We start from the raw sequence: 72089 nt of genomic DNA, 5'->3' as shown, positions 1-72089 counted from the left end.
ATGCTTGTCGCAAGAGGCGACTAACGGGATCGGGTGGTCAGGCTCGCTGACTTGGTTGAAACATGTCATCGATCCCAATGGCGTGGATCGATGTTCATGATATCAATCACCAGATTGTCTGATCCAGACTCGATTATTACAGACCGCCGTCATATAGCTGGAACATTGCTGAGTGCGGTGTTTTTAACAACAATCAACAAACAAGCAAACAGCAACTTCCCTACAACGTATACAAACTGATTACAACTATTGATGATAATGGTACAAATCCCTGGGCACTCATACAAGAAATATTTTATTTAAATACAGTTTTGGATTTATGTGTCTGTCTCAACACATCATTAATGGGAGACGTCAAAGAGAGATTTTACGACTGCTTCTTTCAATATTACCACTCCCTCGACGCTTTATCTGAAAGTAATTATTCTCGGTTTAAATCTCAACAATGTGTGGAAACCTATTAACGTGCGACCTTCTCCCTAACGAAAAATAATAAGCATGTTTCGGTGTAATAACTTGGACCTGAAGTTGAATGCCACCGTCATACGCTGACTTGGTTGATGTATGTCATCGATCCCAATTGCGCGGATCGATGTTTCATGATATCAATCGCTGGATTGTCCGGTCCAGACTCGATTATTTACAGACCGTCGTCATATAGCTGGAATATTGCGGAGTGCGGCGTTAAACAACAAACCAACCAACCAACATGGGATTACAGTTTTTGAGTTAATTGATATCCGAAGTGTACTGCAAGCGCCATAAAATCTAAAGAACCGCTAGCTGCCGATTCCAATTTTACAGAGTGGGTGCGTGAGTTGGTATTCACGCCGCTTTGAACAGTGTCTCCGTTATACCACGACGTGCCAGCCTAACATGGGATGCACACTCAGGGACTAATACAAAGCCGTGAACATTTTTTTTTTTAAAAACAAAAAAACGAGAAATGGTGTTGACAAACCGATGATCCAATTCAGGGCAAATCATGATTTCGAACGCACGATCAGCGGATCCTTGCTTCACTAAGGGACTGAACGCTGAATTACGCGCCCTAAAAAGCTTGACCTACTGACCCAGGGCCAAAAGGGTCGTGATAATTCTTAACGTAGTAAGGTGTTATGAGTACATTATGAATATCATCACTGGAGGTTGCCCCCGTGAAGATTTGGAGTACAATGTGTCTTCAGCAACCCATGTTTGTCGTAAGAGGCGGCTAACGGGATCGGGTGGTCAGACTCAGTGGCTTGGTTGATGGATGTCTCCGTTTCCCAGTTGCCTAGATCGATGCTCTTGATGTCAATCGCTGGATTGTCTTGTTCAGACTTGATTAATTACAGACAGCCGTCATATAGCTGGAATAATGCTGAGTGCGGCGTTAAACAACAAACACGGGAGCTTGGCAGGACAGCCCTAGTTAATGATCACCTGACAAATAATTAAATACCATCATGTCATTCATGCGTATCTGCGAACTGTTTTCAGTTTGCGCCATATCGGCTTATAATTCCCCACTCTGTAACTTGTAGAAATAATCAAACAGAATGGGACCAGTGTACCATCGGGATGACTTACAAGCATCTGTTGACTTAAGTCACGAGTCATCATGTCCACCTGGGATCTTCGTAAGTGTCCGTCACCTATTCGACCCTTTTCGTTCAATTCTGTAATGGACTCGTGAAGATCCGGGGTAGAATAGGTCTTTAGGAACCCATGCTTGTCGCAAGAGGCGACTGACGGGATCAGGTGGTCAGGCTCGCTGACTTGGTTGATCCATGTCATCGTATTGTGTGGATCGATGTTCATGATATTGATCACTGGATTGTCTGGTCAATTATTTACAGACCGCCGTCATATAGCTGGAATAGTGCGGCGTTAAACACCAAACACTGGAGATTGTAAGGATAGTCCTAGTTAATGATCCACGCTGTCTAAAATAAAGGTCAGGTACACTAACCAATATAAACTTGTAATGGTATATGTAAATGTTGCCTTGTGATGACCGCATAGCATTATGATTTTCTTGTTTATTTATATAATAATAAAAATTCAAGATTTCAGTACCAAACAAATTAATGGGTAAATTTGACCATTTATGTCAGCGCCGGGGAATCATTGCCAAGTAGGTGAGCTGTTAATCTGGTGTACGCTACAGGAATTTGCACGTTTGATGAACCCTTAATCTGGAGATGACCCTCCGTGACCAAGCCAGATGGTTGTTATCATGGTGTAAACACTTGGTGAGAGGTTTTCAAATCATCCCTGGTGGTTAGACAGGTAAGTCTTAACTATATGCTGGGCTTAGTATTCGTTTCCTGATGCAGTCTTGCACAAGAATATTTGATGTAATTTAGCAACTGCTTTGAATGTAGGGGTTGTGAGTGTAGTTTCTGTGTGTGTGTGTGTGTGTGTGTGTGTGTGTGTGTGTGTGTGTGTGTGTGTGTGTGTGTGTGTGTGTGTGTGTGTGTGTGTGTGTGATATACACACAGAGAGAGCGAGAGAGTGTGTGTGAGTAAGAGGGAGGAGGGTATGTGAGAGAGGGAGGGAGCGTGCGTGTGTGAGAGAGGGAGAGTGTGTGTGTGAGAAGAGAGATAGAGGGAAGGAGAGTGTGTGTGTGAGAGAGGGAGAGTGTGTGTGTGAGAGGAGGGAGAGAGGGAAGGAGAGTGTGTGTGTGAGAGAGTAAGAGAGTGTGCATGTGCGTGTGAAATAGAGGGAGTGTGAGAGAGAGAGGGAGGGAGGGTATGTGAGAGAGGGAGGAAGGTAGCGTGTCTGTGTGAGACAGAGAGGAGGGTGGGAGTGTGTGTGAGAGAGAGGGAGGGTGTGTGTGTGAGAGAGAGGGGGGGAGTGTGTGTGAGAGAGAGGGAGGGAGGGTGTATGTGTGAGAGTGAGAGAGGGAAGATGTGTGTGAGAGAGAGAGGGAGAGTGTGTGTGTGTGTGAGAGAGAGAGGGGGGTTGTGTGTGAGAGAGAGAGGGGAGAGAGGGAGTGAGCGTGTGAGAGAGAAGGAGAGTGTGTGTGTGTGAGAGGGAGAGGGGGGGAGAGGGAGGGAGTGTGTGTGAGGGAGAGAAAGGGAGCGAGTGTGTGTGAGAGGGAGTGAGTGTACGAGAGAGAAGGAGGGAGGGAAGGTGTGTGTGAGACAGCGGGGAGAGAGAGGAAGAGGGTGTGTGTGAGAGAGAGAGAGGGAGGGAGTGTGTGTGTGTGTGTGAGAAAGAGAGGGAGAGAGTGTGTGAGAGAGAGAGAGGGAGGGTGTGTTTGAGAGAGAGAGGGAGAGAATGTGTGTGTGAGAGAGAGAGAGTATGTGTGGGAGGGGGTGTGTGGGAGAGAGAAAGGGAGAGTGCGTGTGTGAGAGCGAAAGGAGAGGTTTTGTGTGTGAGAGAGAGGGAAAGAGAGGGAGTGAGCGTGTGAGAGAGAAGTGGGGAGGGAGTGTGTGTGTGGAAGAGAGTGAGGGAGGGTATGTGTGTGTGTGAGAGAAGGAGATAGTGTGTGTTAGAGAGAGAGGGGGAGGGGGTGTGAGAGAAGGAGATAGTTTGTGTTAGAGAGAGAGGGAGGGGGTGTGAGAGAAGGAGATAGTGTGTGTTAGAGAGAGAGGGGGAGGGAGTGTGAGAGAGAGAGGAGCTGTGTGTGTGTGTGTGTGTGTGTGTGTGTGTGTGTTGGCGGGGTGGCGCACTTAGCATACAACTTGTCTACCTGGGTTGAAAACGAATCAAATGGTTTAGTATGTTCTCTTAGTGCAGATAATCATGACCTGGTAGTCAACCCTAAGACCTGTTTATATGGGAACATTTGCATGCTTGTATTCTTAATATTACATAAAAATGGCATAAAAAAATGTTTTCGTACATCTGTATATTTGCTTATTATGCAAATTTGCATGAGGTCAGTAGGCAGTGCATGTAAATAAATATGTACACGGATGCTCAAAATGCAAATTCGCTCAAATATACGCAGCGGTCTCAAACGACCAGTGTTTGAATGTGGCTAAAAAGAAACAAAAAAGAATGGTTATTCGATGGGGAAGTATTTGATACGTGTATCAGAGGAGATATTACAAGCATCATATCAATGTGTATCTTACAACAGGTCTGGCCGGTAAAGTTTGTAAGTTTTCGATCAAATCCCGTTTTCAAGTGTTTACTGTCTACTGCCCGACAGTTTATATTTCCAGCGGATGTTAAACATATTTACCTCTATTATATAGACGTCACACTGGTTCATCGTCCGCCATGTATACAGACGAAATCATTGAGAGTGTTGGAGGTTTTGGGCGGTTCCAAATAGCCATGCTGGGAATGATATTCGGGGTGAAGATGGTCATTGCTTGGAGCATGATCATGATGTCTTTCGCTGGCGTGGCCCCTGATTGGTGGTGCACACCTCACGGCGTTGACCCCTACAACGTCAGCTACAGGGACAACACGACGTTCCAGCAGTGTCACGGCGTGGACAACAGCTCATGTACCTATGTATACTCCGATGAGATGAACACCGTCATTAATCAAGTGAGTGTGTTTTGAACTCATCTATATCGACCCCTGAGGATTCTGGGCCCCGTTCCACAAAGCGATCGTAACTACAATCAATCTTAGAGACTTACGTCGATTCTAAAATTGTCTTAACTAAAGTTTACAACCGTTCCACAAAGCGATCTTAAGGTGATTGTAACTTTACAAGTTCTTAAGTAGCCGATCTTAACAAAGATCGGAATCTTCAGCCATAAAGATACGAAATTTTCCCTTGGTCATGTTTAGCAGACGACGCATTTCCTTGCACACCATAATAAAAGTCGCCATCTTTGTTGTTATGGTACAATATTTAAGATCGATTTTAGCAATCCTAAGTTGGTCAGGGGCAACTAAGCATTTTGATCTTAACTTACAACTCTCTTAGTTAAGATTGCTTTGTGGAACGGGCGGCTGATCGTAACAAAAATTTAAGATCGCATACTTAGTGAGTTACAATCAACTTAGCCCTAAGATCGCTTTGTGGAACGGGGCCCTGGGCAATAGTTGTATCATGATTGATGTAAGGGGTGTTATCTGGTTCAGAATTGCGCGTCTTAGCACCCAGACGACCCGTAAAGTGTAGATGAGGGGTAGAATAGGTCTTCAGCAACCCTTGCTTGCCGTAAAAGGCGACTATGCTTGTCGTAAGAGGCGACTAACGGGATCGGGTGGTCAGGCTCGCTGACTTGGTTGATACAGGTCATCGTATCCCAATTGCGTGGATCGATGCTCATGATGTCAATCACTGGATCGTCTGGTCCAGACTGGATCATTTACAGATCGCCGTCATATAGCTGGAATAATGCTTCGTGCGGCGTTTAACAACAAACAATCAAACAAACTTAGCACCTAGACTGCGTCAGGCATTGCTCATAGTATCAGCCACTGGTTTGCCTGGCTCCGATTTTATCATTTAAAGGGATTGTGTTAGTGTTAACGCCGCTTTGAAAAGTATTTCACTACACTTTAGCTTTATGTTAGAGCGAGTGGGTGAGTTGTGTCTAACGCCGCCTTGAACGGTATTCCCTCCAACCTGTCACCTTAATGAGGAACGAAAACCCCAAGCAATACAGGTGTCAGGCGTTTCCCACTTTTTGTGAGTGTGGTATGGTGCTGACAAACATAGAAACATAATATTGGTAAAGTTAGAGGATTCGGCGAGTGAGTGAATAATTTTCGCCACCGTCAACAATATTCCATATCAGATTTTCAAAAGACAACAACCACCAACAACCCCCAAGAGCCCACCACCACGAATAGCAACTCTAGCCTGAGCACTTATTCGATGGTAACGTGAGGTGAAATGGGTTTAATGCCGCATTCAAGTTATTGCACTTATTTGTATGACGACCACAAGGCTATTTTGATAAGGTCAAAGTACATACATGATCATGGCTAAGATTTGAAAGTTCAACAACCTAGGTAAATATGTGTACAGGGTTAGCCATGTTAGATATCACACGCGTTGAGTAATCCCAACACCGAACGTGAAGGTTGGAATGTTTAAAGGGGTCAACATCAGGAGTTGGATACCCGTTTGACAGCATCTCATAAGCCCCTGTCCAAATAACGGACAACTTAGTCCCTGTCTGTCCGCATCCCGTCAGTCCCTGTCTGTCCGCATCCCGTCAGTCCCTGTCTGTCCGCATCCCGTCAGTCCCTGTCTGTCTGTATCCCGTCAGTCCCTTTGTCGGCATCCCGTCAGTCCCTGTCTGTCCGCATCCCGTCAGTCCCTGTCTGTCCGCATCCCGTCAGTCCCTTTGTCCACATCCCGTCAGACCCTTTCTGTCCGCATCCCGTCAGTACCTGTCTGTCCGCATTCTGTCAGTCCCTGTCTGTCCGCATCCCGTCAGTCCCTGTCTGTCTGTATCCCGTCAGTCCCTGTCTGTCCGCATCCCGTCAGTCCCTTTGTCCGCATCCCGTCAGTCCCTGTCTGTCCGCATCCCGTCAGTCCCTGTCTGTCCGCATCCCGTCAGACCCTGTCTGTCCGCATCCCGCCAGTCCCTGTCTGTCTGTATCCCGTCAGTCCCTTTGTCCGCATCCCGTCAGTCCCTGTCTGTCCACATCCCGTCAGTCCCTTTGTCCGCATCCCGTCAGTCCCTGTCTGTCCGCATCCCGTCAGTCCCTTTGTCCGCACCCCTCAGTCCCTGTCTGTCCGCATTCCGTCAGTCCCTTTGTCCACATTCCGTCAGTCCCTGTCTGTCCACATCCCGTCATTACCTGTCTGTCCACATCCCGTCAGTCCATCTGTCCGCATCCCGTAAATCCCTGTCTGTCTGTATCCCGTCAGTCCCTTTGTCGGCATCCCGTCAGTCCCTGTCTGTCCGCATCCCGTCAGTCCCTGTCTGTCCGCATCCCGTCAGTCCCTTTGTCCACATCCCGTCAGACCCTTTCTGTCCGCATCCCGTCAGTACCTGTCTGTCCGCATCCCGTCAGTCCCTGTCTGTCCGCATCCTGTCAGTCCGTTTGTCCGCATCCCGTCAGTCCCTGTCTGTCCGCATCCCGTCAGTCCCTGTCTGTCCGCATCCCGTCAGTCCCTTTATCCGCATCCCGTCGGTCCCTGTCTGTCCGCATCCCGTCAGTCCCTGTCTGTCCGCATCCCGTCAGTCCCTTTGTCCGCATCCCGTCAGTCCCTGTCTGTCCGCATCCCGTCAGTCCCTTTGTCCGCATCCCGTCAGTCCCTGTCTGTCCGCATCCCGTCAGTCCCTTTGTCCACATTCCGTCAGTCCCTGTCTGTCCACATCCCGTCAGTCCATCTGTCCGCATCCCGTCAGTCCCTGTCTGTCCACATCCCGTCAGTCCCTTTGTCCGCATCCCGTCAGTCCCTGTCTGTCCGCATCCCGTCAGTCCCTTTGTCCACATCCCGTCAGATCCCGTCTGTCCACATCCCGTCAGACCCTGTCTGTCCGCATCCCGTCAGTCCCTTTGTCCGCATCCCGTCAGTCCCATTTTTTCGTGCTTGTTCACACGTTCTAAAATGTATGCTTCGGGAAATGGTTGAATACATTTTCAAGTCACAGTACGATGAGGCGTACAAGGTTCCGATGATTGTAGGTTCGAATCCTAGTTTATACCTCAACACCCTTGCACCTGTGTGATAAACGTACACAACTTGATTCCTTTCGGCCGTTTCTCACAGTTACATGACACGCAATGATTGGTCCACCCAGTTTGTGTAAAACGTGCCCCGCGGGCGGTTGTTATTATGCTATGATTCACATTTTCGCTGTACATGTATGTCGAGGCACAGTAAGTGACCCTGTCGTGATTCCGGGTCAGAAGGGCGGTCGGATAGCCTAGTGGTTAAAGCGTTCGTTCGTCACGCCGAAGACTCGGGTTCAATTCCCGACATGGATACAATGTGTGAGACCCATTTCCATTTCTGAGGCCCATTTTCTTCCCCGCCGTAATATTGGTGGAATATTGCTAAAAGTGGCGTAAAACCCTACTCACTCACTCACTCCGTGTCACAATAGGTTCCCAGCGACTTAGTGGATTGGGTGTTCTGACTCGGCGTCTTGGTTGATAGCGTGTCTTTCTACCCCGAAGGCGAGGATCGTTGCTCACAATGTCGATCACTAGACTATCCGGGGTAGAATAGGTCTTCAGCAACCCATACCTGCCGTAAAAGGCGACTATGCATGTCATAAGAGGCGACTACCGGGATCGTCTGGTTAGGCTTTCTGACTTGGTTGATACATGTCATCGATCACAATTGCGTAGATCGATGCTCGTGATGTCAATCACTGGATTGTCTGGTCTAGACCTGATTATTTACAGACCGCCGGCATATAGCTGGAATATTGCTGAGTACGGAGTTGACAAGCAAACAAACAAACAAACAAATAAACAGTTAGCGAACGATATTGTTTTATGTTATCTAGTGGAACCTTGTCTGTGACAAGGACACCGTTGGGCCAACGCTGACGTCCATTCAGATGATAGGCGTGATGGTAGGAGCTTTTCTCGGAGGTCAGTCAGCTGATGTTATTGGAAGAAAGAAGACCTACTATCTATCGATGCTTCTGCACGGCGTGTCGAACCTAGTAGCAGCTTTCTCGGTGTCTTGGCAAATGTTCGCTACTCTCAGATTCTTTATAGGCTGTGGGATAGGCATATACCTTTCAACGTCGTATCCGTATGCGATGGAGTTCGTGGGGACCAAATGGAGATCTGTGTGTTCTTCGTTGCCTATCTGGATGACTGGGGTCGGATGTATGGCGCTGGCGACCTGGTTGCAGCCAGACTGGTACTACCAACACATCATCAATGCAGCTCTCCACATCCCATTCTTCCTTGGTTGGTTGTAAGTGCAACAAACGTACATGGCATATTTAGTTTTAATAGGCACATATCGTTTCATCTCCCTAGGGAAAGGGGCACGGGTGGGCAGGGTTAGACAAGCCACTGGTCCGATAGTCCGAGACTATTGGAAATTCTGCACAGCGAATCCAGCGCCACTTTTAGCAATATTCCAGCAATATTACTAAAAGTGGCGTAAAACCCTACTCACTCACTCACTCCGTGTCAGAATAGGTTCCCAGCGACTTAGTGGATTGGGTGGTCTGACTCGGCGTCTTGGTTGATAGCGTGTCTTTCTACACCGAAGGCGAGGATCGTTGCTCACAATGTCGATCACTGGACTATCCGGGGTAGAATAGGTCTTCAGCAACCCATACCTGCGTAAAAGGCGACTACCAACACATCATCAATGCAGCTCTGCACATCCCATTCTTCCTTTGGTTGGTTGTAAGTGCAACAAACATACAGGCAAAATTTAGTTTCAATAGGCACAAATCGTTTCATCTCCCTAGGGAAAGGGGCACTGGTGGACAGGGTTAGACACGCCACTGGTCCGATAGCCCGAGACTATTGGAAATCCAGAGGGACTAGTTTCCTACGAAATCGATATATTTTGCATAAACCACTAGTGAGAAATATCATCCGTACTAGTTGGATATTACCAATGGTGTCCATCCCTGAGTGGGATGGTTGTGTTCCCGATTGTTATCTGTTCCTTACGTGTAATCGGGAGTGACCTCCCTTGGAATAACACGATCGGCTCCATGCGGGCCTACTCGGCTTATTCTGATGTACACTAGGATGACTCAAATGGAGTGAGCCGTGCGTTTCCTTTGGTGTGAATCTAGATTGCTATTAAAATTTATAATGTCAAGATATCGATAATTATCAGATGTTTTTAAAATCGTTTACATGAATCACAGTTTTTTTGGATTTGAATATATTTCCTCTTGTTCAGCGGGGGCACGTGGGCCCAGTCGCCTAAGGCGACGCAATACGCTGTGCAGAGTTGCGTCCCTTGGGAACAACAGAAACCTGTGGTCGGCTCGATTCCCGGTTCGCCCCGATTATGTTTGTAGGTTAGTCAGCACTCATGTTTCTGGGTTATACCAAAGTGGTATAGACCTGCATCACTTCGGGCTTTCCTCCCACTTTAAGCTAACAGGCGGTGATATAACTGGAATACTGTTTAAAGCGGCGTTCAAAGCTAACTCACTCACTCTTTCATGTTCAGCTTCGTCCCGGAAAGCCTCCGCTGGCTGGCTGTGCAGGGGCGGCTGGGGGAGGCGGAGGAGGTGGTTGATCAGATGAGTCGGTACAACCGGAGACAGAAATCTCCAAACACCGCACAGCTGCTGAAACAGGTGGCAGAGGAGGAAAAGATATTGAGGGCGTCGGGCACCAAGTACACATACCTCGACCTGTACAAGGGCTGGAGCATGTTTCGGAAGTCGGTCGTCATCCAGTTCCTCTGGTGAGTGTGGGGAAGGAGAGAGGAGGATCTGTTGTAAGAACGTCATGGGAACTTTATCAGGAAGTGGCGTGGCGTGATACGGTGCGTAGGAACCGTGTGATGTAGTGGTGTGGTAGTGTAGTGATAAGTGCGGTGCGGTGCGGTGCGGTGCGGTGCGTCGCGGCGCGATAGTGGTTTTGGTGTGGTAGCATTGTGTTTTAGTGGTTTCATGGGTTTCCTGGTGGTATATATACAATTGCAAAGATACAACATGGTAGCATTTAGCTAGGGTCAGGGATTAGTCTGTGATTAATAGTACGAGGTAACATTGGTATAAATAGCGTTGATAAGAATCTTTTACCCGTACGCGTGTTCGATATGATGACTTGATAACATGATCACTATTGCAGGGCATGCATGTCTCTTGTCTACTACGGTCTGTCCTTCGGGGTAGGATCTTTGTCAGGAAACCTTTACCTCAACATCTTCCTCATGGGCATCGTGGAGCTCCCTGGCACATGTCTGCTGTTCCTCGTAGCTAACAAGTAGGTCCGTCTTACAACGGAGGTGGGTGAGTGAATGAATAAACTCCGCTATAAATAATATTTCAGTTATGTAACACCGCGTTAGCTTGAGGAAAAGTTCAAAGAAAGTGCAGGTTCCAGACAAATGCCACGCTGATGAAAGATACGTGTACCGGTCCTAACAGACCAAACATAATAACCGTGCCAAACTTTGGATTCGAAACCATGAACAGCACATGTTGGGTTTTTTCATGGAACTTGGTCCGCCTCACAGCCCCTGAACCATAGTATTACTATTTTCCCTTCCGCCCAGCCCTTTCTGTAATGCAAAGTGGCTAAATGAAGCAAGTCTAGATTTTCATGTTCCTCAGGTTCAGATTATTGGGGCTCCTTTTCAATTTAAATGGCGTTATTTGTTTCTATTAAAAGATATATTTCGAGACTAAGCGTTAGTCTACATGGGACGCAACTCTCCACCACGATTACCTGACATAACTAGACCACACTCCCGTCTCAACAGATATCAACCTGTTTTAGAAATAGTAAACAAACTTCCCGTTGCATAAATGTGTTCTCACTGTATATGATATAGCGGAAACACTTTTTTTCCAGGGCATTATCATTTGCAAAAGCCTGAGGTCTTCCATTAACTTCCTGACGAAGGAGGGCAGTTGAAAAGACCGAGGGCTTCTACACATGATAATGCCCTGAAAGATAGAGTTTCCGTTATTATAGCTCAAATGGATAATTAGAATGTGTTATCAAATAAAAATAAACAACAATATCGGTTTTGAAACATTTACTGCAATCAACACACAACGAATGTCACTGACCCACTTTTACAAATATGGAAACGTCATAGAACAAACCAGATGACGTCACTATTAAACATTATAGCTAAAATGGTTAGAATTATCATTAACCCTCTGGATGCCGAGTTGTTGTTTTCTGGCGCACATTTTCCTAAGATCTGAAAAGTGAAGGTTGTGCGGCACCCGATTTACCCCTGGCTATAAAATTACGCAGAGGTGGAGAATATTAAATTTCCTATTTGATGGTGTAAATGTAACAGCAAATATTAAACCGGTTTTTAAAGAAGACACTTCTAAGTGTTGTCAGAGAATTTATTCTGCGTTGAAAACAGTAAATTTCTCCGCCATTTATCGTACACCGATAAAAGTACTGTGCGACGATTTTTTTATTTATAAGTTTTACGGAAACTGTGAGCGAACAAAATACTGCCTAATATCTGAACGACATAGCTATATATCAAATGGAGTTATATGCGCATGTACAACGACATATATTCAATGCCAAAAATAGCATGAGGTAATGACGAAAGCTGATTTTCTTTTTGAAGTCAAAAGGCGACAGAGAGGTTACACACGTCAAAAGGAAAGGGGGCATAACTCCGCTATGCTTAGCACTAGTTTATTATTAACTTGGGTCTAACTTGGTGAGAATTAGCTGTGAGAATTAGCTGTGGGTAAGGACAATATATTGTCGTGATGTTTTGTTCACGAGGACCCAAACTATTCCAACACAAATATCGATATTGAACCGGTATACCTTTAGTTTTAAAAAAAAAACATTAAAAAAATCATAAAAATGAGGTAATAGAGAAATGGATGGCCCTATCTGACCTATAACGTAGTCCTTAGATTCCAACATTCTCCTGAATTTGTAAGTGTAATTTGACTAATGTTGCACCATTATTAATGGAACACTAGCCTTATCATCAAATGTAATGAAATACCAAAAAAAACCACTCCATTCTATTTGACGTCATTGTTGGTTTTATGTCTTTGATACCGTCGGAGAAAGACGACACTGGTATTTTGATGAAATATATCTTCCCTAATTTTCGTTCATGGTATGGAAAATTTCGATGTGTAAAACGGAATTTGACGCTTTTTCGACACAACATAAAATAACTGCTTTCACCAAGTAAATAATGTCTTGAATATGCAAACAATTTGATAGTTTATCGCGTATCTTAATCGGACAAGACACGCACCTGTTTGGCATCAATGTACGTAATGAAATACCCAAAAGAATATTTCAAAACATCCAAAATTATATTCAGTATTGGACATATATTTATTCATTATTATGTCATTATTATCTCTTCATCTCGTCTCAGAATTATACAATAAAAGATGCGAAGAAAGCTCTGTTGTATAGAATTAACGGGATAACGGGGTATACATGGCATTGGTTTTATTTTTATACTTTTTACAATTCCTGGAGAAATAAAGTAAACAGTTTAATATTCTGGGATCACAATATTGAAAAAAAAATGACCCCATTAATTATATGATGCAAAACGAGAGGAATAATTCGTAAAGTGTTTGTGACTAACGCGCACCTGGCGAATCGCTAGATATCACTGGTCTGTTTTCTCAAACGACATAAAAAAATAAAAAATTCTAAGACCAACACAATTCTTTCAGAAATGTGTGCATATATTTCAACGAAAAATATTATCCATTTGTTAAAATGATATACATATGTATATATTCAGTTTTAGTTATAAAACATAATGCTATTCATGGTTATATGAACTTATTATATTGACTATTACACATCCCAAGAAATACGTACATGCTGCAGGTACATTTACACTTCATCTTGTAACACTTTTCCAAAGAAAAGAAATATCGCATTCGACACTAAAAACCTATCAATTCTTAAGTAAACAGTGTTCAAACAAACAGGAGATTATCAAAGGTTCGTTTATACATGTTGTGGCCTATATTTACGTATGATATCATTTTGAACGTTGGCAAATATCCAAAATGAAATTAATTGTGTAAAAAATTATGTATATAAGATATGCAAAATCTACATCATAACTGAAACTGTAAACAGCATGATACAATGATCGTGTGCACTCTCATTCAAGGATCTTCACCTCAGAGAAATGACCAAATATGTACAACAATGTTGACGTATGACATCACTCCCGACAAAGATCACGAGGGAGGACACCGATTAACGACGTTCAGCTTAAATAAACAACAAACATTTTGAAAGATTTCCTTCTTTGGTAATTTGAAATGTTTTGACATGAGAAACTTTATATCCAGGGGTAACTTCAGTTCAAAGATGTACTCTTTCTGTTTACAGAATTGGAAGAAGGTGGACGAGCTTTGTTTATTTTGGGGCCGCGTCGATTTCTGCTTTCGCTATACCCGTGGTGTCCATATATGGTGAGATATTATGTATGCTACAACTCTGTCAAGCTCGATACGCTTATATAAAGTCAAAACACATGTAGATCTCACTCACGCACGCACGCAGGCAGGCACGCACGCACGCACACGCGCGCTCACACACACACACGCGCGCGCGCGCGCACACATCTTCACACACATACGCGCGTGCTCACAAACACAGACACACACGCACAGACAGACACACGCTCAAACACACACGCGCTCCAGCACACACACACAGGATCACACACACACGTGTACACGTGCAATAATCTTGAACTCGACATTATCCAGTCACAGTCACATTATCCAGTGTCATCACCACAATCGATCGTGTCTGCAATTATTTTTACATGTTTGTATTCCTAGCATGCCCAGATCAAACTTCAGACAATACAACCGGATCACTTCTTGGCACGCATGCTCATCTGGCATATTTCTGTCAGTTTACAAAATGTATAGCTTCGTAGCTTTATCAACTGTCGCAGTCTTTAGGGCTCGAGCTCAGTCAAACATTCAGGATTTTAACTGACGTCCTTGATAGGACCATTCCCGATTAAAATTTGTCAAAATCTGATCAAGATCCCGTGATTCGTGGCGAAGAATTCACAAACATTGATATTGTTCAGGAAGCGTCCCGATTCTCCCGTTCTCAATCCGAATCGGACCCAATTTGTATCTTCCGCATGGTAAAAAAGGACCGAATCTGGCCCGACAGCGATCCGACAGAGATAAGACAATGACCGGACAGGGAACTGACAAAGACGGTTCGCATTCGGCAAAATCTGGACGCAATCTGGACTCAATCGACAAGAAACGGCAATGAACAATTCATGCCCGTTCATCACGATTTTGATCCGATACAGCAGAATCTGTTACGACATAGTCCCGATTGTAATCCGACTAGACAAAATCGGCTGAGTTTCCCGAATGTTACGGGACGCACCATACTGTCGGGAGTGCTTGGCCTATCTCTCTGGACCTTTCCCGATCCGTAGGACTTTGTACGAACGTATACGACTGCGTTCAGACAATGATAGGACATTCCAGATTATTGAGGATAGTAATCCGACATTTTCACTTTTCGTGTCGTAGCGCTGTCTGATTTCAAACGGGGGCCATAATCGGCACTATGTGAACTTGGCCTTACGCTGTGTTTATGAGAAACTGCAGTTGTTTGTTTGAAAAATGTTGTGACCTAACGAGATTGTATACTTTTATCAACAGGACTGAAAAAATGTACTTGAAATTGTAATTACGCTTGTTTGTTTGTTGTTTAACGCCGTACTCAGCAATAGTCCAGCTATATGACGGCGGTCTGTATATAATCGAGTCTGGACCAGACAATCCAGTGACTGACACGCAATTGGGATACGATGACGTGTCATGTGATCAAACTTACCGTCGGTATTAATATTCATGATTGTGTCCAAAGATTATGCCGTGCATCACACCTGCGGAAATATACACTGTCAGCTAGTTTCAAACAGAAAACCAGGTAACTTGAACATTGCCATCTACTGGCTATATGATCAGCCAAGCGAAGTCAGCTTTAGCAGATTGTTGAAAGAAAGAAGAGAATAACACGAATATATAATTGAAATTGAAGCTTAGTGTTGTAAAAATTATTAGTCATCCACATATATGTATATACCGCTTTTCACAAGACACGTGACTTTACAGGAGGCATACACCGCAGGGTAAAGTAGACACCCATGGTTGACAGAGGCTAAAAGGAAACAAGAGTGAGTGAGTGTGGTTTTAGAAATATTCCAGCAATATCACGGCGGGGGACACCAGAAATGGACTTCACACATTGTACCCATGTCGGGAATCGAACCCGGGTCTTCGGCGTGACGAGCGAACGCTTTAACCACTGGGCTACCCGACCGCCCCGAAACAAGAAAGAAATGATTATTCGACGATGATGTCATATCATAGTTCAACCTGTCTTTTGGACCTTAAGTTTGCAGTGTTTCTGCGACTGTTTTTAGTTAGATTCAATTTCAAGTTTAAACTTTCTTATGCCGTCAGTATAGATTTTCCCCACCCATTGACTGACATTGACTGGCCTATTATTGCGTTTGTCATAAATAATTGAAAATAATACCCCCAAAAAGGCATTAATACATCGAGCGATACCAGTGCTACTGGATCATAAATGAAGTTGCTGAAATCAATTCTTCCGGGTATATATGGGGGCACAGAGGTTTGGAATTTTAAGACATATTTGGTATTGTACTTTCTCTACCCCGGGTGGCTCGGGTGGCCCAGACATCTAAGGCGCCGCGATTCGCTGTGCAGAGTTGCGTCCCTTAGGCACGCCAGAAAACTATGATTGTGGGGTCGAATCCCGGTTCGCCCGATTATGTTTGTAGGTTTGTCAGCACCATACGCGTGCTCGTGGGTTTCGCCAAAGTGGTAAACGTCTGAGACCTGCATCACTTCGGGCTTTCCTCCCACATTAAGCTGACACGCCGTTATATAACTGGAATACTGATAAAAGCGGCGCTAAACCCAACTCACTCGCTCACTCCGGTTTTATATATATATGGTAATGTGTTTGGAAGATGTCCTTGACTCACGTTGCCGAATATCAATGAACGTTAAGACCAACCATTAAAAGCATACGTAGAATTGAATAACTTCTGTGACAAAAGCTCGACTGCTTTGAAGTCGGAAAAACGGCGGATGTTGACAGTATATCTCATCAACTCTCTGATTGGTCAATCGTGAGGTGTGAGTGACAGGTGTCGATACGTTAATTTCAAGTTTATTTCATGCAAAACCACTTTGACTGTTCGAATCGATTTCAGTCATTCAAAGATGAATAATTACCCCCATTGCACTCGTGGCATTTCTACACCGTCGATACCTAGACAAGACAACGGCTCATTAGGGAGGCGCCTGGTTCTCTGTCAGATCCATATAATCTTGGAATCCCATTTGTCCAGAAACTCTCCATGCTGTGGCCATTCTCGGTCAAAGGTATTTCCAAAATTCAACATGCTGTTTTCATGGGTACATACTAAGGAAGGAAAAATGAAGAAAAATGCGAGAATATTTTCCTTTGCTCAAAACTCATGTTTTTCTTTTGGAAATATATAAATAGTATACATGTATCCGACTTTATCATATAATGGGTAGGCTTCTCGGCTGGATAAAGCCAACGGATAAAAACGATATCCGTTTGGGTCATATGCGGATAGAGATGCAAATATCAAAGGTCAAGTCGGGACTACTTTCACTGTTTATAAACTTGTCATTCGGCGATCGAGTCAGAACTAACCATCGGGAATCTGGATAAACTACAGAGATAATTGCTATCATTATCAAAAGAACGGTCTAATATGCTGAACATCAGTGTCTAACTGTGACGTCGCGAAGGCATTTTATAAGTTTTGGCAACTTTGGAGAAACAATTTTGCGAGGGCACGAGGCCTAGCCAAGCGGGATCAGTAGCCATATCTGTGCTTGTAGACCTCTGCGGCTTGAAACCTTCTCCACAAATTAAAATAGTTGTATTTGGCCGAAATATGTTTGAATTGTTACCTTGTTTCGTTTTGTCGCAGTGGGTACATCTGACCACACTTCTTAACGTTATGACAGGACAGACCGACTGTCAACAACATCTGACCGTGGCCGTGACGTCTCGTAGACTAGGTTTAGAGTAGCTTCCCTTTGACAAAGGGCAGTTGCTCTAGCGGACAGACCGATGGATTGCCGCGAAAGGCAATTAAAAACAATTGTTGTTTTGCGTATATGTTGCTTCGCCACTGTATAAGAAACAGATTTCAGTTAACTATATTGGCTACTGTCACTGTCCGACTGACACATCACTTACCCTGTAACGTAATAAATATTAATGCGCGCATTCCAGGAAAACAGTTTCGGTAATGTTTATGAGAGAGGGAAAGCGATTTTGAAGCACAGAATTAAAGAATGACATTATATGATAAAGAGGTTATCACGCTTGTGTATTTGGGGATGGTAAATATCCTGTATCAGGAATAAACACTATGTATTTAGCTCGCCAAGGCTCGCTAAATACAATTTTATTCCTTATGCAGGATATTTACCATCCCCAAACATACTCGCATGATTACCTCTATTGACGATGTTATTGAATAAATAATGTTTGCTCTACCCCCATGTGCAGCTTTAGAGCGCAAACGTTATAGTACGTTATACTACGTCGTTCTGCATAATACTCATTCGGGGCAAAATTAAACTTTATTACACCACACATGGGGGTAGAGCAAAACCTTATTACTTTTTAAGGTGACGAATTTAAGACAAGCCTTGTGTTTTATTGGAACTGGCTCAAAAGTCAAATCCCATTTCATGATCCGTTCAGTGGATGGTTATCCATAGCCCCATGCAACAATAAGGAGGATTTAAGATGTTTATATGCGTGAAGATGCAGGGTAGAATAGGTCTTCAGCAACCCATGCTTGCCGTAAGAGGCGACTAACGGGATCAGGTGGTCAGGCTCGCTGACTTGGTTGATGCATGTCATCGATCCCAATTGCATGGATCGATGATCATGAAATTAATCAATGGATTGGCTGGTCCAGACTCGATTATTTACAGACCGCCGTCATATAGCTAGAATATTGGTGAGTTGTGTTAAATAACAAACAAACAAACATCACGTGATGTTTATCATGCCGTAAATGTTACAACTTTGTTTTTCCCACTGATGAGCAAACTTTATTTTTTAGATAAAGGATAAAGTACAATCGACGCCTTTGATCTTTTAACAAAGCATCTTAGAATGCGCGTAACACAGTCACTGAAAGGATATACGGCTATTGCAGGTGTACCTCAAAATCAGGGGCCTGTTCCACAAAGCGATCTTAGCGTTAGGATTGCCGTAAGCCTGTGTTAAAGTATGGGAGTTACGATCATCTTAGCGCTAAGATCGTTTTTTGGAACGGGCCCCAGGACATAAGGAATAAGATCGGAAGCATATCCATATTAAGACTTAGTTTGGTGTCGATGTCCGACACGAGGGGGGGGGGGGGGGGGGGGAGGTGCAGAATGCGACCCCCTCCTCCCCCGCCCCTTCTTACTGCCCCTTTTTAAAACATACTGAAAATGGAAAGTGTGATTTGTATGTCCTTGTTTCAGTCGATGCAGACAAACAGGGGTCGATCATAACCGGCCTCGCTCTGGTCTGCAAACTGGGAATTGGAGTGGGGTGGGGAGCCGTACAGATCCTCTCCAGTGAAACCTACCCAACTGTCATCAGGTTGGTATGCGGACATTTATACTGCATGAACATGGCGGACATATATATTGCATGAGCATGCCGAATATATATATATTGCATGAACATGGTGGGCATATATACTGCATGAACATGGCGGACATATATACTGCATGAGCATGCCGAATATATATATTGCATGAACATGGCGGGCATGTATACTGCATGAACATGGCGGACATATATATTGCATGAGCATGCCGAATATATATATATTGCATGAACATGGTGGGCATATATACTGCATGAACATGGCGGACATATATACTGCATGAGCATGCCGAATATATATATTGCATGAACATGGCGGGCATGTATACTGCATGAACATGGCGGACATATATACTGCATGAGCATGGCGAACATATATACTGCATAAATATCGTGGACAAATATATACTGCATGAACATGCGGGACATATACATATATACTGCATGAGCATAGTGGACATATACATATATACTGCATAAATATCGTGGACAAATATATACTGCATGAACATGTGGGACATATACATATATACTGCATGAGCATAGTGGACATATACATATATACTGCATAAATATCGTGGACAAATATATACTGCATGAACATGCGGGACATATACATATATACTGCATGAACATGGCGGACATATACATACATACTGCATGAACATGGCGGACATATATAAATATTTACTGCATGAACATGGCGGACACATATGGCCTCAGACCACAGTTATCCCCCCTAAGTTTTACCTTGAACCGGAAGGAAAATAGGAGAATATAGTGCCCTGTTCAAATGGGCTGTTCAGCCTTTGCCAATTTCTTTGGAGTGACTTGTGATAGCTTAAATGAAAGATTAGACATTGTAGTATTTTAGCCACATGCTGTGAAGGTATTGATTCCAGCCTCCCATGACTTGACCCCCAAGAAGGCCGCTCTGTGTGTTTCGGCTCGAAACTTCCGGTGAGCACTGTTGACAGTGGTTACTGCGAAAGGGGGCTGGTCAATGCAGGCCGAAGCTTTGTGTATTAAGGGACAAGTGGCAGGTTGGTCAGCATGCAACAGGAGAACGGCCTACGACTGATAATAATTATGTCATGTCACTGTAGATAGCAAAGAAGGAAATTAATTGTGGTCTGAGGCCATATACTGCATGAACATGGCGGACATGGCGGATATATACGCTGAATGAACATATCAAAGCTTTAGTGGTTTTCCTCTTGAAAATATCACACATCATGAAGAATTCATAGACTGCAGTTTGAAAAGTACAGGGTCATTGTGCCCTTGGTCCCAGAACAAATATCAGCACACTCCAACGCAGTGATTATTTAGCATTACGCCACAGCCACAGGCTAATTGGCAGTTCGAGTCACCGGAATTTTCTCTTGTTTGTAAACAAACGCGCTATTACTGAAGTCAGAGATCAGGTGCTAATTGGAGTCATTCAGTACGATTTGCAGTTTGATTTGAACGAGTATAACGACAGCGACAGTGCAGAGCATGACAATATATATTTACACATCATTGTGATCGTGATTGTCAACAAACATTGATGCGAAATGGAAAATTCGCGTTTTAAATAATCATGTTGATAAAGGTTAAGAATTTCATGTCATAATTTTAGCTTTTCTAGTTTCTTTTGAGCTTTCTTATTATTGTAGAAAGGGCTTTGTCGGTTTTGTTATGTTATAATGTGATTTTGTAATTTGTTGAATAGCCTGTTGGTTGATTGGTTGGTTGGTTTGTTGTTTAACGCCGCACTCAGCAATATTCCAGCCATATGACGGCGGTCTGAGAAATAATCGAGTCTGGACCAGACAATCAAGTGATTAATATTATGAACATCGATCCACGCACTTGGGATCGATGACATGCATCAACCATCAACCGAGTCAGTTAGTCGCCTTTAACGACAAGCATAGTCGCCTTTTACGGCAAGCATGGGTTGCTGAAGACCTATTCTTCCCCGGATCTTCACGGGTCTTGAATAGTATGTGGAAGATGTGACCGCCAGGAAAGTAGGGGGTGCAGAGTGCACTGGAGGTTGGATTTCTATGATTGATTCAACCCCTCTGTTCATGCAGGTCTATACCGCCTCTGTAGTCTTGTGCTAGAGCGGAAGGTCGGGGGTCATACCAAAAGGCGTTAAAAGATGGCACTTGTTGTTACCCTGCCTGGCGCTCGGCATTACGGGGTAAAAACAAGGACTCAGAGTCAGTATACTGTGTCAGAGTGGGGTATTCATGTTAAACTGCGGCATTGTAGCTCAGTGAGGTAGCACTATAAATCGGCATCATTCCGGACTAGTACAAGCAGCCACACATGCAAACACAAACATGCGCGCACACACACATACAAACACACTCGTGCATGGGGACGGTCGCTAGCCTAGTGGTTAAAGCGTTCGCTCGTCATGCCGAAGACCCGGGTTCGATTCCCGACATGGGTACAATGTGTGAAGCCCATTTTCTGGTGTTGCCCGACGTGATATTGCTGGAATATTGCTAAAAGCGGCGTAAAACCATACGTACTCACTCACACTCGTGCATGCACGTCGCTATATAAGTGCAATAAACTTAAACGCGACGTTAAACCCCATTTCACCTCATGCCGGTCTAACTTATTCTTTCTATTTCAGAAATCTAGGTTTCGGTGCTGCCAATACAACATCTCGAATAGGAGGGATAATTTCACCATATATATTTTCGGGGGTAACGTTGCTGTTTTATTATGTTCTCTTCATTTTCACACAACACTTAGACAGGAAAGAAGATATATATATAGTTCAATATAATGCTCAACCTTTGACTGGGATTCCGGAAAGATATCACACTAAACTGACGTAACTTACAGCGAGTATGCGTAAACTCTATTCTTTCCTGTGAGACCCGTGAAGATCCGGGGTGGAATAGGTCTTACCTGCCTAAGGCGATTATGCTTGTCGTAAGAGGCGACTAACGGGATCGGGTGGTCATGCTCGCTGACTTGGTTGATGCATGTCATCGTATCCCAATTGCGTAGATCGATGTTCATGATGTCAATCTGGATTGTCTTGGTCGGGCCAGACTCGATTATTTACAGAGCGCCGTCATATAGCTGTAATATTACTGAGTGTGGCGTTAAACAACAAACAAACAAACCTGGTTGTGTTTGCTGCATGTCCATTTTGTTCGCGGCGCCACATTGTCAACTGCACCTTGTTAATATGAAATAATATATAAAATGATTTGATGACCAACCTTCCTACCTAGGATACTTTTTTTAAAGAATAGTACATGATAATAAATTACAGCTATTAAGGTGAAACAAATCTTCATTACAGAAAAAGGGCGATGTCTTTGTTCCGTTCATGGTTGTCGGGTCGACGATGGCGGTGTGCGCAGGGCTGGCCATGCTCCTGGAAGAAACAACAGGGCGTCCTCTAGGGGACACAATGGTTGTAAAGGGAGACAACTCTAAAGCGAGGACCGCTGAGAACAAAACGCCCGACACGGACTCCAATGTACACAATCCTGAGAAACAAATTGATTATTTGTCATGCTCATCCACGAAACTGTGACCTGAGGTTGGAAGAAACTGACATTGACTAAAGTGGTTGTTCTTTGATTTATAATAAACCGAAGTGGGAAACGACTTCCAAACTTCCTTGCAAACCAGAGTTTTTGTGACTTTAAAGTTCACGATTGAGTTGGGTTAAACGCCGCTTTTAACAGTAATCCAGTTTTATCGCGGCGTGTCAACTTAGTGTGGGAGGAAAGCCCGAAGTGATGCAGATCTCAGACGTTTACCACTTCGGTGAAACCCACGAGCACGGGTATGGTGCTGAGAAACCTAGAAACATAATCGGGGCTGACCGGGATTCGAACCCACAATCATAGGTTTCTGGCCTGCCCAAGGGACGCAACTCTGCACAGCGAATTGCGGCGCCTTAGACGAACCGTACCCCCAGTTGTGAATGAAATTGACAAACTACTTCCGAAGTAAGTGCCCCCTAAAGTTCATGTCTATAATTTTATATGCATTAACTATCCGAACCGATTATACCATTCTAAGTGAAATTGGAGGCGCCAATAACCATGTTGTCTAGGGCACAACATAGTTGCATACAATAGTTGCGCCAGGATCCGCTAAGCGTGGATTTGAATCTCACGTCTGTATATATTTGTTTATCTGTGTGTGTGTGAGCGTGCGTGCGTACGTGCGTGTACGTGTGCGTGTGCGTGTACGTGTGCGTGTGCGTGTGCGTGTGCGTGTGTTTGTTGCTTAACGCCGCACTCAGCAATATTCCAGCTATATGACGGCGGTCTGTAAATTATCGACTCTGGACCAAACAATCCTGATTGACATCATGAACATCGATCTACGCAACTGGGATACGATGACATGCATCAACCAAGTCAGCAAGCCTGATCACCAGAACCACCGATATACAATGCCGCGGAGGCGGTCTCCCCCTCATGTAAAACTTCGACATTGTCTTTATTGTATGTATAATAATGTGCATAGTATTTATGCGCCACAATTACATCCTAAAGCCCCCCCCCGGCTGGCTACGGCACGGGTCATCCGCACCTCTTATCCTACCGGGTACCCATTCATCGCGGGGTGAGCATAGGCATAGTTCGAACATTCACTTGCTTATCAATAACTTCTCTATTGATGTACGTCATAAAAGTGTGACTATGATGCTGAGTATGACAACCGTGGTGGTGTTTCATCGCTTGACTCCATGGACTGCGGCAGGGGAACCATGACATATTTTAATAATGTCAAATACGCCCATAACATCTGCGCCTCAACGGCGTTAGTTTACTCCGACAATCTATAACATTACATAACGCAAGGGACAATGCCTTGTATCCCGCCAAATCAATATATCTTCATCATAATGAGATATGTTGTCACGCATTCCCAATGGCGAGCGAGATGGTCGCCACATCACCGTGGATGGAGTTGGGTTGTAAATGCAGATGCTTCGTGTGAGTGTTGAACTCGATCTACAAATGGACCATGGTGTGTGGAATATAATCAGTGAACAACGATCACAAATCCATATGAAGCTGGAGATGTGTTTCAACATCGATTTTCTCCCCACTATGGTCGTCTACAACAAATCACAGGATCTATACACTGGAAAAAACATATTTCTATGTTTTATGATTGATAGAGCTGAGGGGCGTGAATATAATGTCAGCAACATGTCCACACATCACGTTATTGACGATCACGTACACCGAGTCGACATTTCACAAGATGAAGGTGATGATGTGATGTATTACGATGATGATGTGATAATGTTGATGATGAGATGATGATGACCTGCTTAGACAGAATACCTACGGAGATCCTATACCTTCTAAGACAGAATACCCACGGAGATCCTACACCTTCTAAGACAGAATACCCACGGAGATCCTACATCTTCTTAGACAGAATACCCACGGAGATCCTACATCGTCTCAGAAAGATTACCCACGGAGATCCTACATCGTCTCAGAAAGATTACCCACGGAGATCCTACACCTTCTAAGACAGAATACCCACGGAGATCCTACATCGTCTCAGAAAGATTACCCACGGAGATCCTACACCTTCTAAGACAGAATACCTACGGAGATACTACACCTATTAAGACAGAATACCCACGGAGATCCTACATCTTCTTAGACAGAATGCCAAGGGAGATCCTACACCTTCCAACACAGAATACCCACAGAGATCCTATATCTTCTTAGACAGAATACCAATGGAGATCCTACATCTTCTGAGACAGACTGACCACGGAGATCCTACATCTTCTGAGACAAACTGACCACGGGGATCCTATATCTTCTTAGACAGAATACCAAGGGAGATCCTACATCTTCTGAGACAGACTGACCACGCCTACATCTTCTGAGACAGACTGACCACGGGGATCCTATACCTTCTATGACACATTACCCTCGGAGACAGACTGTCCACATGGATCCTATACCTTCTATGACACATACCTCTCGGAGACAGATTACCCACGGGGATCCTACACCTTCTATGACACATAACCTTCAGAGATCCTACATCCTTTGAGACAGCCTGCCACGGGGATCCTACACTTTCTATTATACATTACCCACTGAGACCCTACATCTTCTAAGACAGACTGTCCACGGGGATCCTATACCTTCTAAGACACATTACCCTCGGAGATCCTCCGTCTTCTAGGACAGACTGCCCACGGGGATAATACACCTTCTATGACACATTACCCTCGGAGATCCTACATCTTCTGAGACATTCTGCCCAATGGGACCCTACACCTGCTATCATACATTACCCTCGGAGATCCTCCGTCTTCTAAGACAGACTGCCCACGGGGATAATACACCTTCTATGACACATAACCTTCGGAGACCCTACATCTTCAGAGACAGACTTCCACGGGGATCCTACACCTTCTATGACACATTACCCTCCACAGATCCTACATCTTCTGCGACAAAATAACCACATCGCAAAAAACATCGCTAACACAACATTGTCAGAGCAGTAAATACGCACCTATTTAACCACAACCCGGTGTTCTCACCACCCATGCAGTACATTCAGTATTTGAATGTGAACCTCCATGTCCGATTGGCTGTGCACCTTGTTGCTACGTGACAGTGCTTTGCTTGACATGTTTAGGCGAAACACCGTTAGACCGGGTCCCGTTAGTCAGTGAAGACGCCAGGTGTTTCCGGGAAGGGTTTGTATGGCCTGCTCTACTGGCATCTTCCCGAGGCAAGAGAGTTAACTGACTATAAAAGTCAAGTTTCCACCCTTACCGAAGTAGGCTGGTATTATGGAGTTACATTTTGGCTGGACTAACGAGTCTATGCATAGTCCAATGAAAATCGCGCACCGAAATTGAAATCCGGTTCGTAAACTGTAATGCAGATTTCGGTCGATTGCAGGATTTGCAAAGCATGTGCACCACCAACTCGTTGTCAGCAGATATTTTCAAAATCTGCTCATGTTTTTAATCAAGGTAAGATGTAAGACCCGTTTTATCACAATATAGACATTGATTATCGATCAGATCGTCCTGACTGGGCGCAACCATTTTGTGTGAAGCAAACGCATGTGATACGAGAGGTGGAATCTGATTGGTCCTTAGGAGAGGCTTAAAAGGGACATAATTGGTAATAGCCACTGGTGACGCTACGATCGAGCCCAGTATTCCAGCCAAGTTCGGCAAGGGTGGAAACTGGACTTTTAAAGTCAGTTAACTCTCTTGCCTCGGGAAGATGCTCTACTGGAAGCATCCGCCCCGCACACAATGTGTATAACAAGCAAGCGTTTGTTTGATGCATGACCCTGCATAGCAGTACTCCTCCCATTCGAGGGCGGTCTGTGAAATAACCATAAAATCCAGTGACCGATGAATCAGAAAATCCAGAGACAAAAAGGTGCATTTACTGATTTTGTTGACACTAAAACCGATATGTTTATTTTGTCAGCTGTATACAAATGCAGAAATTCTGCTGCTTATAAGTGAAGAAAAAAAGTTCAAGAAATACATTCTTTTTACACCACTGTGTTAGGCTTTCAAATGAACATCAACAACAACCACAACAACAACAACAACAACAACAACGATGACGGTGATGATGATGATGATGATGATAATAATAATAATGATAAAGGACAAAGAATAAACAGAGCCAACATTAAATAAAACGTTTATTCCTTGTATACATAGATACAAACTATAAGACATTACAACTGTGTGTTGCCCTCATACACTCGAACAGTGTGACCTGTTGATATTTGGAGAGATGTCACATTGCGGTATAATCTTACGTTGACGGGGTGTATTACGTCACGGGGTGTATTATTATTATTATTGACGTCACATTGCGGGTGTATTACGTTGTTGCCCCCACAATGGGCGCCATCTTGGGATGTGACGTCACACCTAAACCTACTATGACAGCGTTATGGGAACACGTCAGTGGATAATGTCCGTGCCACAGACTCAAACCTCCTTAACTCGAAGTCCTAGGGAACACCTGAAACATATCGGGTTATCCGTAGATCGACATAAACTGTACTCCGAATGTATCTCCAACGTCATTAGGAATATTGCCGGGACTAGTCATAACGTCGTAATCTAGTTATAGAAGTTCGAGTTAACCAGGTTAAATTGCTTATGTATTTATTCCCGATGAAACAGTTTGTCTTAGTGGTTCTTCTAGACTAGAAATGTTTTTTTAATATAACGAAAATGAATTATCAAACATACCAGTGCTCTTAAGGTTAAATACGAATCCTGATTGATGTAAAAGCCAAATTTCCTGGATGTGTATCACGTATGACACTGATAACACCAAACGAAAATGTTAACACAGTTTCAAAACTCAGATGGTTATAAGTTACGTTGCTTATTTATCCCTGCAGTTCATGTGTTGTGCGCAGGACCTACGTGGCCAAGGGACGTAAATACATACGTATTACTTATTTACTTACTTATCCCGTGCAGGTATAAATGTAGAAACAACAGGTGAAGGTTATACAAATGAAATATATAATACAGAGGTGGTCGCTAGGTGAGATAGGTATAACATCTGGCCTGTAAGCTATAGGACGTGACATCGGATCTCGTGACTTCTTGTCGCCAAATGTACAATATGAATAGTCAAATCGTGCATGTTCATTCTACAGTTTGAAAACTGCCCAAGATTTCGTTTTGCAGCTTTCTGGACATGCTGAAAAACTTGCGGAAAACAAGTTCACCTCTAGTATTCACAAAATGATTGTAAGTGAAGGACATCCTAGGGGCCACTGATAAGAGCCTAAGTCCCCGTGGAACATGCTTCATGCTGTGTCCTCCTCCAAGATGGTTGGTGAGTGTATTTCCTCCCTGGTCCAGATTTAGTTCCGTTACTTGCTACTCTGTTCCTGCTGTTCCATCTGGCACTCCGCCAGGTATATATCGATGGGTTTTTTAGGTATCTCTGGCACCAGTTGCCGCTTCTTGTGTTCCTTGTAGTTCTTCTTGGACACCAGCTTGTCGTTGATGTACAGGTAATTGACCATTGGCTTGTCAGACTTGTCCACGTCCACATCACTGAAGATATAGAAATTTCCTAGATGGTTCTCCCACCAGATGTGTACGTCGTATCCTTTGTCCTTAATCAGCATCTGCAACATAGTTATATCCGTATACCCAATATACTCCAAAAACACAATATACATCGTATACACAATATACACAATACACACTGTATTCACAATTTACTTCATATACATGTTATACACCATATACACCGATAATATACTCCATATACACAATATAATCATATACACAAAATACTCCATATACATAATATACATTGTATACACAATATACTGCATATACACCATATACTCATATACACAAACTACACCATATACACCGTCAATATACTCCATATACACACTATACTCCATGTACACCGTATACACAATATACTCCATATACACTATACACACTTATACACAACACACACCATATACAAATACACATCATAAAACACAATATACACAATACACATCAAATACACAACATACACTGAATAGACATTATACACCATATACACAATTCACGTTATTCATGCATGTTAATCACAACCATAATATACACCGGAAACATAAAACTCACCATAAACAAACATACACTGTATACATAATACACGTAACATATACATCACATACATGATATACACAATATACACAATATACATAATATATACATCATATACATTATATACACTGTATAAACAATACACGAAATATACGTAAAATATTTATAATATACATAGTATACACCGTATCGACAATCTACAGCATATACAGAATATACAAAATTTATATATCATTTACATAATATACACAATATAAACATATTCATGATGTATATATCATGTACATAATAGACACTGTAGAATATACACAACATACACTATATACATAACTAATACATAATGCACAGAACATATACCGTATACACAATATACACCGTATACACAACATATACCACATACATATTATGGAAAATTATAATTATAGAGTCGTAGACGTTTTATGTGTCTGTTCAGGTTACCCGAATATATCTGCTCATTAGAACAGTAGCCTCACATTGTCCCATTTAGGTCTGGTGACATTTATATTAAATCACAGTAACTTATTCAGTAAAGTGTTCACATATATCATTAATACACGTTTGGTGCTTTTGGCAGACACATTTGATGAAAGTCAACGAGTCACAATCTGGATTTAGACAGGGATATTGCACAGTTGATAACGTTTTTATTTTGAAGTCAGTTATACAAAGATATCTAACAAAGGGTGGGAACGTATATGACATATTTGTAGATTTTGCTGATGCATTTGACTCTGTTCATAGCTCTTGGAGCTATTTAAAACGCATGGACTTGTGGCAAAATTGGGAAATCATTGCGAAGAATTTGGCATAATGTGTGTGTAATAACATACTGTATCAGATACGTTTGCATGTGTACCACTGTATGTAATTGACTGTGTTTAACAACTAAGATTATCGAACAAGCTAAGCAGTCTCAGTCCCAAACATCTTTGGATAAAACAAAACAAGGATTGTAATACCACTACAACCGTTATTAAGCGATATTATAAACTTTTTTATGATATCGGCGGCTTGATATTACCCCTGGGGCATCTCGTTTTGACAAGTTGTTTAATGTATGTTTTAGAAAACATAAATTTGATATTTTTATATGATGCTGCAACAGAAGTGTCGGTCAATGGAAAGACAGAAATGGTTACCTCACTTCCCAAACTGATCATCTTTGACATTAAGTTCGTTACAGAATATTAAATCAGACTAGATGAGAAGAGAAAAAAACATATTTCGTATTGGTGAAATTTCGAGTCGGTTGAACCTTGTACCAGGATATTTCTAAAACGCCTGACTCCAACTATAGGTTTCACTCCTTCGCTGTGGCTACTTACTTCTGTCTGGACTGGGTCGTCATCAAGGTACACACACATACTGTCTCGAGCTGAAACAACCACACCATATTATCAGTTGCAGTCTATGATACTTCAGAAAAACGTTTGGGATTATGAATATATTGTGGATATGTTTGTGTAGTGAAGACTGAGTTTATTAAATGTGTAGGTTGATACAAAAATATATTCCATGATCTCTAACTTTATTTGTTCAGAATATATATATATATATATATATATATATATTAGATGTTTTGTTTCTCATGACCTTTTTTCAAAACTGCCCCGTTTCACAAAGCCATCTCAGTGCTAAGACGATCGTAAATCCCATAACTTAACACTGACTGAGAACTTTTGGTAACACTAAGATCGCTTTGCGAGCAACCATATGTATCAGTGTGAGTGAGTGAGTGAGTGAGTGAGTGAGTGAGTGTGTGTGTGTGTGTGTGTGTGTGTGTGTGTGTGTGTGTGTGTGTGTGTGTGTGTGTGTGTGTGCGTGCGTGTGTGTGTGTGTGTGTGTGCTTGCGTGCGTGCGCGCGCGCGTTTGTGTGTCTGTGTGTTTATAAAAAAATGCAATTCTTGAAAAAACTAATTAAGGTTCAGACTGGTGAAAAAAACAATAAAATTGTCAGCCACCAATAAAAACAACATTGTTGCAATATGATTTTTATGAATGAAATATTTTGGATTGTAGTTTTAATTAATCTGGTCTAGCAGCTGTAGCTGAAAAAAATATCCAGACAGAAAAAAAAACATCCCCCGAATATCAAATGATCGGTCCCTAAATAGTATTCCGGTGATCAATGAATTAGGTGATATTAAGGATTCAGGGGAGGTGAGGGTTTGGGGCCCACAGTTATCACCGGGACGGTATTTAACTATATCACGCCATGTTTGCCCGACTAATGTTGAGTTGGGCGTAAATTGTTTTGTGATACCTAAGTGTCTAGCGTTAACAGTTCAAGGAGCAGGTGTCGAAACTAGGAATGGAATCTACCCCAGCTCTGCTGAGTGGGTGATGGAGACGGTGACCTCTGCTCACCCGTACCCTCTGTATTCCTTCAAGGTGAAGGTCACAATTGCAAGACCTGGTATACATACATTTGTTTGTTTGTTGTTTAACGCCGCAATCAGCAAAATTGCAGCTATTTGGCGGCGGTCTCTACATAATCGAATATGAACCAGACATTCCAGTGATTGACATAATGAGCATAAATCTACGCAACTGGGATACGATGACATGCATCAAACAGGTCAGCGAGCCTTAGCACCCGATCCTGTTAGCCGCTTCTTACGACAAGCATGGGTTGCTGAAGACCAATTCTGACCCGGAATCTTCACGGAACGGTAACCGCTCAGATGAACTTTTGTGTGCCGTTAGATCACATATACGCCCAGTAAATGACAGACAAGCTGGGACAAAGAAATGGTACGTCTCTTGTGTCGTTCGTGATAAGCAGCCAATGTATACTTTCTTCTCTATTGTCGTGCCGTATTTGTATTAGTTACAGATCGTAAAAAGTCCATGGGGAAATGCATTGTCAATTATTCTAAGTGCGTTTGGAAAACACCGAGTGCTCTTTAAAGACGTCTTTAATTCCAGATTCACATCTTGTCACAATGAGAGGGAGACACTTAATATGAATGCACTTGATTCACAGACCGGAGCTGGGGTCGGCGGATGTTATATGACCCGGTAATGTCAAACATCACCCCGCTTGCCTAGTCACATGACACAGCCTATAGGTGAACTTGATTGCACCAGTTTATCGGTTGGGTTTGTGAAACCACCGTTCTTAATTTGGGATATATATATATTGCCTTTTCAGTCCACAACATTTATTTTTGCGAGGTGTTGATACGACGCATCTATGTTTACTTATAATATTATGATCTCTTTTTTGTTTAGTCAACATATTTGTTAAAGGATGAGTCACGTGAATAGATATTCCTGATACTTTGAGGGTTCTGTGGAAGACAGGGACTATTCACGAAAGACTGACATTGGCCTAAACATGACTGCCATATAGTGTAACGTTCAAGGATGTATGCGGGTATGAGTTTGTGTTCAATGCACAACTCGAACTGTTCAATAAACATGGCGTTATATATCAAACTAAACGTGAATTAATTCACATTCTACCATGCATTTGGAAATTACTCCATACTGATTGGTCAATGAGAGGTTTCAAATAACTGCACGTCCGGTCCCAAATTCCTTTAAGGGCGGTTAAATCTACTTGTAACCTAACCCTACATAGTTTTGTTTGTTTGTTGTTTAACGCCGCACCGAACAATATTACAGCTATATGTGTTTTGGGCCTAACGTTTCCAGCGCTTCGGCGACTGCTCTTAGCCCAATACTATTGCAATCTGGGTCAAATCCACTTTTCAAGTGTATTGTCTTTTGCCCGTGCATTTACACCATATTTCAAAATCTATGTTTGGACGAGGAACACCATGACACGATGGCTTGAACACCCATCCCCCTCTCCAGGATATGATGGTTGAAACACCAGCTTTTTCAGAAGTACGATCTATTCTTAGCTGTCATTTCATGTCCACTCACTTCACCAACCTTGTCTTTTTAATTTGGAGGTCATTGGGAGCCTATTTGAGAGTCCACCAGTTTGATAATATGAAAGTGAATGTTGTTTTGCGCCACAGTCAGCCATATTTTGCTATATCAGAAATATCTGTAAGTAATTGAGTCTGGATCAGAAAACAAGTGTTGGAAAAGTGTCGATCAAAATTCATCGGGACACAATGATACAAGCAACTAGGCCACGCTCTCAAACTACCGTTATCCCCAATCTTTACGACGACAGGTAACGTTCAGGTACAGTGGGACTAGTGCCGTAGACATGTAGATCGTTTGTTTCAAGGTTCAATGGAGAAAGGGCATTTCAATATTGACCAAGGTAAACCAAAAACAACCAAACGATTCCGTAATTAAGAGTGAATTGGATTTAAGGCCGTTCTTTCAAATCACCTCGTCTCTCAAGTGATCCAGGTTTTGTGCGTTTACCACCTCAGCGGGACACATGTGTATTGTGTATAGAAATTGTAAACTTAGTGAACTGAGTGAATGAGTGTGTTTTTACGCCGCTTTTAACAATATTCCAGCAATATCACGGCGGGGGACACCACAAATGAGCTTCATACATTGCACCCATGTGTGGAATTGAAGCGGGGTCGTCGACGGGACGATCGAACGTTTCAACCACCCGGCTACTCGACCGCCCCTGTGAACTTAGAAGGTGGGGTGGGGTAAAAGCGACGTGTGTGTGCGTGCGTGCATGTGTGTGTGTGTGTGTGTGTGTGGGGGGGGGGGGGGGGGGGGGGGGGGGGTGCTTGGCTGTTGTACTAATACGGACTAATGACAATTTCACAGGGCTAACCCACTGACTTAACATGCCGCAGTTTAAAATGAACTCCCAACTCAGACACAGTACACTGACTCCGAGCCGACCAGTCCTTGTTTTAGACCTTTAATGCCGAGCTCAGGCAGGGTAACAACAAGTACCATCTTTTCATGTCTTTTAGTAAGACGCGGCCGGGGATCGAACCTCCGACCTTCCGCTCCCCGAATAGACGCCCTACCACTAGACCACGGAGGTGGTCTTAAACTTAGGAACATAATCATGGCGAATCAGGACTCGATCCCACGGTCATCGGTTTGTGGCACGCCTTGGGCCACCCGTGCCCCCATGTCCGTACTGTGAGCACATGGGATATAGTATGCGATGTAATATGAAGTCAAAGTGAACACGGTACTTGAATAAAAGGTCAATAACATGAAAACCTAGGTCAATAAACCTGCTGTGTGGATACTTCGGAAGTAGTTTGAATACTTGTCAATTTCATTCACAACTGGGGTCACGGGTGGCCCAGTCTTCTAAGGCGCCGCGATTCGCTGTGCAGAGATGCTTTCCTTGGGCACGCCAGAAACCTATGATTGTGGGTTCGAATCCCGGATCGCCCTGGTTATATTTCTAGGTTTGTCAGCACCATACCCGTGCTCGTGGGTTTCACCGAAGTGGTAAACGTCTGAGACCTGCATCACTTCGGCCTTTCCTTCAACATAAGCTGACACGCCGCGATATAACTGGAATACTGTTAAAAGCGGCGTTAAACACAACACTCATTCACTCACTCACTCATTCACTACTAAAGAGAGTTCAGGAAGCAGCTGATACTTACAGAATTTTATTGCCACTTTTTGGTGTCCGAATTCGACCTCCCAACAACACGTGATGTAGGCTTTGCCGCTCTTATCCCGCACTCCGACTGGCCTGAAACAAACAAGTCTCATGTCACTGGTGTCTCTCATGTCACTCTGGCAGAAACCACGATTGTTTGCGGATACAGATGCGTATGACCGTATGTCCGAGTTCTGCATATGCGTAATCTCAAACACATTATATACGGACATACCTATGCTTACGATAACGAATACGTACGTGCAAATTCAATCGTATACGCATTCGTAAACACGCATACGCAACACGCAAACGTAAACAAATAGTTTTCATTGCATTATTTATACCAAATCGAAGTTTTCGGATATGGATAATGCATATTCCATATCTCAAGTTGCGTGAGATTGGGCGGAGAAACACAATGTGTCAAAATTGTCAGATGAAGTAACTCTGGTATTTAAGAACCCATGTCAAGCACAGCTTGGCATCAGATAACCCTCAGCGTATCCAACACTAACACAATCATCCCCATCCCAAAACCTTACCACGGACCTACAGGCCCAACAAGAACTACAAGCAGGTCTTCAGCAACCCATGCTTGCCGTACAACGCGACTATGCTTGTCGTAAGGGGCGACTGACGGGATCATGTCATGTCATCGTATCCCAAATGGCTGGATCGATGCTCATAATGTCAATCACTGGATTGTCTGGTCCCGTCTCAATTTATTTACAGATCGCCCTCATATAGCTGGAATATTGCTGAATGCGGCGTTACACAACAAACAAACAAACATTAGCACCACCATCAGCCCCACCGGTTTTCTCTTGAAGCACAAGTAAGATATGGGCATTTCTAATATGAAAATTATATGTAAATATTCCTTAGGGAACATTTACCTTTACGCCATCTTGGAAATGGTAAATTGAGTTCATGGTCAAATGGCAAAATGTTATAACTAAAACATTAAGAACACACAAAAAATATCATATTTTATTCATAATTTCCGATTACTGAGAGCTGCTAGGTATGTTGTGAGCAACATTTGCATCAATAAAAACATTGAATAAGGCTCATTGATTATTATGGGTGTACCGAATGACATATCTGCGTTTTATAAAGAACCTAAGAACACCAAACACACAGACCCCCACCCCCCGCCCCCAAAACACACGCACGACACTCTCTCTGTCTCTCTCTCAATCTTTCACTCTCTCCCCTCTCTCTCTCAATGTTTCACTCTCTCCCCTCTCTCTCTCCCGCTCTCTTTCCCGCTCTCTCTCTCCCTCTCCCCTCTCTCTCTCCCTCTCTCTCTCAATCTTTCACTCTCTCCCTCTCTCTCTCAATGTTTCACTCTCTCCCCTCTCTCTCTCCCGCTCTCTTTCCCGCTCTCTCTCTCCCTCTCCCCTCTCTCTCTCACTCTCTCCCTCTCTCTCTCAATCTTTCACTCTCTCCCCTCTCTCTCTCCCGCTCTCTTTCCCGCTCTCTCTCTCTCTCCCCTCTCTCTCTCACTCTCTCTCTCTCTCTCAATCTTTCACTCTCTCTCTCCCTCTCTTTTTCTCTCCCCTCTCTCTCCCGCTCTCTTTCCCTCTCTCTCTCCCCCTCTCCCCCTCTCTCCCCTCTCTCCCCTCTCTCTCTCTCTCTCTCTCTCTCTCTCTCTCCCGCTCTCTCTCACACACACCCTTCGAAACGTCGTGAGGCTGGGTTGCGGATGGTGAAAACACACGTGACAGAAGAGCCGGGGTATTGTCGGTGCAGTTCAAAGTATCTGACATGTTTTCCATTGGTAGCAATCCAGAGATACACCACAGGAAATAATTCTTGATTACATAATTCACGAAGACGAGATTGAAAGCACGTGACCCAATTCCCAGAGCAGAGACCACAAGAGCTTGACAATATTCACTGTGTGGACTACGCTTAGTTCACCTTCACTGCCTCGGATCAACCCCGTCGTTATAGGCAACACAAGTTAATGCAGCAATGATGACAACCCCATCAATACCCGTATGTAAATGCCGTTGTGGTCGAGGTGGAATCTCATAATCTTAATAATCACTAAGTTTATTTCTACACTATGCAGTGTATCGTGATTGAATGATAATCGATACACATTCAGTGTAGACTGAACATAGTTATAGACAGGTTATTTAGCTGATTGGCGCAGCTCTATTCATTCGATCTTTATAAACGGCGGACAATGGTCCAGCTCTGAGTTAGGGTAGTGTTAGACAGATTGCATGCAAAATGACGGATGAGGGCAGGCGGTTTGTGGCAATGATAAGGACGCGTTAAATGTAATGAATTAACTATAACTACTACCCAAGGAAGACGCTAATAAATCAAGCACCAATAGCTGGGGATGATTGGTAGGCAATGCGCCCCGAACGGGAGTGGGAAACCGTGTAATGGACGTCATAAATCCGGTCGTGTTGGCAGCCATATTGCTTGGGGGGCTCCCAATATGTAATCAAACAAATAACTATTTGAAATGCATCGATTAGACGCTCGTGCGAATGGAGGTTATCCTGTATTTTTTAACATGAAACAAATTGTGTAACTTTATGTTTTGATAAAGAAAACTCTAGGCGTTTTCGAGATTTTTTATATTTTCCTTGTAATATTGTCGACCGGTGCTCATTTACTTAACGGGAATGATATATAAAGTTTTTATTATGCACAAAAGAGCGATAGTTATGAATCAAATAAATGTTTTTTTAAATGAAGCGTTTACTAGGACTTGCTTTGACACGGGATATTGAAGCAAACGTTCTCTAAATAACAGGACATAAAATATCGGCATTTAAATAAAAGTCGCTTGGGGGCACATATGTAGTCCCGCGGTCAAAGTCACCGCAGTTCGCTGAGCAGATATTGCCTCCATTAAGTGTGCGAGGAGCAGCTAAAGAAAGACGCGTATCTCAAGAACGGAGAGATGACATAGCGGTGAGAGATAAAATGGCCATGCCAGTAAGGTTTGTGGGTAATATTCGTCCCAGCAGATTAAAGCTGTGAGTGAGTATAGTGAGTGAGTGAGTGAGTGAGTGAGTGGGTTTAACGCCGCATTTAACAATATTACAGTTGTATCGCGGCGTGTCAGCTTAATGTGGGAGGAAAGCCCGAAGTGATGCAGGTCTCAGAAACCCACAAGCACGGGTATGGTGCTGACAAACCTAGAAACGTAATCGGAGTGAGTGAGTGAGTGAGTGAGTGAGTGAGTGAGTGAGTGAGTATTTTTTCCCAAATTGTCGTGGTGATCTATAGCTAATCGAATCTGGACCAGGCAACCCAGTTACTGAGGCTTCATCAACAGTCCTCGCCTCCGTGGTACGACGATAAGCAGTCAGTCCAGCCACCAGACCTGGCCATCTGAACCCCATACATCAGGGCGATATAAATAATATATGTGGGTCACACAATCTTAGACTTGTAACGGAGCGTTATTGTAAAGAGCCAACAGAACAGCGGATTGTATAGTTTGTGACAAACAAAAATGAATTCCAATCTTTTACTTGTATGTTAATATCATCGTGTATTCAAAATAAATATTTTACGATAATTGCTACAAATTACCGTCAAGACAGAAATTGGATATGTGAATGTCATCTACGAATGGTAATGTTATACAAAACTTGTCGATGTACATCATGTATTATTCAAGTCAAAAACGTCTTATCCTCATGTGTAACCATGATTGTGACCATGGGTCGATGGCCAACACTACATTGCGATTTATAGAATTGAATCGAAATAAAGATAATAGTTTAAGTCCTTTTGAAAGGTGATAGAGATATGCAGAGTTAATACCATCGAAATTATGTTTCCAGGAAAATACGTTTTGCTGGCTGATTGACATGATCCTGACTGTTAGAGATATCTCTATTAGTTACTCAGACCCCTACCCCACCCCCACCCCAACCATTTACACCCCACCCCAAACCAACCCTATACACCCCACCCCCACCCCCATCCCAAACATATACACCCCACCCCCCATCCCCATCCCAACACCCTACACCCTACCCCCCACCCCAACCCAACCCTATACCCCCTACCCCCCCACCCCCCATCCCAACCCTATACACCCCACCCCCCATCCCCATCCCAACACCCTACACCCTACCCCCCACCCCAACCCAACCCTATACCCCCTACCCCCCACCCCCATCCCAACCCTATACACCCCACCCCCCATCCCCATCCCAACACCCTACACCGTACCCCCCACCCCAACCCAACCCTATACCCCCTACCCCCCACCCCCATCCCAACCCTATACACCCCACCCCCCATCCCCATCCCAACACTATACACCCCACCCCAACACACACCCGACTACTCATCCAATGTATACAGATGCTGATTAAAAGGTTTCACATGTATATTTTGTGCAGCTACAAATCCGCTCATTCAGAAGGCGTTACATATGCGTATCAGAATACACTGAGCTGTATCTGATTTCAATTGACGCCAGTACATGCTGTAAATAGAAGTCCTCATACATATTGAAATGTTATTATTTCAGTTCAGGAACGTCTCGACCCAACATAGAAGATACGTCCTAAAATGTCAAGAAAGCATGACAACTTCCTGGTTGTGAAGTATATACACGTATTCATATCTTTAAAGAGGAATGTGTGTGTGCTTGCATAACGGAATTACTGGTTCCTATCAGAGAGTAAAAATAAGTTTTGTAACGTTAAACGAATACATGTTTTGTCTCATCTGACGACATATTTGACAATGGTGAAAAATACGCCGTATTAGACAACGTTGAAATATGCATCATGTTTAATAACTATGAATATACGTCGTATCTGAAAATGATGAAATAAACGTCGTTTTTGACAAAGAAGAAAAATATACGTCGTATTTGACAACGATGAATATACATCGACGATTGTCATGAAATAATTGCAATATAATAAAGATCGTAAGACGGTTTACCGTGGAAAACATCGTTCCCTGCCAACTATGCTTTCAAAATTATTATCTTTCAAACATCAATGACATCTAACGAAATTAAATGATATTCAGTAATATCATAGGCAAAACCACTATATGCACCTCGGGAATCGTTTCCGTAACGAATTTCCCCAAGGAGAAATTATTTCCGGTCTATGCTAATAATGTAATTCCTGGTGTACGAGGGGCGTTCAATAACTTTTGCAACTTGGGCATTTGTGTTTACACAAACAATGTCAACTTGTGGCAGATGTGACACTAGTCATAACGAGGGGTTGACACGTGTCATAACAAGTTCCAGACACAAAAAGAAGTTAAATGCGATGGTTTCATTAACCTATGGGTGGTCACAATCATAGATTCTCTCAAACATGAACACCGCGCTGTAATAAAGTTCCTTACCAAGGAGGAATGCAAAGCAAAAGAAATCCATGATCGCATGTGTAAAGTGATTGGTAAGGATGCTCCTGACTATTCCACAGTTTGCCGTTGGTCTCTACAGTTTAAAAGGGGAAGGGAGTCCATAGAGGATGACCTAAGGTCAGGCAGGCCTTCAGATACCACCCAACCGGAAACCATTGCTGCTATAGAAAGAAGAATTTTGAAAGACTGAAAGTATCTGAACTTTCTAGGGAATTCCAAATATCAGTTGGAACTGTTGGAACCATTATTCATGAGCATCTTGGTATGTCCAAGGTATCTGCAAGATGGGTACCTAAAAACCTCAGAGCTCAAGATCGCCATCAGAGAACTGAAAGTTGTCGAGGCCTCCTGGATCTCTATACTGCTGATGGAGACGGATTTCTTTCTCGTCTAGTGACAGGTGATGAAACATGGATCCACCACTCGGTCCCAGAAACTTAATAGGAATCCATGCAATGGAAGTAACCCAAGTCTCCGCCTCAGAGGAAGTTTCGCACTCATCCATCTACTTTTACATGACAAAACTCCGGTTCACAAGTCGAGAATTGCACAGGCCGCCATATGTGAATGTGGATTAGAACAGTTAAATCACCCACCCTACAGCCCAGACTTAGCCAGCAGTGACTATTTCCTGTTCCGTCAAATGAAATCTGCCCTACGTGAAAGACGCTTCCAGGATGACGAGGACATAAAGGCTGCCACAGAGGCGTGGTTAGAGGGCCAATCTGCGGATTTCTATAAAAGTGGTATGAAAAGCTTGAAGGACAAATGGAATAAGTGTATTGGGGTGAATGAAGATTCACTGCTATATTACATAGTGAAATATCACACTAATAGTATCACTGCTATATTACATAGTGACATATCACACTAATAGTATCACTGCTATATTACATAGTGACATATCACACTAATAGTATCACTGCTATACCACTAAGTGACATATCACACTAATAGTATCACTGCTATACCACAAAGGGACATATCACACTAATAGTATCACTGCTATATTACATAGTGACATATCACACTAATAGTATCACTGCTATGTTACATAGTGACATATCACACTAATAGTATCACTGCTATATTACATAGGAACACATCACACTAATAGTATCACTGCTATACCACAAAGTGACATATCACACTAATAGTATCTCTGCTATATTACATAGTGACATATCACAGTAATAGTATCACTGCTATATTACATAGTGACATATCACACTAATAGTATCTCTGCTATATTACATAGTGACATATCACACTAATAGTATCTCTGCTATATTACATAGTGACATATCACACTAATAATATCACTGCTATATTACATAGTGACATATCACACTAATAGTATCTCTGCTATATTACATAGTGACATATCACACTAATAATATCACTGCTATATTACATAGTGACATATCACACTAATAGTATCACTGCTATATTACATAGTGACATATCACACTGATAGTATCACTGCTATATTACATAGTGACATATCACACTAATAGTATCACTGCTATATTACATAGTGACATATCACACTAATAGTATCACAGTTATATTACATAGTGACATGTCACACTGATAGTATCACTGCTATATTACATAGTGACATATCACACTAATAATATCACTGCTATATTGCATAGTGCCCCAACACACTAGTGGTATCACAGCTATATTACATAGTGCTCCAACAAACTGGTGGTATCACTGCTATATTACATAGTGCCCCAACCCACTGGTGGTATCAGAGCTATATTACATAGTGCCCCAACCCACTGGTGGTATCACAGCTATATTACATAGTGCCCCAACACACTGGTGGTATCAGAGCTATATTACATAGTGCCCCAACACACTAGTGGTATCAGAGTTATATTACATAGTGCCCCAACACACTAGTGGTATCAGAGCTATATTACATAGTGTCCCAACACACTAGTGGTATCAGAGTTATATTACATAGTGCCCCAACACACTGGTGATATCAGAGCTATATTACATAGTGCCCCAACACACTAGTGGTATCAGTTAGAGTACATAGTGCCCCAACACACTAGTGGTATCAGAGCTATATTACATAGTGCCCCAACACACTAGTGGTATCACAGCTATATCACATAGTGCCCTCCCCTACTCGTGGTATCCAAGCTATAACACATAGTGCCCAAACACACTAGTGGTATCACAGCTATATGACACAGAGATGCCAGCAATACCGGCCTGCCCCAGTTGCTTTGTCTCAATAACTTGCAGCCCTTTGTGATGAAGCGTTTAATTGTCTTCTTACTTGGATACGACACACATCCTGCATTGTTGCCACCATATATTGATTGCGAAATTAACACATGGGACGGTGACACGTCGCGGCCTATATCCAGCACCTGGGAGGACATTGTACATACCTAAACATCAGTCCCTATCAACTTAATAACCAGTTAATGAACAATGGTTGTTTTTACCTATTTCATTCTACAAAGGGGTCCCTTTTGTTACCACGGAATCTGAGGGAAAAACCATGACCAAAAGTTCTTTCTCTTGGGACATTTTCACAAGCATGGATATGCAGATTCGTTCTTTTTGTTGATGAATAATTAATGTTTGAAGTTATAGTACCTAGTCGGCAGTTTCAAAGACCCCACAAACGCATCATTTGAGATCAAGTAAATTTGTTTAGAGAGATGTTGAAAATAGGTCCTTGTGAATGTGCCTTGAGGCAATGTTTTGTAGACTGAACGCTACCTCGGAAAATAAATGCAGAGTACAAAGTGTTCTGGTTAAAGCTTATTGTGTGTGTGTGTGTGTGTGTGTGTGTGTGTGTGAGTGTGTTTTGACGGAATGTGAACAACGTTAACGAACATACACAGAGGAAGAGACGATCAATGCTGTGAGGGAGAAAAGGAGGTCTTGAAATTATATTATGTATATATGGCCTCGTTCCATAAAGCGAACCCAGAACGAAGACGTTCGTAACTCCCATTATATTTTAACATATATTAACGCTGAGAGATCACTGTGACAAACATGCACCGGATCATTTAAAGGACACAAAACATTTTTTTCAGGGACTGCTTCAATACACAATATTTCTCTGCAAGAAGAAGGCGAAAACATTTTTTCAGGGCATCATGGAATTATGTTTGCTTATGCGCCGCCATTTACTGTAAAGAGTTGCGTCCCTTCGGCGTGCCATGATACTATGATCTTGGATTCGAAGTTCAGATTAGCCCAGATTATAAGCATTGGTTCGACAAGTTCTCCAGTACTTTTATTATATACAAAGAACTTAGACTGTCATGGATATTAACTCTATTTATAGAAAGCAGGACACGTGGTGATATGACGTCACGATCATTGTATTTCCTCCTGAGGATAACAAAGAAACATGAAAGGGAAACGTGTCGTTATGTTTCCTAATGTTCTGAATATATTTGATACTGTACAATACTTTCCAATAGTTTAAATAATTGAAAATCACGTCATCGTATGTAAATGAGGTCACACAATATCCAAAGTGACGTCGTTCTAAAAATAGGATAACTGAGGTTGAAATCGGCTTAACTCACATTTTTTCACATTTAAAAATACCAAAGGTCACATAAAGAATAACCAACACTGAAATTTGCCAACGCCCGAAATTTAGTGGATTAATTCACTTGGGACATGTAATCCGTAATTCCGAGTTGCAAGTAGGTGTTATTGCTTGTTGTTTGACGCCACACTCAGCAATATTCCAGTTATATGACTGTGGTCTGTAAATAATCGAGTCTAACCAGACAATACAGTAACTGACATCATAAGGATCGACCTATACAATTGGGATACGATGACATGCATCAACCAAGTCAGCGATTCTGACCATCTGATCCCGTTAGTGGCCTCTTTCGACAAACAGCGAGTAGGTGGTTCTCTGAAATTTGTACACACGTTGATTTTGAAACTGAAACTTCCAGATTAAGAAAATTACAATTGTATGAAAGAAGCTATCTACTCGGTAATCAAAGGGACATTTGAGATGTATGTCATTACATTCTTGTGCGTTTCTCAGTAACGAACGCAGCATACCTGCCAGCCAACTTCATCCAAATGTACTGAAATTCCGTTCTCTCTTCCGTAGCCAAAACGTTAATAATACTTTAAAAAATCTTAGAACATTTGGCAATTGTATCTTAAAACAATTGAAGTCCTCCATATAAGTTCAAGTCAACTGTCTAAGGCGCCGCGATTCGCTGTGCAGAGTTGCGTCCCTTGGGCACGCCAGAAACCTATGATTGTGGGTTCGAATCCTGGTTCGCCCCGATTATGTTTCTAGGTTTGTCAGCACCATACCCGTGCTCGTGGGTTTCACCGAAGTGGTAAACGTCTGAGTCCTGCATCACTTGGGGCTTTCCTCCCACATTAAGCTGACAGGCTGTGATATAACTGGAATACTGTTAAAAGCGGCGTTAAACCCAACTCACTCACTCCCTCAAGTCAACTGTAGTGGTCTAACTACTGTACTCCATGTCTACTCCTTCCACAGCATTGTCTACTCGTACATACACAGAGTTTCCATTTATTGTAGCCCTCGTATACCATGGTTCACGGCCAAAATATAAATAAAGTTCTTTTCTGTTGTGACTATTACACATGACACTTCAACGAGTCCAAGTGACCAGATGATACTAAGTATAAGCATAGAGATCTTCATCATTGTCAATCCAGCTTCAGCAACATACGAGCGTTTAGTGCCCTTGACCTTTGGAGCGCATTCGTGCTTCACGCCATTAAGACTCCTGTGACACAGAAATGAATCCTGGTCTCTCAAGATTATATTTTTCTATCCTGATGTTCTAGCAAGGAACAATGCAACAACTTTTAGTATAATTACTCCAGCGCACCTATTGATTGCGCTCCTTTCATTCAAACCAGTCACGGTTACATCCGGGTCATGCGTTTTATGACAAACACGTGTCCAGTGTCATCGATTTCAAGACCACATGAAAACCATCAATCGAATTTGCGAACAAATCCACATAAAAGCAGGACGGTTAAGCTGATTACGTACAACATTTATTAGCAATTACAAAAAGGCATTTCAGGTCGCGAATAGTAAGTCCTTGTGTCCGGAATCAGCTTTACGATGGCACCGCGACCCCGGATTACCGTCGGACCGAATTACACACATATAACAAGTACCTTTCGGTACGGGGATTCAGGGTCTTTTTTAGAAGATTTTTGGCACTCAGCGGTGATGTACGTGGGATGCAAATTAAAAAATCATATTCAGTACGCAGATTCACCATTTAAAAAAATAATGGTGCAAGTAAATATGAATAAACTTGATTGATTGAACAGTTTAGATAGTTGATAGTTTTGGATTTTGGATAGTTGACTTTGTGTTTCAAGGTTCAATTGTATAGGGACTTCAACATTCAGTCACGACGGATGATGTAAATAATGCAGAATAATGCAGAACACGTTACCCTACGTGGGGTAGCCTAGTGGTTAAAGCGTTCGCTCGTCACGCCGAAGACCCGGGTTCGATTCCCCACATAAGCAAAATGTGTGAAGCCCATTTCTCGTGTCCCCCGCCGTGATATTGCTGGAATATTGCTAAAAGCGGCGTAAAACAAAACTCTCTCACTCTCCTTGTCATAGCTGAAAGTGTATAATGATTTTGGGGTTTAGAACATATCGCTTCCATTTGTCTGAACGCTGGTTATTTTCATGAAACAGAGACGAATTTATATAAAAACAGGTTTGATGTTGTGGTTTACACGCTGTGTATAAGAACCATAGTGATGAGGTGGGAACCAACTTATTACAATAACAATAACATTAATAATATAGTGACGTAACCTTGTTTCGTTTGAGGCAGGACCGAAACCCAAGAAACTCTCACTAGTCAAGCGAACCGAGAACGGTTACCCATACAACTACTCTCCGTCGCCGCTGTAAAGTGCCCCGATTTGTGACCGTGGTATTGTTTGGGACAACGTGCCAAGAACACAATTTTAATAAAGACAGGTAAAAGATTATGAACGCTTCACACGTAATGAAAGTCAAAATAAAAACCATATTTATTTCTCTGAAAATAGTACGTTCATTGCAGTCATAATGTGACGAAATAAGCCTCTTCCTTTTTAACCTGATAAGGCTCAATATACCGTAAGCATTTATCAGTGCAAGAGTGCGCTTTCTCGCAATTAATTCAGGTCTAATTTGAGCTGTACATTGAGCAGAAAATCTATATCCTGAAACTTGACGTCATTAACCCGTCTGCCCACATATTTGAGCAAGACGTGACGTCCTACAGAAATATGGACGCGCCATTGTTCTCAACGTTATACCGACATCATCAGTGGAGTTTTATCGGCAATTAGGATAACGGTTGATTTAATAATAAGGAACAGTTAAAACAGGCGAAATAATTACAGCATTCTTTTTACAAATACATTCTCTTACACCAATATTGACTTCAGTAGCAAATGACAGAGAAAAGACTCTCAGTGCACATCAATACTGTTTTAGGTGAGGTAAAATGGGGTTTAACGAAGATTATTGCACTTACATAGCGACGTGCATGCACGTGTGTTTGTGTGTGTGGCTGCTTGTACTAGTTTGGACTGATGCTGATTTATAGTGCTGAGTTATATGCCGCAGTTTAACATGAATACCCCACTCAGACACAGTATACTGACTCCGAGCCGACCAGTCCTTGTTTTAGACCCTTAATGCCATCTTTTAACGTCTTTTGGTATGACGCGGCCGGGGATCGAACCCCGGACCTTCCGCTCTCCGGGCTGACGCTCTACCACTAGACCACGGAATCGGTCCAATACTGTTTTAGGGTTTAAATATACTTATAATCATATTTGAATTGGAAGTTGCACTTGCATGTGTTTTAGTTTCACTTTTAGTCGCAAACATTAATTTGTTGATGATTCTAATTTATTCTAAATTCATAGAAATAGTTATACTTATAACAACTTTAAATATGCACTATTTTAGCATTGAATCGATGCATATTTTATCTATTCTCATGATCGTAGTTGCGCTTTAAGACATAACAGAACGGTCATGAGTGACGTCATCCAGCTTACTGCTCACTACTCATACCGGGGCGGTCAGGTAGCCTAGTGGGTAAAGCGTTCGCCCGTCACGCCGAAGACCCGGGTTCGATTCCCAACATGGGTACAATGTGTGAAGCCCATTTCTGGTGTCCCCCGCTGTGATATTGCTTGAATATTGCTAAAAGCGGCGTAAAACCATACTCACTCACTCACACTCACTACTACTCGTACCACTCATACCTGGTGTGACCCTAGTGTGACCCAAGTGTGACCTAGTGTGACCCTAGTGTGACCCTAGTGTGACCCTAGTGTGACCCAAGTGTGACCTAGTGTGACCCTAGTGTGACCTAGTGTGACCCTAGTGTGACCCGACCACAAAATGTTTCGTGTGGAGTAACAAGACGCTGATGATAATGCAAACTAGATAACATAAAGAAAAACATTTAGGCGCAGCTGTAGATACATTTGACAACCAGGAAGGTAGTCCGTACTCACTCACTCACTCACACTCACTACTACTCGTACCACTCATACCTGGTGTGACCCTAGTGTGACCCAAGTGTGACCTAGTGTGACCTAGTGTGACCCAAGTGTGACCCTAGTGTGACCTAGTGTGACCCTAGTGTGACCCTAGTGTGACCCTAGTGTGACCCTAGTGTGACCCGAGTGTGACCCTAGTGTGACCCTAGTGTGACCCTTTGTGTGACCTAGTGTGACCCTAGTGTGACCCGAGTGTGACCCTAGTGTGACCCTAGTGTGACCCGAGTGTGACCCTCCACAAAATGTTTCGTGTGGAGTAACAAGACGCTGATTATAATGCGATACATTTGACAACCAGGAAGGTAGTCCGTCATAAAATGACCTCAGGTCATCGCCATAGATCATTGAGTGAGTGAGTTGTGTTTTACGCCGCTTTTAACAATATTCCAGCAATATCATGACCGGGGACACCAGAAATGGGCTTCACACATTGTACCCGACGAGCGAACGCTTTAACCACTAGGCTACCCGACCGCCCCTCCCATAGATCTTTGTATTCGATCTCACACATATGTGCAGGAATGTCATTGTGGTGCATTGTATGGGCTTCAACGTGGCGGGAGTGATTATGTCAAGTGACGACGTACATATACTTGACATCGTACAATCGATTCTGCTTTAAGCATAGAATTTATATTACAAATATGGTACCCGTGAAGATCCGGGGTAGAATAGGTCTTCAGCAACCCATGCTTGCCATAAAAGGCGACTATGCTTGTCGTAAGAGGCGACTAACGGGATCGGTGGTCAGGGTCGCTGACTTGGTTGATGATGTCATCGTATCCCAATTGCGTATATCGATGCTCATGATATCAATCACTGAATTGTCTGGTCCAGACTCGATTATTTATAGACCGCCGTCATATAGTTGAAGTAATGCAGGGTGCGGCGTTCAACAACAAACAAACATAATTAATGAAAGGGTTTTCTCGCTTTTATTACAGTGCGGTTAGAAAGGCAGTACAACTTACCAACACATCTATCTAGTGCGGTAATGTTATACAAAACACCTGAAGCCCTGGAATGTTTCTGTGAATGATATAAGATATGAAGATGGTGTTAACACAGGTCTGTGATAATCCTTCACAAAAAACACAAGGTGGTTGAGATTGTAGGGATTCCTTGCTAGAATTCATCCTCAGCAACCTATGCCGTTTGGTGCAATCTCATTAAAATCAGATCTTTGTTCTCACTAGTGCTAAACAAAGATCTGAGGACATCCCATTACGAAACGACCTTTCATCCGACCAATCAAAGCGTTGCTTACCAGATCATGAAAGTGACATTCGGAATGTGCCATGCAACCCCGAAAACGTTAACACGTTTTTTTTCCGAACGACAGTTAGGCCGCTACGACTAATTATCGTCTATCTATCACTTCCGTGGGATAAACATTTGAACAGAGGAAGCTTTGCACAGTACTTTGGAAGCACTGCCATACATTCGCAACCATATATTAGATATTGCGGAATGTTCGCTTGTTCAGTTTTCAAATTTTTAATCGAGAAGTGTGACAACATATTTTCAAGTGTAGTCTGATATGGAAGTTGCCAGGTTGAAACGAGTGTCGTGTAGCTCGAGAAAGCTGCTTGAAAATTGGTTGATGTCGACTTCTTGTTAGTCAACGTTCGCGAAAGTTCGTTCTGACTTGACCCGTAATGGGATGTCCTCAGATCTTTGTTTAGCGGCAGCGAGAACTTAGATCTGATTTTAATTGGACTGGCTATCAACAAAGTCACCGAGCGTGACCACTCGATCCATGTAGTCTTACCCTACGACCACCATCGGCTGCTGTGGACCTTCTCTGACACGGAATACCCACGGGGATGTCTTTACGATTAACCTTTCGATTACTGAAAGGATGGGAAAACCAACCACATTTAAACGCATCCAATTTATACAGTCAACCGATGCAACTGATCTTCAGTAGTGTAATACCGTAGTGATCATGACGTTCATCTGGCTGATGACATCGAATACAATCTCGGCATTCATGCTTAGCTCTTGGGGCAGCATTAATTCTGGATAATATTCCACAAATGTGTCATAAATCAGACACGATCAACACCTCAATGTTGAAAAACGTGGCTATTCAGTGTTGATTACCGCGATATCAATCTGATCACGCAGTTTTCTGTGTGACCTTTTGTCACTGAACATTGCACATGTACAGCCACTGGGTGTGCTCTTGTGCTTCTTTAACTGTTATGGCGTGATGTCATGCTGATGATACAGATCACTGACTTAGAGGCGGACAAAACACTTAATTATATTATAATAACATATGATTCTAAAGAGTGACTGAAACTCCCCAACCGCATCAGTGTTTTGGGGGATAATGGAGTCCCGCCTGACGTTAGATTTTCTTCAATGAAATTAATTTTCAAATTTTGCAGTCACGATGCTTGCTACGATCGCCATGTAACAGGGTTATATAGTGTATTTTCTTTAACGCTAGTACACTCAGAATAATATCCTCTACTTGACGGGGGTAAGTAAATAACCGAGTCAGAAAATCCAGTGAATGACACTATGAACATCGATCTACGCTGTCACCGGGTCGTAAAACTAGACCAGCCTCGGTCTGGTGACTATGCCGCTTCCCGCTCCCTCAATTGTCTGTCTTCAGTCACCATTCGGCAAAGTCCGGCGGTCGTCATACTCCGTTGTCCATTCGTGACCAACTCGTGTTATTCCAACCCGGCTCGCAACGAGTGGAGACAAGCACGGGTTGCTGAAGACCAATTCTAAACGGAATCTTTACGGGTTAAGACAAGCATCCGTAGCTGAAGACCAATTCTAACCCGGATCTTCACGGGTCGAGACAAGGATGGGTTGCTGAAGACCAATTCTCACCCGAATCTTCACGGGTCGAGACAACCATGGGTTGCTGAAGACCAATTCTCACCCGAATCTTCACGGGTCGAGACAAGCATGAGTTGCTGAAGACCAATTCCAACCAAAATATTTACGGGTCGAGACAACCATGGGTTGCTGAAGACCAATTCCATCCAAAATCTGTACGGCTCGAGACAAGCATGGGTTGCTGAATACCAGTTCTAACCCGGATCGACACGGGTTAACATCACGCTGATATCAGGTGGACAAATTCAATGAGGAAAACCGATTATAACGATTGATATACACTAAATAATAGAGGCAATTTCAAGATTACTTTAATGCCAATGAAAAAGTAGTCTCTCCCAAGGGATGTGCGCGTCCAGCACGCGACAACCTTGGAACAACACGTGTACATACAATCCCTCTGACATTCGCTACCTTAACGTGTTGGGACATCAATGGGTAGCTATTCACAAGCCTGGCTATGTTAGACTTTACAATGGAAGGCAATGGAAGACGGATGTTCGCGCAACGCACTTGTTTAGCGGTGCGTGTCTAGAGGACAGCCTCTAAGCTGGATCTCCTCGATTCTGCCTAAAGCACAGATGTATCGACTTCTGTTCATAGATTAAATATTTACCTCCATAATCTGTTTCACCAACAGCTGAAGCCAAACGCCCCACATCCCTCATGTACAATTTAAAGCAGGTATCCTCTTAATAGTGTTGTAAAGTCGATGACATCGATTTCCGTTGAAACGTTGTTTGTTAAGAAATGGTTCATTACAAAATCCAATACCAGTACCCCATCAGTTCGCCTTTGACTTGATGTCTCCAAGGCCGTTGTGTTTGTTGACACGACCATAAGCTTGGGAACGTACAGGAATGAACTCGATGTATGTCCATGGACAAGAACAACGAACAACTTACCTGAAGAAACACGGCTGCATTTCGTTGTATTATTACGTATCATAGTGAGTGACTTAAAATTTAACGTCGCATTGACATTATTTTTTGTCATATAGCGATCCGTATCATGGTGAAAATGATATAATTTTTATAAAAATTATTCAGTACAATTGTTAGTTATGTATTGGTGCAAGGGACCAAAGGATACACTTTAAAGGTGCCAGTCATTTATAAAAGAGAAGCTAGGGTCTTCAGTAAATGACATGTTTTCTTGCAATGGGGCAATATTTGGAAGTGCGTGAGTGAGGTTTTACGCTGGTTTTAGCAATATTCCAGACATATCACGGCGGGGAACACCAGAAATGGGCTTCACACATTGTACCCATGGCGGGAATCGAGTCCGGCTACCCGACCGCCGCCTATATTTGGAAGACTGATAAAATTGACAATGACCCATTAAAAAATGCGCGTGCTGGTCAAATAAAAGGCCCGTCCGTCAGATTTGTCTATGTTACTGTCAATGTCTACATTCAGACACTTTGTCACTTTACCCGCTTGTATATGTTACTGTCAATATCTACATTCAGACACTTTGTCGCTTAACTCGCTTTTATTTGTCACTGTCAATGTCTATATTCAGACACTTTGTCACTTTACCCGCTTGTATATGTTACTGTCAATATCTACATTCAGACACTTTGTCACTTTACCCGCTTGTATATGTTACTGTCAATATCTACATTCAGACACTTTGTTACTTACCCGCTTGTATATGTTACTGTCAATGTCTACATTCAGACACTTTGTCACTTTACTCGCTTGTATATGTTACTGTCAATATCTAGATCCAAACACTTTGTTACTTTACCCGCTTGTATATGTTACTGTCAATATCTACATTCAGACACTTTGTTACTTACCCGCTTGTATATGTTACTGTCAATGTCTACATTCAGACACTTTGTCACTTTACCCGCTTGTATATGTTACTGTCAATATCTACATTCAGACACTTTGTCGCTAAACTCGCTTGTATATGTTACTGTCAATATCTACATTCAGACACTTTGTCGCTAAACTCGCTTGTATATGTTACTGTCAATATCTACATTCAGACACTTTGTTACTTACCCGCTTGTATATGACCCGGGTTCGATTCCCGACATGGGTACAATGTGTGAAGCCCATTTCTGGTGTCCCCCGCCGTGACATTGCTGGAATATTGCTAAAAGCGGCGTAAAACTCACTCACTCACTCACTTATGTCGCTTGGTACCAGTTCTAACCCGGAATCCCAACGAGGACGCTTTATGTGACAGACTGACAGATTCTGTTAGCAGTAAAACCTAATGCGTATTTCATAAGAGGTGGGGGTACGGGTGGCCCAGTCTTTTAAGGCGCCGAAATGCGTTGTGCAGAGTTGCGTCCCTTTGGCACACCAGGAACCTCTGATCGTGGGTTCGAATTCCGGTTCGCCCCGATTATGTTTCTAGGTTTGTCAGCACCATACCCGTGCTCGTGGTTTCACCAAAGAGGTAAACGTCTAAGACCTGCATGACTTCAGGCTTTCCTCCCACATCACGTTGACACGTCGTGATATAACTGTAATACTGTTAAAAGTGGCGTTAAACCAAACTCACTCACTCACTCACTCACCCACTCACTCACTCACTCGGTGGTAGCCACATCGATCAGGTGGTCTGGCTCGGTGACTAGGTGGATGGCGTGTCATCACTGGCGTGTCTAGATTTGTTTTGCTGAGACAATCTCATACCGAGGAGACATACGGTTGTAGACGAGGTATATCAGTCAGATAACAACAATGGAATGCCAATGCAAAGCCTCCCGGGGTGCAACGTAAGCATGATATCATTTTTATGCCTTTATGCTGTTTCATACATATATTAATACAAACACCATGTGTTCCTTCCGAGATCTCGTTACGTATCAATAACGCTATGATCAATACGTAGCTGTGTTTCTGAGAAAGTATCATTGACATTATGTTGTTTGATTCAACAAAAGGCACATTTAACCTAAAGGAACGCTCGTTATTCCGTAATAGGGAGAACTATTAAGAAGATATGACAAAAAAAAGTATCTCCTTTTCCAAATAAAGGTCTTCTTGGGAAAATCAAGTTAGATAATATTTTTTCTTCAAAGGGCACTTTTTTCACAATAATAAAACATCCTAATACCGATGAGGCCTACCATAAGAATGGCGTTATCTAGTGTAGGCCGCTTATTTTCAGGTGTCTCATTCCTTCTGAATCATTTTTTTGAAGTTACTAATGAATGAGTTGGATGTACCGCCGCGTTCAACAATATTTGAGGACCGAGCGTTTGATATTCTGGGACAGTAGATGGGACTTATTTTGCCTCAGGTTTGTTTTTGATTTTTTTACAAAATTAAAAAAACAAAAACATTTCACTTTCAAAATATCTACCTGAGATCCAAATATCTTTCAGAGGGAGGCTTGGGATGGCAATTTTGGATAATTGTGTCAATAACTGGAGGTTACTGGGACATAGGTTACAGGAACGTGACAGGGGGGTTACTGGGACAGGCAGGTTGCAGGAACGTGACAGGGGGGTTACTGGGACAGGTAGGTTACAGGAACGTGACAGGGGGGTTACTGGGACAGGGAGGTTTAAGGAACGTGACAGGGGGGTTACTGGGACAGGGAGGTTTAAGGAACGTGGCAGGGGGGTTACTGGGACAGAGGTCACAGGAACGTGACAGGGAGGTTACTGGGACAGAGGTCGGAGGAACATGACAGGGAGGTTACTGGGACAGAGGTCACAGGAACGTGACAGGGAGGTTACTGGGACAGGGAGGTTACAGGAACGTGACAGAGGGGATACTGGGACAGAGGTCACAGGAACGTGACAGGGAGGTTACTGGGACAGAGGTCCCAGGAACGTGACAGGGGGGTTACTGGGACAGAGGTCACAGGAACATGACAGGGAGGTTATTGGGACAGAGGTCACAGGAACGAGACAGGGAGGTTACTGGGACAGGGAAGTTACAGGAACGTGACAGTGAGGTTACTGGGACAGAGGTCACGGGAACGTGACAGTGAGGCTACTGGGACAGGCAGATTGCAGGAACGTGACAGGGAGGTTACTGGGACAAAGGAGTAACAGGAACGTGACAGGGAGGTTACTGGGACAGACATGTTGCAGGAACGTGACAGGGAGGTTACTGAGACATAGGTTACAGGAACGTGACAGAGGAGGATACTGGGATAGACAGGTTGCAGGAACGTGACAGTGAGGTTACTGGGATATAGGTTACAGGAACGTGACAGGGGGGTTACTGGGACAGAGGTCACAGGAACGTGACAGGGAGGTTACTGGGACAGAGGTCACAGGAACGTGACAGGGGGGGTTACTGGGACAGAGGTTACAGGAACGTGACAGGGAGGTTACTGGGACAGAGGTCACGGGAACATGACAGTGAGGTTACTGGGACAGGCAGGTTGCAGGAACGTGACAGGGAGGTTACTGGGACAAAGGAGTAACAAGAACGTGACAGGGAGGTTACTGGGACAGACATGTTGCAGGAACGTGACAGGGAGGTTACTGGGACATAGGTTACAGGAACGTGACAGAGGGGTTACTGGGACAGAGGTCACAGGAACGTGACAGGGAGGTTACTGGGAGAGAGGTCACAGGAACGTGACAGGGGGGTTACTGGGACAGAGGTTACAGGAACGTGACAGGGAGGTTACTGGGACAGAGGTCACAGGAACGTGACAGGGGGGTTACTGGGACAGAGGTCACAGGAACGTGACAGTGAGGTTACTGGGACAGGGAGGTTACAGGAACGTGAAAGGGAGGTTACTGGGACAAAGGAGTAACAGGAACGTGACAGGGAGGTTACTGGGACAGAGGTCACAGGAACGTGACAGGGAGGTTACTGGGACATAGGTTACAGGAACGTGACAGAGGAGGATACTGGGACAGACAGGTTGGAGGAACGTGACAGGGGGGTTACTGGGACAGGGGGGTTACAGGAACGTGACAGGGGGGTTACTGGGACAGAGGTCACAGGAACGTGACAGGGGGGTTACTGGGACAGAGGTCACAGGAACGTGACAGGGAGGCTACTGGGACATAGGTTACAGGAACGTGACAGGGAGGTTACTGGGACAGAGGTCACAGGAACGTGACAGGGGGGTTACTGGGACAGAGGTTACAGGAACGTGACAGGGAGGCTACTGGGACATAGGTTACAGGAACGTGACAGGGAGGTTACTGGGACAGAGGTTACAGGAACGTGACAGAGGAGGATACTGGGACAGAAGTTACAGGTACGTGACAGGGAGGATACTGGGACAGAGGTTACAGGAACGTGACAGGGAGGATACTGGGACATAGGTTACAGGAACGTGACAGGGAGGTTACTGGGACAGACAGGTTGCAGGAACGTGACAGGGAGGTTACTGGGACAGACAGGTTGCAGGAACGTGACAGGGAGGTTACTGGGATATCGGTTACAGGAACGTGACAGGGAGGTTATTGGGACAGGCAGTTTACAGGAACGTGAGCGGTATTGAACAGGGGCAGTTATGTTTTTAAAATCATTATAGAAACAGGCAAGTGTTACGTGGGAATTGCTTGTTCAACAAATGTAACATCAGTTAGGTGTCTAGTGGGTAATTTGCATAATTGATATGGCATCCCCAATCTCATAAAACTTAGATCTTTGTTCTCGCTATTGTCACTGAGGACATCCAATTCCAGGTCATGTCATAACGACCTTTCACAAACGTGGACCGACAAATGAAATGGTTAACAAGAAGTCGACATTAGCAAGCATCAGAAAGCGACTTTCTCGAGTGGAACGGCACTAGTTTCAAACAGGCGACTTCCATTCCAGGCTAACCTTGAAAGACATCGATTCAACTTTTGATTTCAGAACAAACAAAAGATCTGGAATAGATGACCGAATCATCCAATACATGACCGAAATAATATGACACTATTTCAACGGGCTGTGGAAAGAATCTTCCGTTTTTAATGTTTATCCAACCGAATCAACGCACAGACGACGATTTTAACGGAATCAGTCGTACAGCCTGTATTTGTCGTTCGGAATAGCCCACGTTATCCAATTCGAGGTTGCATGATTACAAAACCATTTCGACTGTCACTTTTCCGATCTGGTAAGCGACACTCTGGTTGGTTGGATGAAAGGCAGATCTCACGTCACCCGTAATGGGATGTCCTCAGATCTTTGTTTAGCGGTAGCGAGAACTAAGATCTGATTTTAATAAAATTGATGGCATTACTAAAATGGCCACATACAACATCAGCAGTGTATAAAGTATCCATGGTAACACAATATGACAACATTGAGGATGCTGGATCATACCAGGTCACTTTGCAACCTTAAAGTGCCCATTTACTAACTTGTACTAATGGGTTTTTGTGCCGAAGTCTATTCACATCACCCCAATGTTAGGAGGTTGAATTCTTATATCAACATGCTGTTATTGATGAGACGTGTTAGTGTGATTCATGTATAAATCGCTGTACAGCTCAGTTGTTCATGCCGTACAGTATGATGTTTCACATTGACATTTCTAACCACATGCGCTAAATCAGAAATATGGGTATTATTTACAAACCAAACACCACCAACTGAAGAAGAATAATCTGGTGTCAAAATCAAAATAGAACAATTTGTGTGAATAATTATCTTGGGTTCATGTCAAAATAAAATAGAACAATTTATGTGAATAATTATCCAGGTTCATGTAAAAATCATAATAGACCAGTTTGTGTGAATAATTATTTTCGGGACATGTCAAAATCAAAAGAGAACAATTTGTGTGAATAATTATCTTGGGGACATGTCAAAATCAAAAGTAAACAATTTGTGTGAATAATTATCTTGGGGACATGTCAAAATATAATAGAACAATTTGTGTGATTAATTATCCAGGCCCATGTCAAAATCAAAATAAAACAATTTGTGGATATAATTATCCATGGGGTCATATCAAAATCAAAGTAAACCAATTAGCTCAATGGTAGTCGTTCCTATACGTTATCTCTTTGTACCCCGTAACCCCTCGGTTAAACTAACATTTAGTGCAAGAAATAATTTCATATTATTTGAAAATATATAATCTAAAATAGCCTGCGCACATTGTACCCACATTGGGAGTCGAACCTAGACCTTCGACGTGACGAAGCAAGGCGTCACTCACTAGACTGCCCAGCGCCACAACCGTACAAGGAAGTGACCAGAATGAAATAACTCATCTGTCAAACAAAATATTTTGGGACATTGCGACGCGGAGATTGGGACTGAGGCGCGTATTATACCGAAGGCTTTTTTGTGTAATTAGAAAATGAAAGCGCTATTGTTAAATTTGATTATGTCGATTTAACCTTTCGGTCATTCCTGCTACAGTTTGTAAAATGCAATCTATGACTAGGTAAGTTTATGTAAATATAAATTGGTTTAATGAAAACTGGGGTAAGGATTGGATATGCAATCACACGACCTCTGCCATGTAGTTGAAACTTAAGATATTTTAAATTGAAAATCAAACACATGATAAAATCAACCGAGAGGTATAGTTTCTTTTGCCCCTCAATATAGTTTGTTTTGGTTATGTTCCGATGTGTCGTATCAATGCTGGAGGAAACCCCAAAGTCACGTAGATGTTTACCGCTGTAGTGGTCCCAACTGAGCGAGTGAGTGAGTGAGTGAGATTGACGCCGCTTTTAACAGTATTCTACTTTTATGACGGCGTGTCAACTTATTGTGGGTGGAAAGACCCAAGTGAGACAGATCTCAGATGTTTCACCACTTTGGTGACCCAAAGAGAACGGATACGGACTTGTCAGACTTGGTGGACTTGATAGACAACCAGATGGTCCTATATAGAACTCTGCACGTCGACTGACGGGGCCTTTAACCACTGGGCTACCCGTACCTCGTTGTTGTGAGTTCGTTTTACTTGTTATCTAGCTGGCTTTAATTGTTATCTAATTTGTTGTATTCGTTATCTAGTTTGTTTCATTTGTTATCTAGTTTGTTTAATCGTTATCTATTTTTTTAATTCAGTATCTAGTTTGTTTTATTCGTTATCTAGATTGTTTTACTCGTTATCTAGGTTGTTTTATTCATTATCTAGTTGTTTTATTTGTTATCTTGGTGTTTTACTCGTTATCTAGTTTTTCTTATTCATTATCTAGTTTGTTATATTCGTTATCTAGTTTTATTATTCGTTATCTTGTTTGTTTTACTATTTACACGCCATACTAGCCCTGCTGGCAAATACATTCATTTAACCGAAAGATTAGCCCTAGGATAATCTTTTCGCTCATGGTTAAAGCAGATCAGAAAATGTCATGGATGACACAACCGAAGCTCTGTTACCCGTAAAGAATCTGAATAGTTTGATTGTTGAGTAGCGCAGCACTCAGCAATATTCCAGATACACGAAAGCGGTCTGTATATAATCGAGTCTGGACCAGACAATCCAGTGATTGACATAATGAACATCGTTCTATGTATTTGGGATACGATTACATGCATCAACCTAGACATCGAGCCCTATAACCCGATCCCGTATGTCGCGTCTTGTTGAGCATGGGTTGCTGAAGACCAACTCTAAACCGGATCTTCATTGAGGTTATTTCACAGGAGCGCCTTCACGGGGTAGAATCTAATCAGGAATTGGTCTTTTTGTTTGTTCGAGCCGTACTATCGATTGACGAGGCTTCAGTTTGCGACATGATCAGGTTACGGAAATTTCGTGCGCTAGTCGTCTTTGAAAGTATTTAGCGTATTAGATGTCCATGCACGAATAGTGTCAGTCGCGTTTTTCACGTTTTGATCTCTTGATTAATGTATTTAATCTGTCAACGTTCGGAGGGTGTAACATAATGGTGTGTGTGTTTGGTTGATGAAGTAAACAAAGTATTGGTGTTCAGTAGTTGTTCCGGTAGTAGTTGAAGTAATAGTTTTTATTGTTGGTGTAGTAGTAGCAGCAGTAGTAGTGGTAGTAGTAGTAAGAAGTAGTAAGTGTAGTCGTCGTAGAAGAAGTAGTAGTAATAGCAGAAGTAGTAGTAGTAGTAGTAGTAGAAACAGTAGTAGTAGTAGTAATAGTAATAGTATTAGAAGTAGAAGAAGTAGTAGTAGTAGAAGTAGTAGTTGTAGTAGTAGAAGTAAAAGCAATTGTTGAAGTAGTAGTAGTAGTAGTTGTTGTTGTACTAATCGTAGGAGGAGGAGCAACTACAGTAGTAGTAGTAGTAGTAGTGTAGTCGTTGCTGTAGTATTAGGAGGAGGAGCAATCACATTAGTAGTAGTAGTAGTAGTAGTAGTGAAATAGTGTAGCAGTAGTAGTAGTGAAGTCGTTGCTGTAGTATTAGGAGGAGGAGCAATCACATTAGTAGTAGTAGTAGTAGTGAAATAGTGTAGCAGTAGTAGTAGTGAAGTCGTTGCTGTAGTATTAGGAGGAGGAGCAATCACATTAGTAGTAGTAGTAGTGAAATAGTGTAGCAGTAGTAGTAGTGAATCGTTGCTGTAGTATTAGGAGGAGGAGCAATCACATTAGTAGTAGTAGTAGTAGTAGTGAAATAGTGTAGCAGTAGTAGTAGTGTAGTAGTTGCTGTAGTATTAGGAGGAGGAGCAATCACATTAGTAGTAGTAGTGGTAGTGAAATAGTGTAGCAGTAGTAGTAGTGTAGTCGTTGCTGTTGTAGTAGGAGGAGGGTGAATTACAGTAGTAGTAGTAGTAGTAGTAGTAGTAGTAGTAGGAGGAGGAGGAGGAGGAGGAGGAGGAGGAATTACAGTAGTAGCAGTAATAGTAGTTTTCGTTCTATTAGAACTTATTGTCGTCGTGGTAGTTATTCTTAAGTTGTACATATTGTTCCCCAAGATTTTAGACCTACCCCTCAAAAACCTTTGTTGTGAAATATATTCACATCACAAAATAATAAGTCTTTTGTCAAGCAAAGCGCAACGATTCATCAGCTGGTGATGCGGTGTTGGGTTCGGGTATGTCAACTTAACTGGTTTATATTATTACACTCGACTCGTTTCATACCTTTCGTGGACATGCGTTTCATTTCAGCGTCCACATATGACAACTTGACGTTGTTATTTACTGAATGAGCTTAAAATTTCCTTAAACGTTGATTTCGTTGGAAGGATGAAATGTTTAAATTTTAAACAGCCCCTCTAAACTGGCAAGTCTCCATTATATAATTATACAATGTATACATTGTTCTAAAGATACTTGTACCTTTTGTAGGATAGTGTTTAAAACCAATAGCATTGTTTTATTGCAGTTTTTTAAATTCATATTGGAACCAGGGACCGTTTCCTGTTTTCCCCGTTACCAAAATTGTGAAATTACGACAGTTTTCTTTTCGACATGGAATGTTTGAACTGTCACATGGAAGCGGTACCCGTGACAATCCGGGATAGAAGGGTTCTTCAGCAATCCATGCTTGTCGTAAAACCCGACTAACGGGATCGGGTGGTCAGACTCGCTGACTTGGTTGATGCATGTCATCGTATCCCAATTGCGTAGATCGATGATCATGATGTCACTCACTGGATTGTCTGGTCCAGAATCGATTATGTACAGACCGCCGTCATATTACAGAATGCGGCGTTAAATAAACAAATAAACGAATGGAAACAATAGCATGACTGAGATGTGCTTCCCGATTGCCTTCCCCTTGCTTTTCTCCTCATGCGTGCGAGGGCGTCATTCCATGACGAGTGAAGCAGAGACAGGATGAGCACTATTAAAGCCATTCAGTCAGCTGTTATGTCAGTTACAGCATGGCGATGACGTATTTACATTGTTCCTGAACTTTAATGACACTTGGTATTTGCAAATACACCCTTGGAAACTAAAGTTCCCATAGAATATGCATTTGACTCTTGTTACTAAGTCGTTTCTGTGTGAGAATGCATTGTTTATTTATCGCTACAAGAAGGGGAGATAATTATGTAGTTACCTGTATTGTTGTATCCTAACCATTACCATATCAACATTACATGCACAATGAGACAACCACAGGTACGAACATAGCGGAATGCATGTTTCAGTCCCGAGCGTGATACACGAAATCAATATATTGATTTCTAGGGTATACTGTACATGACACATGTAGACTATGGCATATGGCTCCGGCACAGGAGCTGACTGGCCTTAGTGTACACAGGAGCTGACTGGCCTTAGTGTACACAGGAGCTGATTGGCCTTAGTGTACACAGGAGCTGACTGGCCTTGGTGTACACAGGAGCTGAATGGTCTTACTGTACACAGGAGCTGACTGGCCTTAGTGTACACAGGAGCTGACTGGTGTTACTGTAAACAGGAGCTGACTGGCCTTAGTGTACACAGGAGCTGACTGGTGTTAGTGTACACAGGAGCTGACTGGTGTTAGTGTACACAGGAGCTGACTGGTGTTAGTGTAAACAGGAGCTGACTGGCCTTAGTGTACACAGGAGCTGACTGGCCGTAATGTACACAGGAGCTGACTGGCCTTAATATACACAGGAGCTGACTGGCCTTAGTGTACACAGGAGCTGACTGGCCTTAGTGTACACACGAGCTGACTGGCCCTATAGTGCACGGGGGCTGACCGGCCTTAGTGTCCACAGGAGCTGACTGGCCTTAATGTACACACGAGCTGACTGGTGTTGGTGGACACAGGAGCTGACTGGTGTTAGTGTACACAGGAGCTGACTGGCCTTAGTGTGCACAGGAGCTGACTGCCCTTAATATACACAGGAGCTGACTGGCCTTAGTGTACACAGGAGCTGACTTGCCTTAGTGTACACAGGAGCTGACTGGCCTTAGTGTACACAGGAGTTGAATGGTCTTAGTGTACACAGGAGCTGACTGGCCTTAGTGTGCACGGGAGCTGACTGGCCTTAGTGTGCACGGGGTCTGACCGGCCTTAGTGTACACACGAGCTGACTGGCCTTAGTGTACACGAAGCTGACTGGTCTTAGTGTACACATGAGCTGACTGGCCTTAGTGTACACAGGAGTTGACTGGCCTTAGTGTACACAGGAGCTGACTGGTCTTAGTGTACACATGAGCTGACTGGCCTTAGTGTACACACGAGCTGATTGGCCTTAGTGTACACAGGAGTTGACTGGCCTTACTGTACACATGAGCTGACTGGTGTTAGTGTACACAGGAGCTGACTGGTGTTAGTGTACACATGAGCTGACTGGCCTTAGTGTGCACATGAGCTGACTGGCCTTAATTTACACAGGAGCTGACTGGCCTTAGTGTACACAGGAGCTGACTGGCCTTAGTGTACACAGGAGCTGACTGGCCTTAGTGTACACAGGAGCTGACTGGTGTTGGTGTACACAGAAACTGAATGGTGTTAGTGAACACAGGAGCTGACTGGCCTTAGTGTGCACAGAAGCTGACTGGTGTTAGTGTACACAGAAGCTGACTGGTGTTGTTGTATACAGGAGCTGACCGGCCTTAGTGTGCACAGAAGCTGACTGCCATGGTGTTAGTGTACACAGGAGCTGACTGGCCTTAATGTACACATGAGCTGACCGGCCTTAGTGTACACACGAGCTGACTGGTTTTAGTGTACACATGAGCTGACTGGACTTATAGTACACAGTAGCTGACCGGCCTTAGTGTGCACAGAAGCTGACTGGTGTTAGTGTACACAGAAGCTGACTGGTGTTGTTGTATACAGGAGCTGACCGGCCTTAGTGTGCACAGAAGCTGACTGCCATGGTGTTAGTGTACACAGGAGCTGACTGGCCTTAATGTACACATGAGCTGACCGGCCTTAGTGTACACACGAGCTGACTGGTTTTAGTGTACACATGAGCTGACTGGACTTATAGTACACAGTAGCTGACCGGCCTTAGTGTGCACAGAAGCTGACTACCATGGTGTTAGTGTACACAGAAGCTGACTGCTGTTGGTGTACACAGAAGCTGACTGCTGTTGGTGTACACAGGAGCTGACTGCTGTTGGTGTACACAGGAGCTGACTGCTGTTGGTGTACACAGGAGCTGACTGGTGTTAATGTGCAGAGGAGCTGACTGGTGTTAGTGTACACAGGAGCTGACTGCTGTTGGTGTACACAGGAGCTGACTGCTGTTGGTGTACACAGGAGCTGACTGCTGTTGGTGTACACAGGAGCTGACTGGTGTTGGTGTACACAGGAGCTGACTGGTGTTTGTGTGCAGAGGAGCTGACTGGTGTTAGTGTACACAGGAGCTGACTGGTGTTTGTGTACACAGGAGTTGACTGATGTTGTTGTACATAGGAGCTGAATAGTGTTAGTGTACACAGGAGCTGACTGGCCTTACTGTACACGGGAGCTGAATGGTGTTAGTGTACACAGGAGCTGACAGGCCTTACTGTACACGGGAGCTGACTGGCCTTACTGTACATGGGAGCTGAATGGCCTTACTGTACACGGGAGCTGACGGGTGTTAGTGTACACAGGAGCTGACTGGCCTTAGTGTACACACGAGCTGACTGGCCTTACTGTACACAGGAGCTGACTGGTGTTAGTGTACACGGGAGCTGACTGGCCTTATAGTACACGGGAGCTGAATGGTGTTAGTGTGCACAGGAGCTGGCTGTTGTTAATGTACACAGGAGCTGACTGGCCTTACTGTACACAGGAGCTGACATGCCTTACTGTACACAGGAGCTGACAGACCTTAGTGTACACAGTAGCTGGCTGTTGTTAGTGTACACAGGAGCTGACTGGCCTTACTGTACACAGGAGCTGACAGGCCTTAGTGTACACGGGAGCTGACTGGCCTTAGTGTACACACGAGCTGGCTGGCCTTACTGTACACAGGAGCTGACTGGCCTCACTGTACACAGGAGCTGACTGGCCTTAGTGTACACAGGAGCTGACTGGCCTTAGTGTACACACGGGCTGACTGGCCTTATAGTACACGTGAGCTGACTGGTGTTAACGTACACAGGAGCTGACTCTCTCGTGGTGTCCATAAAATGATGCCCGATAAAACACGTGAACACGCAACACAACCCAAAACACTTTCTGCCACCGATGCGCCATGAAACACTTTGAAAGCTCAATCAAGGCCCCGAATGATGCAACCCTGATGAAACAACTTTGGAACAATAGTCGCATGGCACTCGCTGAAATCTCCGAGGACAGAGCACGCCCGACTGGACATCTAGGGCGTGAGTCGCTGGAACACCATGCGTCTTCTTGCTCGATGTTTTGTGCCTGCCATTGTCACAAGCTCAACGGAAATCACAGTTTTATCATCCCCATATGCATAAAGAAGGATTACTACCGCGGAATAGAGAAGACTCAAATGGAACCAGGAAGAATTAATATATTTTACAAATACACAAAATCAAAACGGAAATATATCAACGTTTGACTGCAGGGAGGCCAGTATATATCATATATCTTACTTTAGATTAAACTTATATCATTTTTAAACCACTCAGTATTTTAGCCAGCGTGTTCTTTACACCCCAGCAAAATATTCCGGGGACACCAGAAGTAGTCTTCACACATTGCGGGGAATCGAACACGGGTCGTCGACGCGAAGAGCGAGGCTGTAACCACAAGCCGTGTTCGATTACACTAGGGGTGTACAGCGTGAAGAATATTGTTAGTGTCACGCTCCGTTGTAAAACCAAATTGAACACAGAACAACTCACTCACTCACTCAAGCAGTTAGTTTGATTTTCATGTCTGCAACCACCTGGGAGGTTAAAGCCTCGCTCTTCGCGCCGACGACCCGTGTTCGATTCCCCGCAATGTGTGAAGACCACTTCTGGTGTCCCCGGAATATTTTGCTGGAATATTGCTAAAAGCAGCCTAAAACCATATTCCTTCATCCACTTCACAATGAAGTTACAATTCACACACCGACCAAGGTTGTCGGCTGGAAAATCCGCGCCTGCGAAAAGGTTTGTATGTTTGTCACACGCAACCAAACGCAATTGCAACTGCGTTTTTTAAATATTAGAATTCAACAAACCACGATAATGCTACCTGTCACTGTTCGAATCATATTAACATGTACAGGTACATACATTCTATAGATCGATAGATGCTGCTATTGATGTGAGAAAAGCAATATCGTTAGGCGACGAGTGTTATTAAAAGTAAGTGTTCGGCGAGTTTCACGTCTCGCGCCAACACATTGACGTGACTCAATTAGATTTGAAATCAATTGGTTGCATATGATATGTCATGATGATCTCTTCACGCCTGAGTGGGGACGACGGTGTAAACCTGCCACAAGGAATGTAGCACTGTGTACTGTGAAATCCAGTTAGAGTGGACGGTCCGGATCCTAGTGAAACCACACGGATCAACCAATTTCCGAATCACTGGATCAATTCATTTACGAAGCAAAGTCATTTCAATGTAATTAGACGTTCTAACAAGAATCGTCCGTTAATGAGGATCCGGACTAACGGGTCCTGGACTAATGGGTGTGTGTGTGTGTGTGTGTGTGTGTGTGTGTGTGTGTGTGTGTGTGTGTGTGGTGTGTTTATTGTTATATCATACATTTAAATACCACAGGTATGCAGGTACTAGTATCTGCTCAAATGCAGTTGTATTTGATCCCCCGGCCAGTGGTTCCGTTTGCAGTCCAGTTATCATTCTCAACTTCCTAGGGAGTATACAACCCAAGCTGTCTACGGGCGCTAGATGTTTTTTACACCCGCTTCACATATCGGGTACCCATTCCCTGCTGGATGAACAGAGGCACATTTGAACTAGTGGAAGTGAGCCAGAACCCCCATTACCTATACTACTGAACTAAGTCACTTGCCCAGGGTGACACGCTACGTTTTGACACTTTATGATCGGGTGTATGTACCTATTCTTGTTTCGTGGGTGTGTTTCGAGTGTGTCGTCTTTTGACGTCTATTGGTATCGAACCATCGTTCTGTATCTACTAGCGCTGTATCCACTAGCACACTGCAGTGGTTGCAGACATGAATGGCATACGTGAACTAACAACTTGGAGTGAGTGAGTTGTTCTACGTCCGACTTGGTATTATCACGGTGAGACACTAAGAATAAACTGCACGCTCTACACCCTTAATCGAACATACTCGTCACAGCACACACATCTGTCATTATGCACGTGTATCCCCGTAAGACTGAGAAAAATAAAACAGAAAATAACGCGGAGAAAAAGTTGTAAGTACAGATTGTGCATGTGTAGAAAAAATATATTGATGGTATGAATTAATTCCCTTTTCATCGCGTTTCATTGGTTTCAAATCCGATCCGACAGTATATCAGTTGTAACAGCAGGTCAGCTTTATATGGGAGGAAACCCCGAAGTGACGCAAGCTGAAGACTATTACTTTGATGAAGCACCCCTGCAGGGACATGGTCACAGACCAATGATCACAATCGATCGAATCTGGGGTTCGAACCAACGAACAGCGGATCCTGGCACGGCTGAGGACCGTCTCTTAAGAAACCACCTCGTGGTTCCCGATCGTGTTTCCTTTCACAAAACATGCATTCCTACCAACAATAACTGAACTGGTTTAACAGGACAACATGTCCCTTCATGTCCAAACTAGTATAAAGAGCTAAATAGCATCGATGGCATTTGTTCTTTTCTCCCCTTTTTTTTATACAGATGTGCTCATTTATCGTAAAGGGCACAGGTAACCCCTGAACGTTTGTTGAGTAGGATGCGCTGTGAGCGGTTCGAATCCCAAGTTGGGCCGATTATAACGTGGTCTTTCTGCTCCATACCAAGCACCGAACCCGTGGTGATGGTGAACGACCTGCATCACATGATGCCGTGCAACCGTGGCACGGCAACCGTGAAGATCCGGGTTAGAATAAGTCTCCCGCAACCCATTCTTACCGTAAGAGGCGACATGGCTTGTCGGAGGAGGAGACGAATGGGATAGGGTGGTCAGGCTCGCTGACTTGGTTGAAGCATGTCGTAGTATCCAAATTGCGTGGATCGATGCTTATGATGTCAATCACTGGATTGTCTGGTCCAGGATTGATTATTTACAGACTGCCGTCGTATAGTTGGAGTGCGGCGTTAAACAAAAAACAAAACAAACAAAACAAAACACTGTATGATGACTGTTGACAACTCACATTCAAGGGTATTCCGACATGGGTACAATGTGTGAAGCCTATTTCTGGTGTCCCCCGCCGTGATATTGCTGGAATGTTGCTAACAGCGGCGTAAAACCACACTCACTCACTACCTCACTACTCTTTTTTATCAGTCTAATTGTATATACACTTCAGTTAAGTGATAACTTGACTTTGGTTTAAGATATCGATACTCGTATTTAATCATTTATTGAAACGTCAACCATGCCTTGAGATCAGCAGTCTGACAACTGAAAACTCTCGTCGAAAAAACTGCCTCATTTCAAAGTTTTTCATGATCTTTAATCCCATACCTGCCCTAAGTACACATTAATGATGCGCGTGTGTCTTGTGTTTGTTGTGAGAAAAAAGGGGCGGAGCAGTATCTTTGTACCAAACTCATACCATGGCAACACGATAATACCTTTCATTTTCTTGTATACTACCAAACAATGCTGCAGTTACGTTAGCAAACCAATTACACGCTCTACATGCTAATTCATAGGGCACGTCCTGCTTAAAAACGGTTGAATCATAAATACAAAATAGCTTCGTTGTAATTACGAATAAAGACTCTTTCACTACAGGCAAGTTGTTCGGCTGTCGTTACCAGCCCACACACACATGATTCGAACATAAACTTTCAATGAAAACATACCGTATAATAACATATAAGGATATGAAAACCTCGACAACAAATTTAAGTGACAGGTGACAGAAAAGTCTCACCTTGTGACGATCTTCTCGTCTTTCCCAGGCTTCTTCAACCTGAAGAACATAGCACACATGACTGTATGTTCAGTAAACTGGCTCTATATATATCCCTTGAATTTCTTGGTGAATTGCCACCAAAAGTCACCAACAAATAGGATGTATGCCCTACGCAATTGTCTGTACACTGTCTCCTCGAAACGGATCACTCAGCCTGCTTGTGGCCTGTCGTTCAGTTGTCGTCTGCCCGTTTATCTGTCGCCTGCTCCGTCCTCCGCGAGATCTTCGAGTCCAGGCTCGGCGGATGGTGACACTGCGCTAGTCAATTCTAACGCACACGGTATATCGATTCATTCGAAACATGTTGGGACAGTTTTGAAGCCTCAGTAACATAAGCGCGAACCACCCGTAAATGGGTCTAACACGGTTTACAGAATGTAAACAAGGGGAGGTAAGCGCTGTGTAATGTGGGTAAGTGGTCTAACGATTTCAGTGTCTAGTACCCGATTCCAAGACATCGACCCGCAATGACAGCGGTAAACAGTGGTAGCAGTCAGGTGTCTGGCTATAGTCACTGAATATTGACGAAGAAAGGGGAACTATTCGCAAATATTCTAGCAGTAGTGTATTTGCCTACATTTGATCCAGATTGTTGACTGTCAGGGTGAAGCACGGGTGGCCGCTGTCTATTTGGAATGGAACCTAGATAGTCGATGCTGGATAGTGGTATTGTCAATCGTTGCTGGGCACCGTTGATAAAAACTTCAGTAATGTCATTCAAGGATGTGTTCAGTGTTGTCTAAGTGCAGAAAGTGGTTGCACTGGAAACTAAATATATGGTATATGCCAAACACAACAGAGCGCCCACTCATTGGATTCAGATCATCTGGTCTTGTGATTGATAAGTGTCGAAATAGATGACATTTTGTAAATGTATTGACAGACTACTCGTTACAACAGTAAAACTATTTAAAATAGGCACTTATCTGGTTTTAATCGGCATTGGTTATAATTATCAGTTTTAGCCCCTTAATGCCGAGCGCCAGACAGGGTAACAACAAGTACCATCTTTTAACGTCTTTTAGTAGGACGCGGCCGGGGATCGAACCCCGGGCGGACGCTCTACCATTAGACCACGGAGGCGGTCCAACTACTCCAGACTTATGCTGTTTTTATAGTAGTACCTCATTGAGTTACCATGCCGCAGGTCAACATTGATACCCTACCCGTACACAGTATACTGACTCAAAGCCGACCATTCCCTGTTTAAGCCCCTTAATGCCGAGAACCAACCAGGATAACAAAAAGTACCACCGTTTAACGTCTTTTGCTATGGCGCAGCCAGGGGATTGAACCACCGACCGTCCGCTTTTCGGGAAGACGCTCTATCCATATATAGGGGGTCTGGTAGTCAGACTCTTTGACTTGGCTGAATAAAGGGGAACAATGAAAATTGTTGAAAGGTGTTACCTCCGTTCCAGTTTTTCTTGTTGGTCCATCTCTGACTCACTTTGTACCGGTCTCTGTCTTGTTGGTCCATCTCTGACTCACTTTGTACCGGTCTCTTTCTTGTTGGTCCATCTCTGACTCACTTTGTACAGGTCTCTTTCTTGTTGGTCCGTCTCTGACTCACTTTGTACCGGTCTCTTTCTTGTTGGTCCATCTCTGACTCACTTTGTACCGGTCTCTTTTGTGTTGATCCATCTCTGACTCACTTTGTACCGGTCTCTTTCTTGTGGGTCCATCTCTGACTCACTTTGTACAGGTCTCTTTCTTGTTGGTCCATCTTTGACACGCTTTGTTCGGTTCCCTTTCTTGTGTGTCTATCTTGACACATTTAACACAGATCCACTTCTTTGAGGAGTATCTTTGACACACTTTCGTTTGACAATGATTGTAACTGTGTTACATTGTTTCTGTTGAGATTCAGTAAATTTTCATTGCATTGTGTTTTGACAGTCGTCAGTGGGTGAGTGAGTTGGGTTTAACGCCGCTTTTAACAGTATTCCAATGATATCACGATGTGTCAACTTAATATGGGCGGAAAGCCCGAAGTAATGCATGTCACAGACGTTTACCAATTCGGCACGGGTATGGTGCTGACAAACCTAGAAACATAATCGGTCTGAACCGCGATTCGAACCCACAATCATAGGTTTCTGGCGTGCCCAAGGGACGCAACTCTGCACAGCGAATTGCGGCGCCTAAGACGACTGGGCCCCCCGTGCGCCCCGGACAGTCGTCAGGAAGTTACTATATTTAGATGCTTGTGTGGTGTGTAAACATCCGGTCCGGTGTACCGCGGACGTTGACAGTATGTTACCGAAATTTCTGTAACGTTTTATGTCGTGAGGGCACGGTATAGACATTTCCAGTACCTTGTTAGGCTGTATATATAGTAGGAGAAGAGAGTGTTAAGGGATCTCTCAAGCATTTCGTTTCTCGCACTTTTCATCGCCTCGGAACCAGCTTTCATGCAAGAACTGCTCACCATACCTGATTCCGTTCCTAACCCTTCTCGGAAGCTCCACCATTGTCGCCGCTGGGTGAGTATACTTTTGCTATCACCGCTGTATTTCTGGTATTTCATACTGACCACAGCCATCACGTTATATATTATATATAGTAATTTGTATTGGTTTGTAAACCTAGTGATTTTTTGTAATAATTTAATAATTGTATACTATTTGTTGGTTGTTTGTTTGTTTCAAACAAGGTTACTTTAAGTACAGATTTCTGGATTATCGTTTCAATTTGGGAATCGACGCGTAACACTTTATACAGCTCCTCCATCTTTGACACACTTTATATTGTTCCTCTTCCTGCAGGTCTATCTTGACACACTTTATATTGTTCCTCTTCCTGCAGGTCTATCTTGACACACTTTATATTGTTCCTCTTCCTGCAGGTCTATCTTGACACACTTTATACAGTTCCTCTTCCTGCAGGTCTATCTTGACACACTTTATATTGTTCCTCTTCCTGCAGGTCTATCTTGACACACTTTATATTGTTCCTCTTCCTGCAGGTCTATCTTGACACACTTTATATTGTTCCTCTTCCTGCAGGTCTATCTTGACACACTTTATATTGTTCCTCTTCCTGCAGGTCTATCTTGACACACTTTATATAGTTCCTCTTCCTGCAGGTCTATCTTGACACACTTTGTATAGTTCGTCTTCTTGCGGGTCTATCTTGACACACTATATATAGTTCCTCTTCCTGCAGGTCTATCTTGACACACTTTGTATAGTTCCTCTTCCTGCAGGTCTATCTTGACACACTTTGTATAGTTTGTCTTCTTGCAGGTCTATATCTTGACACACTATATATAGTTCCTCTTCCTGCAGGTCTATCTTTGACACACTTTGTATAGTTCCTCTTCCTGCAGGTCTATCTTGACACACTTTGTTTAGTTCGTCTTCTTGCGGGTCTATCTTCGGCACACTGTATACAGTTCACCTTCTTGATGGTCTATCTTTGACATACTTTATATAGTCCCTCTTCTTGTTGTTCTATCTTTGACATACTTTATATCGTCCCTCTTCTTGTTGGTCTATCTTTGACATACTTTATATAGTCCCTCTTCTTGTTGGTCTATCTTTGACATACTTTATATAGTCCCTCTTCTTGTTGGTCTATCTTTGACATACTTTATATAGTCCCTCTTCTTGTTGGTCTATCTTAAACACACTTTATACATTCCTCTTCGTGCAGGTCTGTCTTTGATACACTGTATAAACTTCAGCTTTTTGGGGGTCTAGCGCCCGTGTTCGACATTAATAGCAGCATCGTTGTGCAACTTAACTTAGGTAATTACATAATTACAATTTTATCATGAGATACGTTCGTACTGCATTTTCGTGAGCTTTGTCATCCCGTTCACTTTGTACGTTCACAAGCAATGTCAGTCGTTGAAATCCCTGAAAAGTGTCACTGCCAAGTTTTCCCTAGAGTGATTTTTTTCTGTGGACATAACATGATGTCATATATCTACACGAACGTGAGGCAACTGAGCAAATTGTTTCACTGTGACAAATCAGTAAAATACGCAAAAGAT

At 43.2% G+C, this 72089-nt stretch overlaps 2 protein-coding genes across 2 annotated transcripts; one reads left to right on the top strand and one right to left on the bottom strand.

Moving 5' to 3' along the window:
* The first annotated feature begins 4192 nt into the window (after nucleotides 1-4192).
* LOC139447417 (organic cation transporter protein-like) lies at nucleotides 4193-22893 on the top strand. The gene is made up of 8 exons (XM_071228753.1): nucleotides 4193-4494; nucleotides 8382-8803; nucleotides 10034-10273; nucleotides 10663-10797; nucleotides 13906-13988; nucleotides 19128-19248; nucleotides 21896-21968; nucleotides 22580-22893. The coding sequence occupies exons 1-8, from the start codon at nucleotides 4219-4221 to the stop codon at nucleotides 22814-22816; spliced, it is 1587 nt and encodes a 528-aa protein (XP_071084854.1). The 5' UTR covers nucleotides 4193-4218; the 3' UTR covers nucleotides 22817-22893.
* A 4077-nt stretch (nucleotides 22894-26970) lies between these two features.
* LOC139447634 (uncharacterized) lies at nucleotides 26971-68360 on the bottom strand. The gene is made up of 4 exons (XM_071229046.1): nucleotides 68048-68360; nucleotides 34453-34544; nucleotides 30250-30299; nucleotides 26971-28422 (listed from the first exon to the last, which is right to left on the bottom strand). Exons 1-4 carry the CDS (start codon nucleotides 68104-68106, stop codon nucleotides 28162-28164), a joined length of 462 nt encoding a protein of 153 aa, XP_071085147.1. The 5' UTR covers nucleotides 68107-68360; the 3' UTR covers nucleotides 26971-28161.
* Between the last annotated feature and the right edge of the window lie 3729 nt (nucleotides 68361-72089).

This window comes from Haliotis cracherodii, unplaced genomic scaffold (assembly GCF_022045235.1).
Source record: "Haliotis cracherodii isolate W230 unplaced genomic scaffold, xgHalCrac1.p SCAF_7, whole genome shotgun sequence".
Classification (NCBI taxonomy): domain Eukaryota; kingdom Metazoa; phylum Mollusca; class Gastropoda; order Lepetellida; family Haliotidae; genus Haliotis; species Haliotis cracherodii.
This window is presented reverse-complemented; position numbering and strand designations above follow the sequence as displayed.

Excerpts from the sequence above, each read along its gene's own strand:
- LOC139447634 (XM_071229046.1), bottom strand. The coding sequence starts at position 68,106 with ATGTGTGCTATGTTCTTCAGGTTGAAGAAGCCTGGGAAAGACGAGAAG. Across the intron at positions 34,545-68,047 it reads GACGAGAAGATCGTCACAAG|GCCAGTCGGAGTGCGGGATA; the intron begins GTGAGACTTTTC and ends TGTTTGTTTCAG. Across the intron at positions 28,423-30,249 it reads ACGACCCAGTCCAGACAGAA|ATGCTGATTAAGGACAAAGG; the intron begins GTAAGTAGCCAC and ends ACTATGTTGCAG.
- LOC139447417 (XM_071228753.1), top strand. The coding sequence starts at position 4,219 with ATGTATACAGACGAAATCATTGAGAGTGTTGGAGGTTTTGGGCGGTTC. Across the intron at positions 8,804-10,033 it reads CCATTCTTCCTTGGTTGGTT|CTTCGTCCCGGAAAGCCTCC; the intron begins GTAAGTGCAACA and ends TTTCATGTTCAG. Across the intron at positions 21,969-22,579 it reads CACCATATATATTTTCGGGG|AAAAAGGGCGATGTCTTTGT; the intron begins GTAACGTTGCTG and ends TCTTCATTACAG.